At 42.5% G+C, this 55,436-nt stretch overlaps 3 protein-coding genes across 4 annotated transcripts in view; all 3 read left to right on the forward strand.

The window, feature by feature from the left end:
* The first annotated feature begins 7,276 nt into the window (after positions 1-7,276).
* On the forward strand, positions 7,277-20,112 carry nudt4b (nudix (nucleoside diphosphate linked moiety X)-type motif 4b). The gene is made up of 5 exons (XM_076722469.1): positions 7,277-7,768; positions 14,032-14,142; positions 15,507-15,551; positions 15,834-15,921; positions 16,727-20,112. The coding sequence occupies exons 1-5, from the start codon at positions 7,673-7,675 to the stop codon at positions 16,945-16,947; spliced, it is 561 nt and encodes a 186-aa protein (XP_076578584.1). The 5' UTR covers positions 7,277-7,672; the 3' UTR covers positions 16,948-20,112.
* A 1,201-nt stretch (positions 20,113-21,313) lies between these two features.
* On the forward strand, positions 21,314-31,543 carry pkp2 (plakophilin 2). Its single transcript, XM_076722500.1, has 13 exons — positions 21,314-21,566; positions 22,930-23,000; positions 23,706-24,316; positions 24,466-24,604; positions 24,705-24,912; positions 25,136-25,313; positions 27,522-27,639; positions 28,525-28,686; positions 29,388-29,564; positions 29,849-30,002; positions 30,114-30,306; positions 30,456-30,543; positions 31,107-31,543. Exons 1-13 carry the CDS (start codon positions 21,377-21,379, stop codon positions 31,173-31,175), a joined length of 2,358 nt encoding a protein of 785 aa, XP_076578615.1. The 5' UTR covers positions 21,314-21,376; the 3' UTR covers positions 31,176-31,543.
* An 8,092-nt stretch (positions 31,544-39,635) lies between these two features.
* Positions 39,636-55,436, forward strand: part of rassf8b (Ras association domain family member 8b) — a 17,689-nt gene continuing 1,888 nt past the window's right edge. Inside the window, exons 1-9 of one of the 2 annotated variants that reach the window (XM_076722590.1) lie at positions 39,636-39,977; positions 47,198-47,367; positions 49,447-49,797; positions 49,961-50,166; positions 50,339-50,542; positions 50,810-50,884; positions 51,530-51,652; positions 52,399-52,525; positions 53,135-55,436. The exon at positions 53,135-55,436 is cut by the window's right edge and continues 1,888 nt beyond it. In XM_076722590.1, the coding sequence (XP_076578705.1) occupies positions 47,256-47,367; positions 49,447-49,797; positions 49,961-50,166; positions 50,339-50,542; positions 50,810-50,884; positions 51,530-51,652; positions 52,399-52,525; positions 53,135-53,250 (1,314 nt within the window). In that variant the 5' untranslated portion in view covers positions 39,636-39,977; positions 47,198-47,255 and the 3' untranslated portion in view covers positions 53,251-55,436. The remainder of the gene's footprint in view (positions 39,978-47,197; positions 47,368-49,446; positions 49,798-49,960; positions 50,167-50,338; positions 50,543-50,809; positions 50,885-51,529; positions 51,653-52,398; positions 52,526-53,134) is intronic. The other variant, XM_076722589.1, reaches the window with a different exon arrangement.

Genomic DNA, 55,436 nt, shown 5'->3' on the forward strand with positions numbered 1-55,436 from the left:
AAAAACATCAAACCTCAGCACATTAGCATTGTTATTATGGACATGTTAGCATGCTAATGTTAGCATTCAGCTCAAAACAGCTCTGCACTGAAGTGTAGCCACACAGAGATCCGAGCATGGCTCATAAAAGATGCATTCTTTATTGCATATTAATTCTTTCAAAGAATACTTTTTTTGTTTAAACTGTAATCATTATACTTATTGACCAATAATACTGTTATAAAAACAGATCTGACTGATGAGCAGCACTGACTGTTTGAGGAAACCCAACCCTGATATCACATGAACATGAGGCAGTGATGTGGCAGATGGGATGGCTTGATGATCACATGACAGGCATTAAAAGCACTAAACCCAGTGTATGTTGTTTTTTCTGCATAAATATGTTTTTGCAAAACCAACACATTTTTGCTCTCTCCCAGTCTAATCAGTCTCAGACATGATGGAAGTTGGCCGAGGTGTGAGCTGAAGTGGATTTGCTTTGCAAAACTGCATGCAAAGTTCGAGCATTGCCCGCCGAATGATAGATTTTCACATGCATCTGAACCCTGTTTCCTCGGCACACCGTCACATCGTCTGCAGGTACACTGTGATAACCACAGAATCGGTGCTGGTTATTATCAGGTCATTATGGTGATTACACCTTGAACATCTTGATAAACACCAGTAAATCTCCAGCTTTAGGGTGATTACACTGGCAAATACAACCCGTATTTATAATAGCACCTGATGTGACCTAATCCACAGCAGATGTCATTTAGCAGCAAACAACCACAACAAAAATGAATCATATGATTTGGGACTTTTTTTTTTCTTTTTTTTTTTAAAACCCAGTGATGTCACTTGACTCGCAGCCATACAGTGCTTTCAATCCTCCCTCCCTCCCTTCCTCCGTCTCTGTCTGTATTCAGGTCACCATTTCTTGCATAACAGCTCATTCATAAAACAGCACCACACCTCAGGGGAGGGATGAGGGAAAGACTCTGCTGAGACATATAGAAAACGTCTACACAGGGAGGGTTTTGCTGCAGTGTTAAATAGCAGTGTGAGGTCATGGTCATGGTGCAATGTACTTACTGTAAGTGCCAGATGAAAAACCTTGTATCTCCATAGTCAAGTTAGCAGGGGTTTAGGAAGTTTTTGCAGAATCTGCATTTCCAGTAGAGGCTGGTCAGACGGGGGTGTGGACCTATGGTCCAGCTACTGTAAGAATACTCCTTAAAGTTCAGCTGTTCTGGGAAATAATCTTTCCAGTCTCTATAAAGGTCCCATTGGTTCTCATACCTCTATTCTAACATTACAGCTGTTAGAAATAAGAAAAGGTGATTAAACATGGATAATACTCATTAGGCTGATCACCAGACAAGATGCTTCAGGATCCGAGTGGCTTAACACCTCTGCGTAACAATTCTTTGGAGAAAACCCTGAAATTAATTTCACAAAATGGAAAAATTAATCTAACAACATACAAATAATATGATCCGAGGGAAGAGGTAGATGTGATGACAGCCAAATTTGTTGCATTTCAAGGGACGACCAGCCTCTTGAAGAGTGTAAATCTGAGACTTGCCTTCAGATGATAATAAGATGTTCAATAGCACCTGTTCTGACAGGTCTGGCCGTTCTGGCCACAAACTGTAAGGAAAGGAAATAAAATAGATGTTTGAATTACATGAATTCAATGAATATTTCCTTGTTGTTCATCCAGTGCCGCATACTTTATTTATTGGCCCTGCAAACTTCAGCATGAAGGCAAAACAGAACAAGACGTGTCAGAACACGCGTTATTGAACACCAGAAATCCTGATTGTTTGTTGGTTCCTGCATGGTGACTTGATAGGTTCTTCCTGCTTTTGCTTTTGTCTCTGCAGAACCGATGATAGTCTGTTGAGCAACACATTTTCTTTGTCTGATCTTTTTCCTTTTTGTCACCTCCAGTGTGTATGTGGTCTATACAGATATCCTTACATACACAGAAAGTCCAGTGTTGGATTTTGACATTATAGGTTGTATAACTGGATTTTCTTTCATGTAAAGCTTCAAAACTTCTCTGTTTATCTCAGTTTTAAATGCCTTTTGCATCCGATAGTAAACCTTTTTATTTTTGTTCCCCAGAGCGACACTTAAGTCAGTAAACTGTGATTTGCTCCCTCAAGGTTAACCTCCTCTCTCAAAGTGTCTTTCTGGAGCACTTCCTGTAAATGAGCGTGTGACGAGAAGGCCGACGGTTTGAATCTCGTGGATGTCCTGTTTTTCCAGTCAACGCGCTCACTCCTCTGATGTGTGAGTGGAGCTCAGACATGGCGGTGTTGAGTGTGGAAGTTTGATTTCCTCCTCCTCGCCTTCGGTCACTGCCCACAGGCCTCGCCGCAGTCACCTTTTGAGTCTTAACCCACCTGTTTTAGGCGAGTGACATCTTTTTCAGGCTGTGTGTGTCATCAGCACTGTGGGGTTTTTTGTCTCAGACAACTTTCCCACATTCTGGAAATCACACTGTCACTGTCTGGCTTTGTTTATGCCCCTTAAAGCCTAATCTTCACATGATTATAGAGTGTCTGTGTTTTTGTTCTGCTTCAAGGAGACAGAGGCATCATTGTGAGTGGAACATTTGCCCGCAGGTAGCCTCAACAGTCTGAGCAGCAGTTAACATTACAAGTCTTATTCTTTTCTTAAAGCATCGAAAGTCAAGTGGACATATATACATTTTTTATATCTTTTTACTTTTTTATATAAATTTCCCAGTGAAACATAAGCTATGACCCCGCCCTATTTGTCCCTGTCTTTCTGATTGCGCCGGGTAATTCATCCCTAAGTAATGTTTACCCATGTTGAGTCTATTTTATCCACAGCTATCATAATAACAGGCTTTAATATGCACCAACAAGCCTCCATTGTGTCCCTCAGCCCTCACAACCAACTTATTGTCATTCTTGCATCTGCAGTCTTGAGACCTGTATTTATTCTGTTGTTTAAACTGTTAAGAGAGATGTTGATGTGAGTCATCTCACTGGGCACAGACTGGAAAAAGGCTGTTGCCGGTCAGACCTTCTCCAAACAGTTGCAACTGTATTTAGCACTCATTTCATAGCTGTTAATGCTGTTATCATTAACAGCTATATAACTGTATATAACTGCCAGACAGCCTAATCCCAGCAGCAATACTGGATGTGTCGGCTGTCTGATGAACCCGCTGTACACAAACGTCAGCTAAAAAGACAGATATTTCACTTTGAGAGATGGTGGAGCCCAAAACAGAGCTAAAAGGAGAGTGAATATTGGGCTGTCGGAGATTTAAATTTCAACAGACCTCACTGTGGACAGTTTCATATGCACCATGAAAATTGTAGTCACTTAATTGAGTTGGATTATCTATTCATTGCAGCATTATATTGGACACTGATTCTGAAATTTTAATTGCTTTAAAAAAAAATGCTTTGAGCATCACAAATGAAATCCCATTGTGCTGACAATCATGGAGTAAACTATAGCAGTAGGAGACATCTCTTCAAATGTGAAGTTCTGATGAAGACGGCTCAGGACAAAGCAGAAAAGCTCGGGGTCTCTGAGCTCCCTGTTGGTGCTGGGATGGAGAAACACCTTCATGGAGGGCGTGGGTCAATTTGTGGAAGTGTCACAGGCTCTATATTCAACAGTGACAGAGACTCACATCCATCATATGAGCCTTGGCCGGCTGTCAGGAGCTCACTTCATCACTGGATGAGCTCCATCCCATGAAAACATTCGCCCTGCAAACAACTGTCCTATCTTTGGTTGTCATAGTAAAAATAAGGGTAGGATGAGATTGCTAAAGCTCAATTTTAAACTGGTGTCTAATAATGGAGACAGTTTGGGAAAACAGATGGCCCAGTCTAAAATTAGCCTGATAGCCACTGCATGATTATCCATTCACTACATTTGGGAGGGAATAAATGATGTGTCATTGTGCTCAGCTTGATCAGAGTTATGTTACAAGGCATTTCAGCTTTATGGCTCCATTTTCCCTTTCTGGCACAAAGCCATTCCCTCACATGCCTCATGTCTTAAGGCTCTGCGCTGAGGTCAAAGAAGAGACTTACGGGTGAGCTAATCAGCTCGGGATTTTGTACTCGTAATCACTTGGCTGCAAACACTGAGTGGATCACAAGCAAATGAAGAGGCAGATTAGACTGTGTGTGTGTGAGAGTGTGTCTGTCTGTGTGTGTGTTTATCTGCGTAGATGTAACTACATGTGTACACTGGATCTCAGTGCACATACTGTATTGAATATGTATGATGTAAGTATTTGTGAGTGTATATTAGATTGTGTCCTTGTGTGTAGTTTGAGCACGTTGTGTCGTCAGGAAGCAGATGTCCTCTGACTCTCCTGATAAAGTGAGGACGGCGATAAGCAGACGTTCAGTTCTGGCTCCTCCGTCCCTCCATCTGTCTCAATGCGAGCCAGGAGAAACTGGATCTTTCTATTCCCCTCACACCTCGGCTAAAAGAGGACCTCTTAATTGCCTTCCTTTGCTATGCATGAAGATGATGATAAACCACTTCAAGTAGCATGGTGACAGAAAGATTTATTTTCCTCTGAGGTGACTGATGCCATTAAGATGATAACATGACTGAGCATCTGTTTGGTGGCAAGAGTCTAATTTTAGTCCATTATAAATTACTTAACATCATGTATCAATGCAAATGTCACTACAATTCTAGAAACACATACATTTTCTAACATGCCTCCCGAACCCTGGTAGTTAAGTATTTTAACATGACTGAAATTATCATTCCATCATCGATCTTATCATTAAGTCATCACATCGTAATCACATCAGTGTAAGCCAGCTAAAAGAAGATGATGAGGGTGTTTGATTTACAGTAACACGATGACCTGCAGGCTTATTGTATTTCTGTCACAGGTAGTTGATAACTGCTGTCAAAATGATAACATGGCTGGTGCATATAGTGATTTTTTTTTTTTCATCTATGCAGAGGAATGTCTCTGTTATCTGTGCAGTAATTATCCCCACAGTTTACTCAAGATATGTGTGCAACCAGGGGGGAATATAAGCACAGTTTGGTTATATTAGTCCCATGATGCCACGAGTGATCTCATCAGTTAATTCTGCAATCTCAAAAGTATTCCCAGTTACTTTCAGTACACATAAAGAGAGACACCAGCAACAATGAAGCAACAGTGAGAGTCTGCAGCCATGCTAACAGCTCTGTGAGGCTGCACATAGGCACAGCAGTGCTTTGAGCTAAATGCTAATGCTGGCATGCTCACAATATCAATGCTAAGATGCTGATGAAGACAGTTGAGGCCATTGGGAATGTTGTTCATGTTGCAGGTAGTCATGGGTTAGAGGTAGTCAAAAGAATTAAAATCAATTAAATTATTTCTCATTCATTTTATTATGGAAGATGATATATTTTGTGTAGTATGTCCATCTCACACCTCCCAAATACACGCTGAGCCAGCTATCTGCACATATCTTCCAACAAAATAGAGTTGAAGGGAAATAAAATACTTCATGCATTGGGCGGTCACATTTTGCCGGCATATTGTCTACCATAGCCGGAAAGGAGGCTGTCAGCTAAGATAAAGAATCACTGGCAACACAACTTGATTATCTTCACAAACAGGTGGATTGTCTTACTCTTTGACCCACTTGATCAGTCTCAGTCTTTTATTGATCTTTGTCTCCTGGTAGTCAGAGGGCTGTTGATGTTATCTGAGGAGTTACAACATGTGGATCATCCTCAGCCTGCGGGTCAAAGGTGAGGGAAGATGTGAAAGCACCCGGAAAGACAAACTAGTATACGTGTCTGCTGAATCCCATGCTATTTATGGATTACATCATCGAAACAGAGAATGCCTCTAATCAGTTAATAAGCTACAGCTGCTAACAGTGCAGCTACAGTTTCTACAAACCTCGCCTGTGGAGTAGTTACCAAGGGAAGGGACTGTATTATTCATTCACCTCAAATTATATGAGTTTAACATGAAGCCAGCGACAACTTGGGAGTGCCATCAGATATGAATGCAGACAGATTTCACTCCTATGTGTTTAGTCAGGAGGAGCAGTGAGGAGTGGTTCTTACTCTCAGTGACAACCTCCCCTAAACATTATGTCTGTGTTGCAACACTGAGACATTTGAGCCTCTGTTAAAACATCTACATCCAGTATTTTTTAGCAGATCAATCTTTGAATGTATGCTTAAGTGATTGTCCAAAGACCTCCTCCCAATTTTTTTTCTTTTTCACACGAAATCTGACTGGAAATGATCTCAGTTATGATGTAAATTCAATGAAAGCTGGGAGTTGCTGACTGATTTCCCAACACACCAGATTAGATGTAAGTGCCCCATGACCTACTGAGCGTGTAATACAAGATATTGTGCACCGTCTTGCCAAAAAACAGCCCCAAAAGACCCAAGAAGAAGGAGAAAACTACAATCTAGGAGGTGCTAAAAGTAATATTGTTGTGCTCATTTTAAGCAACGCTTAACAACCATGTATATTATAGCTTTCCCTAAGCAAATGAAAGGACAGAATCACTCTTTGCACTGGAACGGGAACCTCAAACATGGAACTCCCAAAAGAAAACTCCCATGAAAGTGCAATAAAAATGCCACGGCTGGCCGCGTCATGACAAATACATGAGCTTCAAACAGGGCTGATTTTATTGGTTTTGCACTGTCTGGCATAAATACTGAGCCTGAGGTTTCATAATGTGAGGAGAGGTGAGGCTCCAAGTCTGGCGTGTTATGATTAATATGATGTTCTTAACTTATTTTTCAGAAGTTTGAGTACAGAATTGGTGTTTTACACCTCACTGAAAGCAAAGCCTGCCAGGGGAGACAGACAATTTTGTGTTTGTATAGGCTTGTTATGGTATTTTCAGACTAACTATATTTAGATTTGATCATTTTTTGGGGAAGGAAGAAAAAAATTCCCAGCTGAGACTTTATTCCTGAGCATTAAACAAATTCAATGAATTAAACCTGAAAAAGTTTAGTTATTTTAGATGCTATGTCACAACATGAACAGTTACACACATTAAAGATCATTGATCAGCCCTTTCATGTACATCCTCACTGTACAATCTCAAACAAGACAGCTGTGGTCAGACCAGTCTGGTAGAGGTCTGCACAAATTACGCATTTGTTTACCGGTATTATCACTGTTTTGACCAGAAATCTAGCCCCACCCACTGTGAGCAAGCCAACCAATGAGCTCACTCCTGGGCCAGAGGAGTGATCTATATCTAAAACTCCTGCCTGCCTGTTCATTGTACTGAGTCAGCGGCCATGCGCAAATGGATCCAGAGGAGGGCTGTGCTGTGTAGGCTGTAGTCTACATAAGATCTCTGCCTGCGGGGCTGCACACACACCGCCGACTGGAAATCACAGGCTGCAGCTGGACCTTGCATCTATCTCCCAGACGCCCTTGATTTATGAGGAAGACGTAAATCCAGGATAGTCTGACGGCTACCTTGGGATCTCTCCAGCGACCCCTCCTCCTCTCATTAGACCGTCTCGGACCACGGATGCGGAGAGCAGCAACGATGCGGCGGCTCCGCTGTTAACTCGTCGGACCCCCCACCCCCCTCCCCTCTCTCTCTATCCCCCTCTCTCTGTGTGTTTTTGCCGGTGTTATCTAAAAGGAAGGCAGGATACAACCACAATGAAGCTCAAGCCGAACCAGACCAGGACATACGACGGCGAGGGCTTCAAGAAACGAGCCGCGTGTCTGTGCTTCAAGAATGAACGTGAGGAGGAGGTAAGAGGCTTCACTCTGTGTGACTGGACCACATGAGCGATGTGCAGGGGTTGTGTTTGACGCTGTGGCCTAGTCATCCTCCATCTGCACCCGGTCATTCAAACAACACATGGATGAAGATGAATAAAATTGACACTGATCTTTAATAATACATATGGCTTTTGGTTTATGGCGCCTCATTCTACGTGTAGCTGTATTCACGCTGTTTTTCTGTTTCTGTCAATGCTACTGTTTTGGTTGGTGTTTCCGTGCTGCTGTTGCTGCTGCTGCTGCTGCTGTTGCTGCGCCTTGGGCCATCCAGTTCAGGCTAGTTTGAGGAGCACGTAGAGAAAGGGGAGAAAAAGCTGTCAAGCTCGCTTCGATTAACAACAACCTACTTACTGTTACAACTTTCACAATAAAACACCTGGCTAAGAACTCAAATTCAAACTGCTTTGACTTACAGCGAAGCTCTTATTTTGAAGGCACATTCGCTTTACTTCCTGCCAGCTTCTCGCTAGCTTGAGGCAAGAAGTGGGGGCGAGGAGCGCTGCCGCACGTTTCCTTTAATAGCGGTTTAACGTCTGCCTGTATTGAGTGAGGAGGTGAAAATGTAGGTCACGAGTCTATAATTAAATACATCTATCAAATGTCGTGACACGTCGCCACATTTAATACCATGACAGTGTCAGCATCCATGACCAGGCAGTGGCCATTCATGATTATGCTGCATCCCGCCGGCCTTGAGCGGCATCTGCGTAGCAATTATGTGGATGAGGATTTAAAGGGGCCTTTACCGTGTAAATAATGAATGTGGGGTGACAGACTTACATTGTTATTGTGTCTTAAAGATGTGCAGTACAGTGGATCCACTGTGAAGGGGATTACAGTAGCTTTCAGATGAGTTTTCCACCCTAAACTCAGAGATACATTGGCTGTTGTTTTCCAAAGATAGTACAAAAGATAACAAAGATACTGCTGGATTTTTTTTTTTTTTTTTTTTTTTTTTTTTTACAAACGTGCGTTTTGGGCAACTCTTTTTGAACTGAACAATCAAAATCAATAACAAAAACTGTAAAAATGTGAGGCTGAAAACAGCAAATGGAGACAAACACACACAAAAACAAATTAAATAAGACTCAGTAGACCTACAAAATCTCTGTATTCCGGACCTGGATGCTAAGAAAGGTGATCATGTAGGTCAACAGTGCATTGACGGATGGAGCAACACTTTTCCCATGAGCCAAAACAAACGTTTTTGTCAAGAGCTGTACCTGAATATACTGTTGATTAAGCAGTGTGCATGGAGCCCTGGTATAAGAAGCTCTGTAGGTTGTGTTTGGGGTTACTCACATGTTACTCTTACATATTTATATTCATGTCTGGTACGCTGCCGGTCCGTTTTGGGGGCAGATGGTATCCCTCTATGCATATTACTACGAAGTCATATTTATGTCGAAGCATCGGGACCATTTCTTTGTTGTTGTGGCTCATTCTTGCACGTCTAAATTTAGCCTCCTCTTTGAGCTTGGCATAAACAAACTGTTACACAATATACTGTAAAAGCAGCCCAGTCTGGTGTCACTAGACTGGCACTGAGAGGTCTGCCTGAGCCCTCCAGTGTTTGGCTGTGCAACACAGATATGAAGATTTACGCACACACACACACACACTAGGGCTGCACGATATTGCCAATGTATATTGATATGACATTTTGGGATTTTCCAAAAACTGTTCTATAAAGCTTGAGATTTGCATCTGAATTAATGTTTTCATTGTTCGTGCATGATTTGTCTGAGAACTTGTGTGTACGCTGTGATCTTCTCCTATAACTTGTAATCACAGCACAGGACAGTCAGAAGCTATTGTGACAACAGACGTGTGTAGGTGTGACCATCACCCTCAGGATTTTCAGGCTTTGACGGGCATGTCTGCTCATGCAGTCACAGAGATGACACTGCTCGAAGTAAGATAACCAATCTGGTGCTCTGATTGGGATTTTGGGTGCAAACAATGGCAAGTTTCGCCTAAAGAAACGTAAAATGTAAGGCTTTGTGTTATCAATACTTGCCTTAAACACATGCCAGTGCACACACAATCAGTTCCTAGACACAGGAGACCTAACTGTGGTGAAATAAGAGCCATACATGCTGCTGCTGGACTGTTTTGTTTTGGAGAGGAACGGAGAAAGCTGAGCCCTCCGGGCGAGGTAGTCTATGACAGCAATTAAACTCCCGACAGAGAACCCTGACAGAGCAGAGGCACAGCACCTATAGCTGAGAAGAGCACCTGAGTTAAACAGCATGTGAGTTTCCTGAGGCCAAGGGAGCCTTTTGTAATTACTTTGCACCATAATATTGTGGTGATAAGTAGCAGTTAAATAAGTAGTCCTGGGTTGTTGTTTTTTAATGAATCCCACTCATTCCTACATTAACTTGAATTTGGTGATTGGTTGGCTAATTGGTTATTGTGGAGTGCACAGTTTCTTTCTCACCTGGTTGCTGCACAGAAATCAGCAGAATACAGTCAAGAATATGGTTTTAAATCTGGTGCTATAATCCATATTTATTGACATTAACAATAGAATAAGAATGATTTTCAGCTCATTGTTTTGGTTTTCTGGCCTTTAACTTCACTGACTTGGTTCAATCTCACAGCTCTGTGTTTCCAGCAGTGCAGGGCAGCTATTTTTATACAAAAAGCTCTATAAACCAACTGGATGCTTCCTCACCGGCACCATACAGCAGGCATAGTGCTGCATTTAGCAGCGAATGAGCCGGATAATTCCCTCAGGAGTTGGTGAAGACCAAACCAGAGCTAAAAGGAGAATGAATATCGGCCTCCCATTCACCAGGACGCCGTAATGGCTGCTTTTCACAGCGTTAGGGCTTTATGAGAATAAACTTTTATATAATGCCTCGAGTTCATGCATTATTTATAATCTTCTAGCATCTTTATCAGATTATAACCCAGACGCTACATACTGAAGCTACTGCAGCAGATTGTAAACAACACCATACTGGATATGGGAGGGGGAGGTTATCAGTGAGAGTGGATGCTTCATCATAAAATCAGAAATGTAGGCGTTCAGCCTCTCTGTCCTTGCCTCTCCTGCTGTTTGCCTCTGGTATTCCCTGTTTATGGCTCCTCTCTTATTTGTTGATACCTGTGTAATGCAGCGACTATATTACTGTCTTAGCACTATTGATTCCAGCCCTGCACTCGTCTACCTGAGTGTCTGAGACTTTCCATCATTCTCTCTTCCCGGCACCCGGCCTGGCCTGGCATTTGAAGCCTTCTTTATTTGACAGCTACAGGCGTTCCTCCTCGGGGAGGAGGAGGCGGAGGCGGAGGTGTTTATGTCCTCCAGAATATCCCTGCCCACTGTCCCTGTTTGAGGCCATGCCAGAGGACTTGTGTTTTACTACCAATAGGTCTGATATCTCTGATTGAGTTAAGAATTATCTTCTTCTCTAAACCAGTTACATGGCAGGCTTTTGCACTTACGGCATTTCGTGGTTGTTATCAAGGATTTGATGCTTGTTCTTGCACAAGAGGCCAGATAATGCCACAGGAGTCTGACAGTTGTCCATGGTGTTTTTCATTACCCAGAGGAGATTTACTGTATGTGTCCGCAGAATGTGCCCACATCCTTTTTTACACTGTGGGCCTCTGCCTCGTGGTATAAGTTGCAAAGCAGTAGAATGTCAGTGGGAAACACTACAGTGCTCCTCTGGGGTTTCTCCTTCACCCTGCCCCACTTACCAAATATAAGTGGGCTTTCTGCGCTCAGAGTTCAGCTGTCAGGTGACCCATCTGTCACGACGGTGTGAGTTATTTTGTTTTGGTTTTTCATCTTGCTTCTAACCATAGTCTGTGGAGTTTAAGGCAATGCTGCATTTTTTCTGAGGAAAGTTAAAAAAATAGTAAAATTGTGGGTATAGATCATGTGTTGGCCTTCTAAAGATCAGTACATGCACCTCTGGTGACTTGGAAAAGATTTGTAGATTAACTTCACTCTTTTGAATGAATTAGATTAAAAAAACACATATTAACTCGGCTTTAACACCTGAACACTACATGTTGCACTTGAGAGGTCCTGAAATGAGGCTAGCAAGTGGGCAGATGAGTCTAAACAGTTAGCTAAAAGTATAAAAGATGATGCATGATGGTGGGTGTTGAAGGGCCGCTGTAGTTCATCTCTGACCGGGTGTGTTGTGCGTCAGTCTCTGGCCTCTTAATGAACTTCAAATACTTGCATATCAGTGAATTGACCGGGCTTCTGTTGAAGTGACTTGTGGTTAGACAGGTGAATGGACGCTCGCAGGCTTGATTTTGACGTTGCTTCTTGCTGAAGTGTCCTTTCCCAAAGCTTTAAAGGCAGCACCAAACCCTGCTGCTCCCTCTCATCGATGTGTAGCTGTATTCATCTCAGACGCACATGTGAAGAACTTCTTAATTACACACAGTCTGTAATATGTCGATTCAGTGCTCTACATTCCTAATTTCATTAAAACCAAACTAAAATAGGACAAATGAGAGTTTCATGAGACAACAACCGAAAAATAAAAATGTTGCAACCAAAGCAGAGATTGTCTTTGTGCTCGCTGCCCTGGAAGCTTTTGTTTAGTATACATCTCACACTGTCAGCTAAGGACACGTTGATACCACTGATCTCCCTTTGAGCCTCGCTGGCTGCAGCTCAACACACAACCAGACCGCGAGGACCGCGGGCTGGGACGCTGTGAAACCGCTAACACGTCCAAAACAGAAAGAATGAGGGAATCAGTCATGAAAAAGCTCAAGCTTTTGTTCTTAATTGTCTCAGATTGTGATTTAAAGGGCAAAAGTTCACAGCTTGGGTTTTTTTTTTTACAGTTTGCACACTTTGCGCACTCTTAATACTACTAATGCAAACACCCCTTCCCAGAACACACGTGTCTGCCTGTACACTGTATTAAACATACACCTGTTGCATGGGATAAACACCTGCTATGTGTTTTTCTTGCACCGTTCCAGAAAATGCTTACTGAGCGTGCTCACGCTTAATCCACGTCATGCTTGACATTTGAACTATATACGCACGCAGCCCCCCCCTCCACCTCCCGCCCTGCATCCTAACCTATATCGTCTGGGAATAAGCAGGTGGCCGAGTTGGGTGAGCGTAGCACGTGAGGAAGGCGGCAGCCGACGGCGCTCACTGTCAAGGCCCCAAGCATGTGCCGTCCAATCGGTTTGGACCCGGAGCCCGGTCTTTAGACGGTCCTCAGCAGACCTCTGGTCGCTGCAGCTACAATCCCATTAGAGAACGTAAGGGAAGATACACGAAAGCTGAGTTAGGATTAAGTGACAGACTGACTCCTCTGGCAGATTACTGGATGTGGTGATCAGATGGGAAGCAGAGGTGGATGTGACCATATGTTGCACAAGCTGCTTTACTCACGTTTCTGTCTTTAATGCATTATTACTCACATTCACTGCTGTGTGTTGAGGCTGCTGTCAGAAAATGCAGCTGGATCACAGCTAAATGAAGCACTGACAAGACTGCACTTGAATCCTATTTGCTGGCTTTACTTGTATTGGCTGTTGATGTTCGTACGACCTGTGTCCTGCCACAGACTGTCTTAACAGTGATTGAACTGCTCCGTGCAAATGTGATAATGTTTACAGCAGGTGCGCTTGTGTCTGTTGTGGTTGCTATATGGATCCTGCCAGAAACTGCAGACACAGGCACATCTGATCTGTGCATATCGGTATACACTGCAACTGTAGTGTAATTCAAGCCACGCAGGCCACTCAGGAGGAACAGTGACGAGAATCGAGTGGCTCATGCTTGGTTTACATGCATTGTTTGCTGAGGTCATGTCGAGTTGGAACCGCTTCAACGCTGGCTTTGATTGAGCTCCATTGCCAGACTGGAAAAGTCGCAGTAGAGAGATGCTTGAAGCCTTCGCCAAAAGAAGTAAAAAATATTAAAGCTACATGCGCCGTGGTAGATTTAGGATCCCGGAGGCAACAACGGAGAATAAATAGCAGAGGCAGCGCCAATCATCAGTCATGTCCTCGAGTCAAAAGGGTCAAAGGCCGTGTCTCATGTTAAGTCCTCAGTTTCAGTGTGGCTGAGTCATGGCGGCTGACTAGCAGAAAGAAGTCTCTAAGGAAAATACGACATTAAACGCACTTCTGAAACGTCTAAAGGGGCATGTGATGATGCACATTCCTCATTTCACCATAGAATAAAAGACACAAAGTGCCATTCTTAAACTTGGCCTTTTGTTTTACAGGTGCTGCTGGTCAGCAGCAGTCGGCACCCGGACCAGTGGATCGTCCCCGGAGGTGGGATGGAGCCCGAAGAGGAGCCGTGTGGTGCCGCGGTGCGAGAGGTGTTCGAGGAGGTGAATAAAGCTAAGAATTCATTTTGTTTTGATGCCTCATGAAACGGTCTCATTTTGCTGTTTTGGTTTCTGACTTTATCCAAAAAGCACCTGTCCGGTATGCAGCAGGTATTCTAAGCAGCATGCAAAAAACGCCTTGGTGTAGCTGCTGTTGTAAGAGTCCTCTGTGCCTGCAGTGATGTTCAAGCAAGATTTTCCAAATATTTCTCAACATTTTTCATTTTAGAGCACCGAACACAACAACAATCAATTCCTAAACCCTGTTTTGCTGTAGTTTCAACCAAGAAGCAAATTTTTTTAAGCATGGTGCCAAATAAGGGCAAGTCCAGTAATTTTCATGCTAAGTTGGAGTTTAATACTCCTCATTCAGTCTCCATTTCCATTAAAAAAAAGTGCTGAAATGACCAGAGCTGGAGTTGCGTGGCTCAAACAGTTGGCTGCAGCGTGCTTGCTCAGGGTGAGATTTTTGAAGGGCCGCGGTGTCGGTCGCTGGCCCACCGAGGTATCTGCTGGTATTCCAGAGGTCCCGCTGGTTGAGAACCTTGTGTTCTAAAACCACGTCAGCGATCTAAACTTGGCTCCTCGCTGGATTCCTGCGCATTCACAGACCCGCTGGACGCATCAGTGGGACAGAGTGACACTTGTGAAGTATGCTTAGCAGGGGACTGGAGAAGGGGACAGATGTCATGTGTCTTTACAGTAATCTGAGTCTTGTGAAGCACATCTGAATTAATAAAGCGACTGTTAAGTGCTGTGAGAGAGACATCATAACATTTCCGTAATAATACTCTTTCATGATTCGTGCCAGGTTTAATTTCACTGCAAATGATTGATGAAGCATGCAGCTGGTCTTGAACACAACACGACTCAATAAAAAAAAAATCATCACACCTTTTAAGAGAAACAATTGTAGCTTGGCTGGCAGTTTCTACAAAAATTGACGAAGCTGAGAGGCCACAGAGGACGAAAACGCCCAAAATATCTCTATATGGGCAAAGGCATTTAATCTGAAGTTTAGTTTTTGCGTTTGAGTAATTGTAAAGCCTTTCTACATCAACACAAAGCCTGGGAGGTTACGGTAGAGTTCAGGACACAGAGGCGGACCTGCAGTTCTTCAAAACATTGAAACGTAATACACAATGCCCATTGTTTGGACTCGTAATGTCTGTGGTTTAAACGCTGCTTTTCACCTTCTATTCGTCTCTGTGACCGATTGTGCTGTAAGGCCACCGCCGCTCATAACTTTAAAAAAAAGAAAAATCACACAATGAAGTGTAACCTTCTGTCTGTTTGTTCTGTATACTAGAGCCAGAAAGGACAATGAAGACTTTTTATTTAATATGTCTTCTTTGTTTATTCCTCAGGCTGGTGTGAAGGGCAAGCTAGGACGTCTGCTCGGTGTGTTTGAGGTAAGCCTTCACGGCTTCATCTTACCCAGTCGGTATACTGAACACATGCACGATGAAGTGCACTTTCAAGGACGTAAGATGCACAAACAACCATGTCATTTTTAACCTCTTGTAACCATTAGCACGCAGTATATTGTGTAATATGGATTTATGTTTAGAAAAATGTAGCCCAGTGATTTAAGCACAGTGTATGCACAGAACATGTCAGATGGACACATCGCATGTATTTCTGGTTTGGATTTTCCTTTAATATTCAGCTTCCTTTCTTTCTGATCCCTCAAGCAAAACCAGGATAGGAAGCACCGGACGTACGTGTACGTGCTGACCGTCACGGAAACGCTGGAGGCCTGGGAGGACTCGGTCAACATAGGTACAGCTTCCCTTCACCTGCCTGTGATGGGGATCTTTCTGCTGTCTCACGTTTTTTATATTATACTGTATGTTGTTATTTACGTGAAGGGCAGTATAGCGTGCTATATGGGGCATAGAGGTATGCAGTGACAGCAGAAGCCTATAAATCTAGGCCACTGATCTTGGCTGCAGTGGTTCTCGGCTGCAGTATGTTATAGCTGTCAGCAGCCTGGGCGCCAGTATTCAACCTCAGAGCATCCTCTACCTGTTACATGTTACCATGCCTGCTACATGCACTAGTTTTCTAGAAATCTGAAACAGGCTCTAGCACGTGTTGTCTATTTTTGTACACGCCTTCTTGTATGCAGTATTTCTGTATGTGTGTGTCACCCTCAAGACGCAGTATCTACTTTCGCCTTGCTCTGATTAATCTTGCTAACCAGACAAACCAATTAGCTGAGGATAAAATGTAAATACACGCCACCCTTTGTGGTAGCTTCTGCAGAATAATTAAGTACTGAGTCTTTATTATACTTCTCAATTCCCAGTTATTAAAGTGAACTGTCACTTCCTATTATAGTTAAGAGGGAGTCACATGCAACAGCTGTTAAAGCTCGTGACCTCCTTGATCTTTGTTGCATTTAGAAGAAATAGCTTTGATGCAGAGTAGTACCAACCTGTGGAAAAGGGCAATAGTGGTAAAGGCTGTATCTTCTGAATAATAACACAAAATAGATAGAATCTGTATGTTATGGCTCTCTGATTGTACTATCCAACACAAACTTCCTCTTCACTCATACGTTATGCTCTGTCTCCCTCTGCAGGCCGTAAGCGGGAGTGGTTCACCGTGGACGAGGCCATCAAAGTGCTGCAGAGCCACAAACCCGTCCACGCCGAGTACCTGCGGAGGCTCCAGCTCAGCTGCTCCCCAACCAATGGGAACTCCATCCTCCCGAGCCCACCACCGAACGACAACTACCCCCATTACAGCGCCACCGCCACCACTGCCTCGACGGGCAGCGTGCTGGGCACCTCCTGCAGATAGGACTGCACCAAAACCTCGTGTCCTGTCAGCTTGGACAGTTCACTGAAAGTCTGTACAGTCTTGCATGAATCTAATGACTTTTCAGAGCTGCGGCTCTCCTGTATGTATCATTTGTAGTCTTAGCTGCAGGACAGACCAAAGCCATCTCCAGAACTGTGTTAAAGACTCGTGTGACAGAGCGGGAGACGTCTCTGACAGACAAACTGTGGACACAGCTATCTCAAGAACACTTTTTCTTTTGCTGGCAAACACCAGACTGATGAGCTGAAGCTTGGAAGAGGAAGCTGCAGCAGAGTCTGCTGGCGTCGATGACCTGGTGAAGGAATGCCTTACAGAAACTTTGTATGAATGTTGTATTTGGGTCGTTTTATTTCACTATCGGTCATTTTTACTTTCCTTTTAAGTGCGTACGTAATTGACCCCAAAGTACTTCCGGGAATGTCATCAACCTGTGATGATAACAGCATATTACACTACATGGATCTCACTGTAAAAGCTGAAATGCTTCAAGGATCTCTTCGCTGCATTTTGTGCACTTGTCCAGTGCATAAAATCAATAAAAACGGTTGGTGGCGTTAAAGCAAAAGCAAGCTGAAAAATCTTTTAGCAAATTAATACACAAAAAAAAAAAACAAGAGAACAAAATTTAATGGGAAATGCCATGATGGAAGCAGCTTTTGGCCCTGAATGGCAGGGTCAAAGGTCAAGCGCTATCTCACAGGACTGCAGCAGCTATCAGGGAGTTGATACCTCAGTAAACTGCTGAAAGCCGGGTGAGTCACGATGCTGTGTAGTTAAACTTCAGCCAATGCCTCCGAAGTGATGCGCCTGTTAACCTCGACTGATCCAACAAACCGGCCTGTTGTCCATTAAAAGCCGCATACCTTCATCAGCGCTTACTGCTTCCCATGCTGTCACACTGAAAGTATTTAATGGTGTAACTTACATCTTTGCCTTAGGTATTACGTGCTGCTAGGGTCAATTTTAAAAAAAGGGGGATTTTCTTCAAATCATTTGCAAATTTGACTTTACATAAAAATGACTGCTCTTTAAATGAATGCCAAGCACTTTTTATCACATCTCACGGTGCTGCAAAGCAGTTTTTCACGTACGATATGATTGTTTTCTCCACCATCTGCAAGTAAATACGAATGCTTGCATCTAGGGCTGCAACTAACGACCATTTCCATAATGCATTCATCAGACCATTATTTTCTTGATTCATCTGTGTATGGTTTGGTCTATAAAATGATGAAAAAACAAGCATCACAGTTTCTGTCAATAGATGTGTAGTCTGAAGAGTCGCTGATTCATTCTCAGATCATAAACTCTATCAGGAAAAAAGCCTTTTTTGGTTACAATAGTGATAATAATAATAATGCAGTTTTAATAGAAATATTTTGATATTTCTTTCGTTTTGTTGGTTACTGTCTAAACCAGCTCAATTTTGGGGGCCTCTTCTTTCTCCCTCCATGTTTCCTGTCTGCCTCTCAACTATACATTGTCAATTAAAGACAACAGTTTCAAATATGAAGACTGAAGCCTAAAGAAAAAAAATCAAATCCGCAGTTAAAATGTCACATTTCAGATTATGTTTGCTTACGTAAGCGCTCTCGCTGAAAGGCGACACCCACTCACTCCTGTGTTGACAGCTGAATGACGACTCGTAACCATACAGAGATTTGTACATAGCTTTGAAGAGAAACATTGAACGTGTGTTTTTAACCTGAATGAACCTGTAAAATTTCTCTTAATATTTTATATATTTTTTAACAATGTATAAATGGCAGGAAAAAGAAAATGTGTAGAAAAACCCACTGAGAACAGTATGTACAGTCTATTTGTATTGATGACAATGTGCCACAGGTTGAGGTTGTGAAGGCTGGTTGGTTTGTTTCTCCAAATGAAATAGAGACGGTTGAATTAATGCTTTTTAAATCATGATTCGGTGAAGTCCGTGTGTTCGTCCATCATGAATGAGGAGTTAAATCCAGAGTGAGATGTTCAATGAGCAGCACAAAATGACAGGATAGAGACATTTAAAAGATGTTGTTTTTTCTCTTTCTACTATATATATCTATTTATAGATATAGATATATATGCAGCATCTTTCTAATCAGCTTGTGTGCATCAGATCCGCAAGACATAAATGATGAAATTGGGGTTTTACAACATTTTAGGGGGTAAAAATGTGTAGAAAATAATGGCGGGACAGTAATGATCAGAGGAATTTCACAGACAAATACTTGTTTACTCTGTTCTGTAGCAGTAAAAACACATCTCCGCTGTTAAATTTCACCATATGACCCAGACTCAACTGTTCTATCACGAAGTCTTATCTGCAAAACCATTAACACAGATACACCAATTCAGCCATCATAAACTTGCGACCTTGTCTGGTTTTAACGAGTCCAACCACCTCAAACCGGTGTGTGTCCGTGTGTGTAAGTGTGTATTGTTGGTTGATGAATGTCAAATATGATGTGCCAAATTGAAAAATGTGTTCAGACGGGGAAATGTTTGACGTCACGTTATAATATACAGATTTTTTTTAGGCCAAAAAAAAATACTGATCTCAAACATTGTTTTATGAACTCATGTAATTTCAGAGTATAATCATTTAGATACTGACTGGATCCTTCATTGGTGACATGACTAATGAATCACAGGCACTTATTCTTTTTACCCCACACTGTTTTTAAACTCCACTTGTCTTGTAACCGAGCATATAAGACAACAATCCAGGTAAATTTAACTTAAACCCATTAATCTGGACATCTTGAAACACCTTCTCGCTCCACTTGTTGGACCCTCTCTCTGATGCTTGGGTCTGTGTTGATCTGTGAGTGCTGCTTTTCTGGGCGAAGCATGACAGTCAGGATAAGAATCCCACAGATGAAATGTATGTGCTCAAGTCCAAAAATGTCAAGCAGCCTGGACGCAAGTGTCCACGAAATGACCGGACCTGGACAGCTTGATTGTGTTGAACTCACTGTAATGTCACATGGATGTATCAAGAGCATTTCAATCAAATGAAAGATGTGTCACTGTTTTATCGTGAAGATTATGCACAGTAAGGGTTAATGTGAATGTGATTTGAAGACCTGGACTGGACAGATTGTTTCTGAGAAAAGATTGCATTAAAGGGGGAAAACCTTATTACAACTGTTGTTGAATTATCATTTATTTGAATATGTACTGTGTTCACTGTCCATCAATCAAAATGTCTGTTTGGCAAATGATTTAGTGGCTGTGGGTGCAGCTAATAAGCCATAATGTCAAAACATTTCAAAACATAAACCATTTGAAGGTTTTAATAGCTCTGGAGTCGTGACTAGATTAACCTGCTATAGGCCCCCAGGGAAAAAATGTGGGCCACCTCCACCCCTCATTCCCAGCAGGGATTAGCATCTGTAATGTTACACGTTCAGTGGATGACATTTTTGGGTTAGACAGGTTGCACGGTATCAGATGAATGCTAAAACTGCATTTTGACCCCGGGACCAGATTTGCAGAGGCAGTTTCACTGATCACTCCTAAATGGTGGATGTTCCCAGAGTTCCTTTGCATTTTATCCACAAGTACCACAGGAGCCTTCAGGACAGCTTTACAGAGTCACCCAGCTTTGTTTGGAAAAGACATAATTGAGCATATTATAATATCTCAACAATGGAGAAGAATAGATTAGAAGCTGGTCTTTGTTCTCATGTGGGAAAAGAAAACAGGCCAAGCAGCCACCTGCAGCACAAAGAGTCAAACACTGACTCCGAAATGAAAGCAGACTCCTATCATAAATGTCTGGCAATGTTGGTAAATTGTGGCCATAAAAGTTGGTCAAGTTGCAATCAACAACTTATATAAAGACTGATAGTCTTTTCCCTGGAAAGACATGCCCTGTGGACCTCCCTCTTGTGCCTGGCAGTGCTTTCCCCTTACATCTCATGCCAGAGAGGGTAACCAGGGTATCTAACGTCAGTGCTTCACTTGGATCCAGTCTTTTCACTTAGCTAATTATTAGTTAGAGTAATAATCTTCTCATCAAAGCTAGCTAACCTAGCTAACTCTTGATCACATATTTGTGTATGTCTATGTCCCAAAATGTTGAAACTGTTTTGTGTGTGATATAATCTTAAATGAAACTAGCTCTTAAAGAAATAGAGAAATTTAAAATTAAAGTACAATATGTCAACTTGTGTCTACCTTAGCGGCACACATTGAGTGTAATAGAGAGAGTAACATTAACCGATACCACCAGGCAGCGACACCTGACACCTCAGGTGCGTCGCCTCTAGCCCCGCCCACCACAGCGTCAGGACTGCGGTGGATTCACCTGAATGGGACAAAAGCAGGACCGATCATCGATCCAGGAACAACACCTCTCTGGCTAAATGAAGCGAGCGACTTAGGGCTCTCCCCGGATTTGCTCACAATGGAAGAGGCGTTTTTTAAATCAACCTTACCTGCGCAGGACTTCGTGCTGGAGGACTCCAGTCTGGCGCTGCCGGCCGCACTGGATCCCAGATCGTCGTGGAAGGTGTATTCAAAGGACCGGAGTCAGCGCGTCCAGCAGCAGGTTCAGCTCACACTGGCACGGAGGGCGAGAAAGAACGTATCAAATGGTAAAGTTCATTTCTTCTTCATGTATGGATGAATGACAGAACACCCCTGAAGAAGCTCCCAGGTGTTCACACACAGGTTTGATGTCGCTCAGGCCACTCCTGTTCCACTCCTGTCCACCTCCAAGGATCATTTATCAGAACAGACCGGACAGCCATCACCTCTCCTCCTCTTAGACTGTCTCATTTGAACGGATCAGTCTTGAATAGTTGAATCTATCCAGTATTTTACAAGAGAAAAAGAAAAGCAAAGAATGAATATTTTTCTTATTTTCTTATCTTGTCCCTCTCATGGGGTCCTAATTAATACAGACCACCAAGTGGCCTCTATGTGTAGCCTTTTGGAGAGCTACTATCATTTCGACTAAATACAGGCATTTTTGGATGCATACCTCACAGTAGCTGCTTGTCCAACAGGTTTCTGCAGTTTCATTCATCAGCCTAAAGGGAGACAGCAATGACAGCTGACAGAGCTTAAATTTAATATCTCACCCACTGGCCTGTTTCCCTCAGCCTAAATAAAGATGTTGGTGTGTCAGCTGTGAACTTCAGTCAGTCATCAACCAAAAGTAATGATAATATTTTCAGGAGATATTACATCAAAACATCAGTATGCCACTGCTTCTTATTAGGCTTGTTATACAGCCCCCATTCCAAAGAAGTTGGGTTTCTCTGAGCTCATGTAGTAATATCCTTTATACAGTCATGTGTTCTCAAAGCGATGAACCTTGCTCTGTCCTCGCTTGTGAACGACTGAGCTTTTCCAGGATGCCCCTTTCATACCCAATCATGATACGATCACCTGTTACCTGTGGAATGTTCCAAAGAGGAGTTTTTGGAGCATTCCTCAACTTCCCCAGTCTTTTTCTGCTCCTGTCCCGACTTGTTTGAAACATGTTACTGCCATCAAATTCAGAATAAGCAGATATTTACAAAATTCATGAAGCCGATGTGGAAAAACATTAGTTATAATGTCCTTGTACAGTTTTCATTTGAGTATATATCAAGAAGGATTAGCAAATTGCAAAGCGTCCACAAACCCTTTGGATTCATGGTTGTATTTACGCAAGAGGGTTTACCATCTTGAATCTTGAATTATGTCAATTAATGCCGAACATAATGACATCCATAGATAGGATTTAAAGTATCTGTTTGATCTGTTTTATCTCTGCTTTCCTGCTTCTTCCATCCACTTCCCAGTCCCTCTCAATGCAAATGAACACATGACGTTTGGTGAGTGTCTGCTGCAGTTTTTTAGCTCAGGCAGTATCATGCTGCTGAACTGAGGAGGTGTTGGTGTTGCTGTGTGTTTAGGTAATTACAGTGTGTAACAGTACTCTAACAAAACCTCCTCCATTTGTTTCAGGAAGTGTCCATTTCCAGAAAAACCCAACAAGGAGCTTTGACGCTACAGATGGACTTTTGCCGAACATGAAGGTATGGCACTGTTTCAGCTCACTCTTGTCTTCATGCACACACACACACACACACACACACACACACACACACACACACACACACACACACACACACACACACTTTATATGATTTTCCCCCACTAATTATAATAATAATAATAATGATCATCATCATAAGAAGAAGAGTTTTATTTATGTCACACATTTCATTCATAAAACGCAGCTCAAAGTGCTTTACGGTGTGGCATTACAAATGGACTAAAGATCTAATAAAAAGGCAGACGTCTGATTGGCTCTTTAAGTCAATGACAGATCACCATCAAATGCAGTCAGTTCAACTACTTTGGTTGTTTTATTTGTTCTCTCTTTGAAATTTGCACCTGCCTATTATAAAAGAGCTGCATGGACATGTTGTAAGCCATAATTTGAATGTAGTCAAATGGACTGCTGCTGCTTTATGTTCAGAGCTTCCCGGCCTGTCAGATGAATCATGGTGTTCCTGTATTTAGCCAGACAGCAATTGTTATTTTCAGGTGATTCTCCACTAATGAAAACATACCTCTGAATATTATATTCCATTTCTGCCACATTATGCCAATAGATCCCCCTAAATCTTACACACTGGTCGTTAGAGCCCTCCCAGAGGAATTTAAGTGAGAGTATCAGCAGAATAAACAGGTCACAACATACTAAAGTGTTGATTGTGTGTTTTTTTTTGTCACAGGTAAATGGATTCAACTTCCCCGGCCGCTCTCTTTCAAGTAAACCTGTGCAGAGACCATCCAGGAGGGTGGAAGTGTCTCCACCACAGAGCCCAGAGTCTCCTCGCAGTCACCTCAATCATTGTTCCCTCCGTTATGGGACCTACACCCATCCAGGACCCAGGCTGTCACACAGGGGCACGCTGGACCACTCTGATTCATTTCGTCGCTATGCCTTCTCAGAGGGGCCCCGTGTCGCGCGGCCGCATGCCTCCACAGCTGCATTCAGGAGCTTCCGCCAGAGGTCACTCAGACACTCAGTATCAACAACGCCTGTGTTTGCAAACGCGCCTTTTCAGCAGAGTGGTCAATATGGCTCTTGCCAGAGTAACAACCAACCTGTTGTGAAACGGCAGAGTAACATTGTGCAGGCACCAAGCGGTGATATGATGCTCGGTGCTAGCAAGCCTGATGGAGGCTTGTCCTGGCTGGCGAAGGTCAGGAGGGAGGGTGAGGAGCAGCACAAACCAAAGTCATACCCGCCCTCGTTCACCAGCGATGTCGTGGACAAGGGGCGGCAGATGGAAGCAGAACTCCCCAGTCAGCAGATGGAGACACGTAATGTCACGACACTGTAAGATCATGTGTTTGTGTTAAATTCTCTTGTGTTCACATTTAATAATTCAGTATATTCTCACGTTGTCCTGACGTGCGATTCAGGCCATGACCAGTATTTTGAAAAGATGTGTATATTTTGTCATTTGTGGCTGTCTCCTCACACAGGAAGTCAGAGAACAAGCCCCCAGAGATGACGTTAGAGAGGGCCGTGAATCTGTTGACCCAGGATGATGAGGAAACGGTCGTCTGTGCTGCCAGTTACATCCAGAATCAGTGTTTCAGGAGTGCTGATGCTAAAAAGATTGTATGGGACCATTCTACAGTGATTCAAAATGCAATTTAGCCTCGGTGCGTCTGTTTGTACAGTTAAATATCTGTCAATAAATAATCCACTCTCATTCCAGGTGTTCTATCTCCGTGGTATTGAAAAGCTCCTACACCTCCTCCGCAGTGACGATGAGGAGGTGCAGCGCGTCGCCGCTGGGGCTCTACGTAATGTTGTTTACCAGAGCGACGAAAACAAGATGGAGGTGAAGGAACTCGACGGCCTGGCCACCATTTTACGGGCACTGAAGAGCAACCGTAATGTGGAGACCAGACGAGAACTCACTGGTCAGTTTTTTTACCCAGCTACATAATCAGGAACTCAGATGTTTAAATATATATAAAAATATATGATTGCTGCACAATTTGGAAACAGTGACACTCCAACTGGCTTAATTTGCTTTACAAAGACACATATTGGCTTTAAGACCTCTTAAGATCTTAAGGTCAATTTAGCTATAATTTTACACTAAATGTATAACTAATAAAGTATATCCTATCTCGCTTCTAGGCCTTCTGTGGAATCTCTCCTCTCACGACCTTTTGAAGGAGCGCCTCTCCAGAGAGGCATTATCTGTCCTCACACAGTCAGTCCTGGTGCCCAGTTCTGGCATTTCCGAAGGCGAGAACCCAAAAGACGAGCTCCTAGCCGATGCTGCCGTTTTTCACAATGCTACTGGCTGCCTGCGGTAGGCTTCTTTGTTGGCTTTGAAACTAGATAACCAGTGAGCTTTTCCCATGTAGATCATAGATTGGAGTAAACAGACACCACTGCCGGTGTCGGATAATTAGCTCATATCAGCCTAAGTACTGAATTTATGAATCCCTACAAAAGCAATCATGTACTTTGCTTGACGTCGAATAAATCACTTTGTATCCTGATGTAAAATGGATTATACTTCACTGATTTTATCAACCACAAAATGAATGCCTTTCATGGAGAAATTGATGGAGAAAGTGAAAAGTTTAGAATCTGTCAGCAGTGACAAAGAAGCACATTGTTTGGTCACTGTGCAGCATAAGACAACAAGTTTATGATATGACAAAGTGCAAGTGTTAGCAGATGGCAGAGCAACAGTAATATACAGTATCTGTCTCTGCCAAGCTGAGTTATGAGTAAACAGCCCCTGAACATGGTGTAAACTATTATCATCCTTCATCTGAATCCTGCTGTAATAACAAGCAGGAAATACTGACGGTATGTCTGTGGAAAGAACTATTACTCGATTCGTTTTCTGGAGGATTTTGTTGGCAAAAACCCAATGAAAGAAATTTTTGAAGAAATAAACAGCAGGACAGCTACAGAGACCAGAGGCAGAAGTAACAAGGGGCAATTGTATTTTAGCTCATATTGCACTAGTGAGAAAGGAGACAGAACCATGAAGCTCATTATGCACATAGATGATCCTTCTCTGCCTGCCAAAGGACAAACTGGTGTCTCGTACTTGTCCAAGTTTTTCTGCCAAGACTCATTTTTGAGGTATGAAAGTTTTGTTTTTTTCATCTACAGCATTTTCCTTATGCTGTCTTAACCCTGAACATCTATGAATTTTAATCTGTCTAGTTCTGATGGCCATTCTATCTAACATTTGACATCTTTGGTAGATGTAAGCTTCGTGGTTTCTAGCCAGCAGGGCAGCTTGTGTCAGGGATGGTACAACTGGGGGCAATTAGCACCATTAAAATGGTGACTGGCTCTTTTTTTCTAATAATTTAAGAAAAGTCTTTTGTTTTTGTTTAAATATCTGTCTATGTTCTCCTTGTATAATTTAAGGCAGTAGTCAAGTCCTTTGCTTCTCAATCAGGGTAGTTTATTGCAGTTCTTGCTATTTATATGAGGTTATTACATGTATGGTTACATTTGCCCTGGTCTCCCTGCTTGATGATGGGTTGAAGAAATATCCAGTTACTCCATTTTCAGTTCTTAAGCAGCTTCCTGAGGTTGTCTTTGAGCGAAATGCTAACATTAGCATGCTAACATGCTTCCAATGACCATGTCAACACGCTGAGGTTTAGTAGGTATAGTGTTTATGTTCACCATCTTAGGTTAGCGTGTTAGCATGCTAACATGTGCTAATTAGCACGGAGCATTCGGTCAAACCAACAAGTGTGAACCTGCTGGTGGCGCAAGAGGGAAAGTCAGAGACGATTAGCAAAGTCATTACGATGCATCTAGTTAGCATAGCTAAAAACAATAACAAGCTAGGTGTTCTGAGATATTAAAGGCAGTCAAAGATGGCTAAAATTTAATATGTCGGCATTTCACATACAGTAGAACCTTGACACTCAGCATATCTGTAATCAGTTTCCTAAATGGAGCCCGAATAAAAACAGAGTCGTAAAGACGTGCACCATCTCTCTGTTTACAATCCAGGAGATATCAGACACACCACTCGCTTGGCCGCTACAGCCAGATCAAATGAGTGAGAGACTGAATTATTCATCGAGCTCTCTCCTCTGTCCGCTCTGCTGAACTGAAATCACTCAGTCCTCACCATCCCAATGTTCTCAAGTTCTCTTAATCATCTTCTCAAACCCTTTGAGCTCCCCCTGGATGAGAAAAATGATGAGTTCCTCTCCCATTTATGTTTCATCACTGCACAAAGAGCCTGTTGTGCGGAGACAGAATGTTAATTGTCATATTTATTTTCCAGGGGAAGTTGGATGACATAAACAGGGTTTGTCAGTTCGTGAAATCTTTTGTAATGATTGCTGCTGGCTTTGGAAAGGCCTGAGATTCAAAATAGTGTATCCATTAACCTTTTATAGTTATGTGGTTGACAGAAGGGCCCTTTTTTTTTTTGGCTGACTATAATGGTGGAATTCTGCTTATCTCACTGAAACACACCCACAAATGTAACATTACCTTGATTGTTTTGACTTTTCTTTGTTTCCAGAAATCTGAGCTCTGCTGGTCCAGATGGCAGGAAAGCAATGAGGGAGTGTGAGAATCTTATCGACTCTCTGGTCTACTACGTCCGGGGAGCCATATCTGACTATAAAACAGATGACAAGGTGAAATGAAAATGATAAGCATTCCAGAGAAAACCTTTATCTTCTCAGGCCGTTTCACAACGAACTGTGCAGCGGTTTGATGTAAAGTCAGCTTGTTACAGGCCCACATGTGGGAGTTTCTACATCTGCACCAACATGCAACCCCGATTCCATACAGTTGGGGAGCTGTGTCAAACAGATAAAACAGAACTGATAAAGGCTCAGTCCTTCACAAGCGACCACTTTGTGAACACATGATTGTGCAAGGATATTACTACATGAGCTCAGGAACACCTCATAAAACAGTTGGTAAACACAGTTAGTTTGCTAATGATTGCGTTCTGTTTAATTAACATTTCACACAGCTCCTGGTGTTTTTGGAATAGGGGGTTGTATAACAAGCCTATTAAGAAGCAGTGGCATACTGATCTTGTGCAGAACAAAATCAATGCTGTCCTGGAAATATTGTTATTATTTTTGGGTGATGACTGATTGAAGTTCATAGCTGATACACCAACATCTTTATTTAGGCTGAGGGAAACAGGCCAGTGGGTGAGATATTAAATTTAAGCTCTGTCAGCTGTCCTAGCTGTCTCCTTTTAGACTGATGAATGAAACTGCAGAAACCTGTTGGACAAGCAGCTACTGTGAGGCAAAAATGGCTGTATTTAGTCGAAATGATCATAGACCTCCAGCAGACTACACACAGAAGCCACTTATAGTGTTATAACAGTGGAATTAAGACCCATTGAGAGGCACAAGATAATTAAGGGGACAGTAAATAAGAAAAATATTGCTCTGCTACTCAAATTCTGAGAGTTAGCTTCAGTAACTTGTGTCTATGTATGTAATTAAACAGTTTGCCACTGTATGTACTTGGTATTAATGCCTGTTTCTGCTCTGAAGTCCACAGAGAACTGCGTCTGCATCTTGCACAACCTGTCTTATCAGATCGAGGCAGAGCTTCCTAAGACGTACACCAGAGACCTCAGAGAATCTCGACAAATCTTGGCTTCTAAACCAAAGGCTGTCGGCTGCTTTGCTTATCGCAGTGCCAAGATCACAGAGGTAATCCCTGCGGACAGTAATCCACATTGACAATACAAAAGATGTCCTTGCAGAGTAATATTTGAGAGCGATATTCTGTGAAAACTGCTGGATTTCTGCAGGTTTAATCAACCAAAAAACAGCTTCCCAGAAGGAGATCTTATTTCTCTTATATTATGTGCAGGGAGAGAAACATCGTGAGACATTTAACATTCCTGCGCTGCCAGCAGTGTATAAACCTGCTGTTATGTACCTAGAGTTGCAATGCTCCATTCAAGTTGATCTAATCAGTATTTTTTACATTAATAAAGTGTCAGATGGGGTCGTCATAGTCAGTTCCCCTCACCTCTGCAAAGCTTCCTTTAAGTACCTGCCTAGCACCAAACAGCAGACAGAAAAAATTAGCAACTAGCTAGCATAGTAGCATGTTTCTGCTGCCCCCAAGTGACCAAAAACAGTTTATTGCAGGTTTAAAGACATTTTTGAAACAAGGAAACTGTACCTTGAAACTGAAATCTATATTGAGCACACTGAGCACCTGGTTAAATAAACTTTAAATGCCTACACAGGTACACACAGTAAGAACAAGAAAAACAGACCAAGGCAAAAATATAAACACTTGTCATTCATTACTAATCTGCTGCTTAAAAGCTGCCTCAGGTTGAACTTAGTGAACCTGCTGATCTAAAATCAGCTGCAGCTCACAAACTGCTCCTCCCCAGAATCTGGAGCGACAGTGCCCCCTGCTGGAGGAGAAGGCTAACCCCTGTGGCATAGAGTGGCTGTGGAGCGCCATCACGATCCGAATGTACCTGTCACTGATGGCTCGCAGTGTGCGTCACCACACCCAGGAGGCTGCTATCGGAGCCCTGCAGAACATCACAGCTGGGACCGGAGCGGTAAGTCAGAAACTTTAATCCAGCTCTGATTCTTATAAGAGTTAGAGGAAAAGAGCAACATACAAGGTCTATATCAGTCAGATTAGGTTTATAATTTGGGTTGTTTTTTGTTTTTAATACTATTTGATACTGTAGATGTAAGTATTGTTCAGTTATTTAATAGAAAAGTAACACACACCATCTAAAACATAGCTGTTATTAATGTATTTCGGCCTTTAAATCAGATTCAAAGTAATAGCATGTATATGTTGCACCTATTTGACATACTTTCTGTGGCCTGGCAGATGAATGAAGCCATCGCCTTCACTATTGTTCAGCGGGAAAATGGCCTCCAGCATGTCAAGAAGATGTTAGAGGAGGGGGAGAGTGATGTGAAGAGGATGGCCATATCTTTAATAAGAAACCTGTCGCGCTACCAGGAACTGCACCCTGCAATCGGTAACTGTTCCCATTCAAACCTGAGATACTTTGAGGTTTTTGCTGTTATTTTTCTCACAAAGCAATTATTCTTGCACATTTCCAATATATCTTTCATTCGTTGTCCTGAAGTGAAACAGGTGTTGCCAGAGGTGGTGGGGATGCTACCCAACAACGACACCAGCACCGACCTTCCCACCGAGGTGACGGTCTCTCTGTGTCATATCCTGAATAATCTGAGTCAGAGTGACAGGCAGCACGTCAGAGCCATCTTCAACGAGGGAGCCCTCCCAAAGATCATCAACATCAGCAGCAAGGACAACGGGTTAGTCAACCTTAAACACACCTGCCACTGCAGAGCGGGTGCACCCCGACGCGAAGGACTTCCATTCTCTGATGTGTAGTGTTTTTTTTTGTAGCTATATTATACCAAATATAGATGAGAGAGAATAATGTGCACTTTCAATTTCCTAGTTATGGGCCAACCAGAGCAGGTCAGGCAGCCTCCATCCTCCTGCACACCATGTGGAAATACAGCGATCTGCATGGGGCCTACAAGAAGGTGGGTCCCTATCCATGCACCAGAATAACACATAACACCGTGTGAAACATGTTGCCCTCCTGTCTGCATGTGTTCCTGCAGCTGCTCTGGTGTTCATCTCTGTGCTCTGCATGAGAAGCTCGTAGTTTTTGCATGTGTCACGGCACAGACAGTACTGATAAAATGATATGCTTCAGGTCGAGGGAGTTTAATTAGCTTCTTCTTGGCTTTTGAGTTGCTCCATTAAGACGAGGCAGTTAGCCATCAGTCATTTTTGTACAGCACAATATACATAACACAGACACTGATAGACTGAACGTGGAGACGTGATACAGGTTACATTGTGAGGGCGGTTCTTACAAGTACTGTCTGATAATGTCTCTTGTTGTATTTGGCAGGACTGCCACGTGGCATTATTGAACTTATAGGACTGGTTTGTCGGGTGTTTAATTCACTAGTTTAGCCACCTCATAGCTGTGAGCCTTGCTGTCTGCTGCAATGTTTTGACACTGCCACTGGGGGGCAGCAAATTGAAAAGAAAATCAAAATGAAGTGTTCATCATCTACACTTTCTTTCTCAACAGTGTGGGTACAGGAAAACTGATTTCATCAATACAAGGACAACAAGGGCTGTGAACTCTGGACGAGACTGAGCCAAAGATCTGTGAGAACCGAACTCAAGCTGCACTTGTTGGCAATAATAGCACCTGCAGTCCCAAATCGCCCAATGCACTGTTGCTCCTGTAATGTGTTGTTTCACAAAGGTAAAATACTTGGATTTTATTTCCTCAGTGCTGCAGGTAAAACACTATGAACTATGTCAACAGTTCCAAAAAATGGCTTCAAAAAAGTGAATTTAATTGTTTAGCTTTAGTTAGCTTAAGGACAAACATGCCATTTTCATATATGACATAGGAGAATTGAGGATAAAGGATAACACAGCTATGAACCCATTGAACTTTACATGCTTCATTTCATGGGACCTTTAAAGCACTTTTCAGTTTTGTCGACATTCCTCATTAAACACATGGATACTTCTGGCCTCTGTCCTGGTGCCTCATGGTCAGAGAAACTGACAGATGAATGTAGAAGCTTACCTGAAAAGCAAAGATAATGAGTCAGCTTTAAAGTATTCATTTATACTTGCTTAGTTGTTTTTTTTTTTTTTTTACTGTAGCAGCAGCTAAACAGCTGAGAATACTTTGTGTGTTGTTGTTGTTGTTGTTGTTGTTGTTGTTGTTTTTGCATGTCAGGTGACACAGTAACTAAACAAAGAACCACAATGAAAATATTCAAACGCACCAAAGAAATAGTGAAGGATGAAAATAAAATCAACGGCATGATGATCTCTTATGTATTTTTAAATAGGATGATTTCCTGCTGTAACACAAAACAAGCTGATCTGTTCTCTGACTTGAGTTGTTTTCTCAAATGAATAAATAGTTTTGAATGAAACAGATTGTTTATTGTGTTCTGGGAAACTTTGATAATAAGTTACTAAAGAAAATGCCAGAATACATCAGCTGTACCCAAAAAAAAAAAAAAGAAGATTATGTGCTGTAAATTTCTTCCTCCTCATAAATCTCTCTTACCTTTAGAATGAGTACCGTGAAAAAGGTCAGTCAATGTCAAGGTGTTATATAATGACAAATACACTGAAAATAGCGCCTTACACTTCAGGTACAGAGATTTCTGTGAATTAATCTTTCTATTGCCTGAGAAAAGGTTGACTCATTCATCAAAAAGCAGCTCAGAATTGCCGAAGATCAATTAGATATAAGTTCAAAATCATATCTGACCTTTTACTTTGGAAAGTCTGACTCAACAGAATAGTGAATGGCCAAGATTAAAACCAAATGAAACAAGATGGGATCTGTGCCAGTGGACAGATGTTTGGCTTCATCCGTCGGGCCTCTCAGTGACTTTGAGGCCCTGAAGCAGTGTTAACCTTGCTGGGGGCTGGCAGGGCGAGGTGCACTGCGGTGCAGCTGAAGGGGGGAGTCGGGAGGCTGGGTGGAGATCAATGGCACCCCTCCCAGACAGGGCTTTAATGGCCAGGGCGAGGGGGGGGCGACTGGCTTTGGGAACAATTTCTTTATTAAAGCTGAGGATAGGAACAGTGACACAGTGGGCAGATCAGCAGGTGTAGCACATAGGATCTGTCTCACCCTTGGTTGGATTTGCTCACACAGTTTTTATTTAAAAAGCCAAATTGCCCCAGAGACCCACTTTCTCTAATAAAGCTGATCCCAACTGGGAAATCTACACGGGACTTGATTTCAGGCGGTGGTTGAATTTTCTAAATCAAATTAACAGTACCCCGCAAAGCAATTACAGCTTTGTATCAGCGCTTCTCCTTGTACCTCCCTGTATTCCAGGCTGCACTGAGCGAGGCCAGGAAAGCACTGAGCCTCCATCTGCAAGGACGTAGGATGTAATGTAGTATGGCATGACAGGAAATTGCTTCTGAGCATTGGTCTGATTTTATTTTTCCTGTTTTCTGGCCTTGGGTTGAGTTTTTGTGTATGTGTAAAAGCAGACAAGACCACATTTGAAGTGCATTTCAGATGCGGGTTCATGCAAAGTAATTCACACAAGACGTGGAATAAATCCAGATGAAATTATGTGTCATTCAATGATGTAAAACCTTTTTTCAGGTCAATAAAATAAGGAAAATGCAGGTTTGTTGTTAATATATCCTGCAGAGGGCAGTGGTGTAGCATGAACTGCTCCTCATGCCTCAATGAAGATTCTGTTTTGATCTCTTAAAAATTGTCTCGAAGTGGTGCTTTGTCCCTAGATAACATTTATTTTTCATATCCATAAACTCTCGGCTGCACATGTTTTAAAGTAGTTCGGCCCTCAGATTAAACCCTAAGCTTTTCTATTTGAGGAACTAAAACTGTGCACTTTCTTCTTACTCGCTACTAATCTCTAATTCACCCACTTTGTGAACTATTTTGGTGACAAAGTCCATGATTTTCAAAGCTTGCTTTTGGTGCAAGGAGAGAGAGAGAAAAAGAAAAAGCTCTGAAGAAGCCAAATCCTTTTAACAATAGCCCACTTGTCTCTCCACAGCTTATGTTGCTCTGAGAATCAGTCAGATTTCTTATTTCACAAAGGAAGCCTCACTCTCTTGTAATGAAATTAATTAGGTGGCCAGACTTAAAGACAAAGCATCATGGGATTAATCAATTGAATAATTCAGTACATACATGATGATTTTCCCTCAGTATGTCAGTGTTTGAGGGATTAACTACTCTGAAGCCTGAAGAATATTTAGAGACCCAACACAGAAATATATACATGTACGTCCAAAATACCAAAATAGCCAGTGGTAACAGGTGTCAAGACACATGAGGATGGGTTTGTTTGCTACTGGAATAACCTTAAGTGTCACATAGCGACTGAACATGTTTAATACACAGAGTTCTCCAGGAGGAAGAAAGGATTCTTTCACAGGACCAGCAGCAGTGGAAAACAGGCTAAAGCGAAGCCACTTTAACTTTTCTCCTTCACACTGACGCCATTGTCAGGGGTGCCGGCACTCAAGGGCAAATTGCTTTCCACTGACATAATCACTCAAGAACATTTGGGATCTGAAATGAAATTTGCAGAACTCATAGCAGCGTTTTCATGGTCCCCTTGGACTACATGTCTTTTTAACCCTCTGATCTTTTGAGAATGTCTGGAATGAAGTACCACCCTGTAATGTCACAGACACACTAAGTGTTTAAAGTCAGGGCCAGACGGGTTTAAGTACAGAGCTCACTGCGCTTCACAAGTGCCCGACCTGGCAACAAAAAGACACAAAAGACAGGAAGAAATTGCAGGTAAAGGTATATTATGTAACATTACTGCATTAAAGTGTCTAATGTCAAATATTTTGCTGAATTATGTATTTACATTATTCCCAATGTTTCCAACAATGCTCCAACCCAAAGAAATCTGTAATTTCAGTGTATTCACCTGCTCCTAAGGTGGTCCGAAGTCATTCTTCCCACCTCAGTGTGCTCAAGCTTAATGTGTAAACAACATGGAAGCTACAAAAAAGATGTGTTTTAGATTTTTCTAACTAATCTGAAACACTCTGCATGGACAGCAGCTGCTATGTTAGAAAGTAAATGTGAAAAAGAAACTGATACGCAATCAACCATCAACCAAACATTCACTAATCTGCCATGTTTCTGCATATATGATCCAAAATCTGTGAGTCATCTACCTAACTTTTCGTCGACTTTCCAAGTTGTTCCAGTTTGAGGGACTGTTCACATGATTTTTCCCAGTCTGGGTCTAATTTTTCAGATTATTCACACTGGTTTAAAACTGATGTTCAGAAGATTAAAAACTTGGTTAATTTCAGCTCTTAGAACTGGTCGTCGTTAAGGAGCTCAGCTGTAGGCGTTGTCTGCTCGTTAGGAGGCATTTCCTTCAGCTGAGCTAAGTCTTAAAAAAGCCCCAGTCTGCTGGAGCACATGGTCACTGTGCTGTGGCTGAGAGGCTGTGCTGGATCTTTTTGTTTGTTTGGTTTCTTGCTTTAAAATTTGTTTTGCATGAGTTTTTAGCAGCTTTGGAGTCAACCCAAAGCAAATGCCCCTTTCCTTTTTGGCACAACACCTTGTCTTTCTTTACAGAGACCCATGCCCCCCCTGAGTCCGGTTTGCCTTTGTTTTTGTCCATGTTTGAGTTAATCCATGTCTTGGGGAGCAGTAAAGGATTTGGCCAAAGCACAGCTAATTAAAAGCACCTACATTTGCCAGATAACACTCATTCTGATATCCAGTCAGCAACTGGCAGAAACTAAGCAATCATTGATTTAAGGGAGGCAGTCTCTGTAGGAAAGGTTTCTCCTTGACAGCGGAGGCAGAGCGGCGAGATCTTGTGAAAGTAGGACAAAGGTTTTATCAGTTTCAGAGACCCTCCCCAGGCAAAGCAGAATTTCCCATGGCTGTGCAGTCACAAGCATGCAAATACAATCGCCTCAAGTGAAGCTGGAAATGAGAAGATGTCATCTGAGAACAGAGCACCAAAACTAAAAAGCCAAGCACTCAAAATGGAAGAGCTGGGAATGGAAATCTCTGCCAACAGTTGAATTTATGTTTTGTCGCCCGCTTCGTCCGATACCCTTTTATTAGATTTAAAATGGGTTGCAGAATTAATGAACTATAATACTAATCTTAATTTAGTCCTGTTTTTGAATGACTGGATAATTTTACCATGTGAGTTCGAGCAAACTGAACTGGTCACAAGCAGCAGACACATGCAACCAGTGATGAGGATTTAACAATCAGTGTTACTTAATTTAAAGGAGCCATAAACTCCATTTTGGGTTTATGGCTGAGATCTGAGGGAAAAGGGCTGGAATATACTCTGTGTTAGTCTGCAGCCCCAACATCCATTTTTCAAGTGGAAAGTCCACTACGAAGACAAATGAGGACCAAACAGTGGCATTATCCAGGTTCCTTTCCCCCTTTGTGTCAGATGTGTTGTCAGGGTGATGCAGACATCAAGTGCTCTGGAAGTCAAATCTATCAGCCTGAAAGTTTTCAGCCCGAGACATAAAATAAAAAGTGAATCTCAAAAACCTGAGGAGAGACGATGAAGGCCAGGAGGGAGCCAAGGACTGAGCACTCGAGAGATTCGGCCAATGAAACCTGATAGATGCAGTCAGGTAGAGAGGCAGCATATACAGTGCTGAGGAGTAACTGGTACCAAGCACCGCAGACAGGTCAAGAAGGATAAGGACTGTGAAAATGGAGGCAGTGTGAGAGGTGTGGAGTCAAGAGTGCTCATTTGACTTGTGACTGATTGGGGTCAACAAGGTTGTGTTGTGACCGGTACAGAGAAAGCTGGTTAGAGAAGGCATGTTGAGGAGTTTGAGAAAAGGATTAAGTGATTCTAGCCTCAGATGGGTTAAGAACAGGCTTCTCGACTTGATGGCAAACGGCAAGCAGCCGCACGGACATAAGAACAGGCAGAAGGTCAACAGCAGAGGTCTGAAAGGGACAATGATGAGGCTGTGCAATTTATCATTGTGGGGAAGAGAGACAAGGAACATAGAGTCTAAGTGACCCTTAACCTTACGGATTTAAGCTAAACTGAGAGGTCAGACAGGCTGTATAACCTCCTTTCAGCTGCTCGCTTTTCACTTCAAAGACAAGGATTTCCACTTTGGGTGTATTACAAGCATGCAGTTGGACATGTTATCTTTTAATCTGATGATATGACATTTTTTAACAGTCCAAATGAACTATAACCCCATGTTTGAGAAGGTCCAGGATTATGTTAAGATTTTAGTAAATATAGCAGCCGTTTCCAGGGCTGAAAACTGAAGCAAACGCACAAAAACCAAAAACTGCAGTTCCTTGAATGGCCACTTGAGGCAGGCTCCAAAAGTGAGTCAATCTCCGCAAACCCAGATGTGAAATTTGCAAGTTTGCAGCAGAAATAAAAATGCTTACAACCTGGTACAAAAAACACAGCTTTGGTCTTTACAGCTAATTCCCCGCTCACTCGCTTGAATTATAATCAGGCGTAAAATTTTGCAGCTCCACCTCTTTGACCATTTTTGAATAAGCACCGTTTGCGGAGTCAGGCGCAGCCAAGACGGTTGCGGCTGAAGTCACTAAGCTTCATTCACAATGGCTTTTCAGAAACCTGTGGGTGATGTCCCAGAGGCGACATCCATGTTTTTTACAGTCAAGATGTTTTTTCAGTTTAGTAAGGCCTAAATGATTGGACCTCTGCTCAGGTTGATGGTTTGGTGGAGTTCTGCAAGGAAGTGCACCAAATTTTATGATCCAACAGAACAACAAAGGTGAAAGTTGTCCTGTCCCGACAGGTGCGACAAAGCTAACAAGAAAGTGAGAAAGGTGTTGTCAATCATAGCCTGTATCCTCCCACAATCCTGAGAAAAGGTGCAATGAGGCAAACACCTGTTGAGGCACTTCAATGATTTGGCTTCAACACTGGTGTTTTTGGCTTGAGCTGATCTAACTCACCTCACGCTGCATCTACATGACAAAAGTACAAGCTTTAACTTTCTCTGATGAATAACTCATTAGCAGAAGCCTGACTATAGCATGTATCATGTTTGAAGATGGGCTTTAAATCCTGAAAGCATCTGCCTGCAGGAAAACATCAATCACACATGGCTTGATTGTCACAACAGCTGAACCATATGTTGAGGATTAATTGCAGAGTTTAGAACCATATCGTGGGTTTTATTGAATTTATGACTCATGTAAAGACATTTGCTTACAAAATGAGTTTTTGAGGGACAGCTTAATTGTGCAGCAAAGAACAGACTGAACACTAGATGCGGCAACTGTATGCAAATGCTGTCAATGACGAGCACAACAAAACTGACGCTTTTTCAGTTTGAGCAGTTCTGCATCAAAGTATCTGGAATTACAGTAAACTGAAGCGCTGAAGGTCATCTGTGATCCTGCATGATCTGCACAACAGAAAGCTGTCATCATTAATGCTGTGAGACGTGAAGACATGAGTGTTGACAAGAACTGGAATAAGGCACAAACACACACACAGCGTTTTTGTAGAATCTTGAAGTTAAACAGATGAGTCAAGGCAACACACAGCTGCTTCACACTTGAGTTACACATTTCAACGCCAAAGGAAATAAATCAGTCTCTATTCAGCGTGTCCACCTTAACGCATGTTGTGCAGCTAAGCATTGCTGAAACCCTCAGAAGTGTATATTTTTAGGATCATGTGGATGAAGTGATGCACAAAACATCCAGAATAGTGCTCTTTGGCGGAAATGGTGCAGTCGTAAAAACATGCAGTCTTGCGTTGAGTAGTTCAATCAGAAGAAATGTGAGGAGGTAATTAAGATGAATGAAGTTAAATCTTTGCAGAACCTACAGAGTAAAACACTCTAGTGTGGGAATACTTGTTTGCTATGATGTTTTTGACTTGGAGATGTGAAACATTTGCATTTATTTATTAATTTTCTGGCTTTCAGATAAACACGACCATATGGAGAGAAGGCTAATTTAAAGTCCCCTTTCATTCAACAATGTGTGTTTTACTGGTTCCTACTTTGATGGATGTTTGAGCAACGTTGTGCAGAATGATGTATGTGCACAGTTTGACATTGGAAGGCTGTTTTCACATCAATCTGCTGAAGATGGAAAGTTTTTCTGTGTATACCTTAAATCTAAGTTTAAGGCGTGCATGTACTGTACGAGCAGGATTTGTGACATCAGCACCAGTTTGGCTCTAATCATGGTCCAATATACAACTTTTAAATAATCCACTGATGTGCTTAGACAGGGAATGGACTTTTCAGTGAAGCAGTAGATAAAATTAAAAAAAAATATGCCACAAAAATAAGAAGTGCACAAAGCCTGAAGAAATAAAAATACCAACTACCTGTAACCTAACACCAGTGGTGGAAGTACTGACACCTTTTACTCAAGTAAAAGTAACAATACCACTGTAGGAGCACTCTGACAAATAAAAGCGATGCTTTTAAAATTGAAGTATAAAAAGTATTGACATGAAAATATACATGAAGTACAATCGTTATAATTACGAATGTATTAATTTCACTTCAAGGCTTCAATGCAGCTGGTAAAAGTGGGGCTCAGTTTAAGTCATTTCTATACTGTGGCTCGTGAGTTTAAGTCTCATTTTAACTTAGAATAATACATCATCATTTATTTGCTGAATATATTTATTATGATTAAATCTACAATTTATTAAGTAAATGGAAGTAAAAGTATTTCCCTCTGAATTGGGAAGTGTGAAGTGGCAGAAAATGGAAGTACTACAGTGTAGTACAAGTACCTCAAAACTGTCCCAGCCTACCAAATACAGTCATACGGGATTTTGCTATAGACAATACAACAGTGTAAACTCCTGCACTGACACACACTTGTAGGAATATGACCGGTCTACCTTAATGTGGCCCTGAAAACACAGTGTTTGCCTCAACCCTCTGATACATGGATGCGTTTCAGCCACTCGGATCAAAACCCCGCGGTCCGCATCACAGCTGAGCGGATCTCGGGGTCCATTTGCGTCGCCAAGTGCATTGCAGCTTTAACCGGTCCATCATGCCTTGCGGTGTCCCAGTTCAGCTCCCGTGTAATTCACAACAAGCTCTGTGGTCCCCCTCAGTGACGGGCAGAGCGGCGGGCTAACAGACAGGGCTGCGGATGCTGAAAAGCATCGCGTCGGATGTCCAGTGGTCGGACGGACGCGTGTTTACACCCACACGGGCTGATCGCGGCGCGGATGTGCGCACAGCGTTAACTCTGCTGCGGGCGCGGCAGGAGCAGCGCGGAACAAACAGGATCTCTCGCAAGTGGCCCGCATAACATGCAGCGGAAAGTACCGGATTTTATTCCAGAGAGAAACACTGAGGTTACAGCACAGCAGAGGAGTTTTAAATGCTCTGACACACACAGTGATCTGCGGCTGGGATAGAGGTATGTGGTTTATTGTATACACAGCGCTGAATGCGGCCAAGCGGCTCCACTGTGGCGTGAATGCGTCAGTCTAAAAGCTGATGCCATTAAAACAAGGTTGTGGGGTATTATAATGACCAGTTACACCAATTCATAGTGAATTGTCTTTTGTTATATATGTGAAGGGCAGGGAAACAGACAGGACAGCTGAGACAGGCTGGTCAGCTGTGAGTTGCATAACTTTATTTTGCAGATGAATTCATGTTTTTCTTCATCTTAAAACACTTAAATGTGGCACTGCACAACCTACTCTATAGTTTATATTCCGCACAAGAACATGAGTGATACTGGTGTCCCTGAGCAGATTTTCCACATGGTGACATACCTGATCCATGAGCCAGCAGGAAGTGAGTGAGTGAGTGTGTGTGTGAGTGAGTGAGTGAGTGGTCAGTGTGTGAGTGGATCTGCTGAGCCCTGCAATGATGAATCTCCTAATAGAGTTTGGCTATAAGCGCTCACTCAGCACTGGGTTTAATCAGACTTCCTTCAAGCGACTCATACAGTAGAGAAAAGTCCTTGAAGCACACGTGTGATGGAAGCAAGGGCAAAACTCATTCACGGGCATGTTGTGTTTGTAGAAGGAATATGAAATAATGAGAAAATTTCCTCTCTTAAAAGGTATTTTGTTATAGTTTATTTCCAATGATATCATCTGCTAATGAGTTGTGATGTTACCTGATCTTCATTTGCAAAACAATATTTGGCTTCTGCAGACTGTTTTTACTGTTTGCTTTTTTAAAGAAATGCCATCCTTTTTCCTTTGTAGATGAGGAATCGTTATCTCAAAAAAGCATTCAATCCTAACAAATGAGAAGCTTTAACTTTAGGGTCCCAAAGCCAAAAACTGAACATCCAGACTCCATCCATCCAGTAAACATGTCATTCCATGTAGTCAATATTTACCTTATCATCAGACCTGTGCTCTCAAAGCAGAAAACTCTAATTCATCAGGCCAGTTTATCTTTTAGCAGACCCCTCCCACCGCCTCAAGGTCCGCTAAGCTCAGAGTCTTACAGGGTTAAAGGCTTATTGTCTCCACCAAGCTGATTAGTTAACTTTTGAGAGTGCAAGGTGGCAGTTTGGTCAGCCAATATGGTGATCGTTGCCCTCACAAATATTATGAATATAAAGTTAAGTTAGACTTCACCACTTTAGGAAATTGTATTTCCACCTTTGCATGTGGAAACTGTGGCACATACCTGCCCACTCGATAAAAATGCCCACCAAGCAGTATATCCATCCATGTAAAACACCACTGCTTGTTTGTTCATGGGAATTTGTTTTTGTTTTGTTTATTTACAGAATAGATGGTTGACAGTGGCTGAATGGAAAGCTGTTGTGTCTTATTACTCCCTGATCACTCATCTTATTCGGGCTTTTGTTAACCCTGGAGCCGCCTCTCTCTCCTCAGCTGACAAAGTTGATGTGGAAGTAATCTCTAAAGGACGGCTGCATTGAGCAGCACACAACTGCATCCAGCACAGCACTCAGTTTAACACAAAGAGATGGAGACAGGTTGGAAATTAAAAAGAAAAAGTGGAGGTTGTATTATTGATTCAATATCGTTAGCAGATTTCAGGCTGGACTAACAATAGTACAAAGTACAAAGAGCAGCGTTTTCTCACGTAATCATGTATTGATATACAGTATTAATAGCAGTGAGGAGAAACAGGATTACTCGAATGGCTACTGAGCTCTCAAGATAGAAAAGTTGTGTTTTATGCGGAAATACCTGTTGATGTTAGTATTTTTATGGATGGATTAACACAAAATTTTGCATGGACATTCATGGTCCAGGATGAATTGTAATGTTACATTTTGCACATTAGGTCAAAATTGTACTTGGCTACTAAAATGAACGAAATTCCCATCAATCACGGACACACATTGTGAAAATTAGCAGATGTTAGCATGCTAATAAACTAAACTATGATGGTGAACATAGTAAGCATTACACGTTAGCATGTTTACTTTGTCATAATGAGCATGTTAGCATGTTGATGTTAGCATTTAGCTGAAAGCACCACTGGGCCTGAGTGCAGAGCTAGCATAGCAGTAGGCTGTGGACAGATAATGAATTAGCTGTTTTTTATGTACTGAAAGTTCTTGTAAAGCCTATAAATAATTAACATTGGCTAGCAATAGTAACTACCATATAAAGGTGACTTTAAGCTGTACAGAGTTGTGTTTTTATATGGACTGTATGTAGTTGGTCTGACTCATAGATGAATTTCCCCTTTGGGAGCTCAACTCAACCATATGACGGTTAATCTCCACCAGCCATCCAGCTCTGAGATGTTCCAGCAACGCCTCACTTAATCCCGGGTTTGAGACACCCTGCTGCACTGCACACCTCCATGTTTTCTCGCAGCCCACACTGGGAGGAAACAAAGAGGAAGTGACAGGAAAGCACGGGTTGTTTCTTAATTGTTAGCGATTGTTTGGTTGCCTTTCCCAGACCGTGCCCTCCAATCAATCCAGTCATCTGTGTAAGGCTCGGACAAAGCCAGAGCTGTGTCGCCATGGTGAAGGATTGTTTGCATCCAGTCATGCCGCTAGCCATGTGGGCTCGCGCACACACACACACACACACACACACACACACACACACACACACACACACACACACTGCAGCATGCCCTTTTGTCTGTGCACCACTTGTTTCAGGGGACCCCCTCCTGCTGCCTCAACCTCCTTGTTGCTTTAAAAACTGGCCTCTGATTGCATCATCATCTGTTGTTGAACTGCTCGCCACAGCTGCTGCTTTTAAAATGTCACGTCTTCCCAATAACTTACTCAAATCACATTTTCAGGTGCTATTTTTGACATACCGACATTGTTGTCAATGAATTAGTGTAATTTGAAACATGCTGAACTAGATTTAATCAGTGCACTTGAGTGTACTATTTTGAGGCGCATTGAAGTTGGAATTAAATGTGTTTTAAATGTAGACGCTTGAAATCTGAGTGTTATTAGGGTGGGATTCATTCATTTTGTTACATTGTTATTTTATACATTACACAGATTTCTTTATATTAAATGTAAAATAGCTTAAATAAGTGAAATTAAGTATGTTTCAAATATCAATAATTACATATCATTAATACATGAAGTGCAGTGACAAAAATAGCCTATTTCAAATACATTCTTCACGTTGAAGTATATACTATTATTGTTAAATGAAGCGCAATTAATGCTCATACAGTTCTGTTGCAATTAATGAAACAACATAATTCTGTTGTGTTTGTTACTGGCAGGCTGCTGGAGAAATCAGCCGGGGTCAGGGGTTCAAACCTAATCAATGAGTTTGTTGAAGTTTAATGAAGTGATGGACTGAGAGAGCGCTGAGCTTAAACAAGGCAGGAAATGAACTCTGGTGGGTGTTTTGCATTTGAACCCAGACTTGTAGTTTGTCTTTGTACCTTGAAAGCTCATCTCAGGGTTATTATAGGGGCTTTCTGTGGCATTTCTGTGCTCATCTGTCTTATATGTATTTCCTCAAACATGGACGGTAATTTATATGAAACACTGACTTGCCACGCCGTGACCCCTCCCTGACTCTGCCTTCTTGTGGCATCCTGAGAATGGAACTTCAGGAGATGCAGACTGAAGTCACAACTAAGTTTAGCTCAGTGGTTCACAGCCCAGACGACTCAGTGTTCCTCAGGTCTGAAGCTAAATGGCTGCAGTAAAAGTTCCACAGCAAGGATTTGTACTGATAGCAGCAAGCTTTCACACTCCCATCATCTTTTTCCTCACGTCACCACAAACAGAATGAAAACTGCTTGACTCTATCTCCTCTACTGACTCTTATATCCTTCAAAAAAATCCAGTTTGTGTCTCTGCAGCTCTTTCCTTTTCTCATTGCTGCCAGTTGCCCTATTTTGATATTTAGCCATTTGTGCTTCCTCTCCTTGAGGGCACACTGCATGAAAGTGGAAGCTAATGCAAATCCTGGAAGCTCCAGTAAAATGCTAATACACAAACTCTGCCATTGTAAATGGGACAGCATTTTCAGTTTTACAATGGCACGTAATGTAATTTCACATTTAATTTCCAGTTTGTTTTTTCAGTTTTGTCATATCATATCACTTCGGTCGTACGTTTTGGATAACCTCAAATATACATACACTCACAGAGATTAAATTCTATTTTAAAGGCTAAACAGAAGCTAAATGTGTCTGCAGTGGCTTTGTTTGTTGGTTGGTGCTGCAGTTAACGGGTGAACTTGTCCTGGATTCTCTGTGGATGGATTACTACGTGAAGGATTCAGTATGCGGTTGGAATGTGGAGCATTGAGTTTGTCTGTTTATTAAACTGTGACTAATGGGCAGGGAATTTCCTACGGCCACAGCACCTTTCCCACAGGTTCTGAGCTTACACACAGTGGAGATGTATAGCTTAGCCTGACACTTAATATGGAAGTATAGATTTACAGTAAACCAAAATAGAAACACGCATGTTGTAGCATGCTAATTTGTGTACGCTCGTATGATTTATTCATTCATGCTCCGGCAGTGGGGGCTTCAAAGCGACTGTAATTTCTATCAAAGACAGAACCGGAGAGGAAGTAGAAGTAGTATGATGAAAATCCAGAACAGTAACGGCAACAGCTGTCGCCACAGAGGTGGCTGAGGTGTGGCAAACCTCGTAGTGATTCAAGTGTTGGTAATTGTTATCAGGGTGATCGAAGCTCATTTCCTCAAGGAAGAGGACTGCAGCGGTGATGCTGTTAGAGCTGGTGTACAAAGAATTCGATTAGTTAGACATTGATGAGCTTGAAGCCGGTGTGGTGTCATCTTCCCAGGTTGCAGCTTCTACATCCTACCCAGCAAAGTCACCTATTGAGCTCATCCGAGTGGCTGTTTCACCATCAAGGATCAAAGTAGAAAAACTTCAACCTGCCGCTCAGTTCGTCTAAAGGCTGTTTGAACATCTGCTTCTTCGCAGCTGCCTGCCAGACCCCTACTTGCATATGTTGTGATATTTGTGTCAGAGAGCCAGTGGGAGCATGTGAGTCATTGACATTCATGACATTCATTGTATGTACACAAAAGAACAACACAAGAAAACAAGTTAGTGAGATCAGTTTTGACCTCATGTTTTCTAGTTTCAATAGTAATGTTTGATATTGTTGTGGGCCACAGCTTGTGTGCACTTGCCAAAGAAGTGTCTCCAAGGATCTGAATCATCTTTTAATTAAATATAACTGCTGGTGGATGAGGACACTCTAAGCAGTACTCATGTGACATCCTTCCCTGCCAGAGTCTGTTGTAAATGTTAGTCATTTTAACCATTTTTATTAAAGCAAATGTACATGATTCCCAATGTTGCTTCAGTTCTAAAATCACTGCACAGCCTCTTGTACCTTATTGCACCACTATTGCAACTTTAATTCATGAGCATTTGCATATCAAAGTCTCTCATTGTTGGTTATTTTTTTGGACTTGAATGAAGTGAAAATAAATTTACTGCAGCTTATATTACTCTCTGTTTGGGTGATGGCTTCAGTACGACTTCCCACGTAGTTGTGTCCATAGCAAGTGTGTTTATACATATCAACTGCGGGTATCCATGTGTGAGAGAGCCAGAGGGAAAGTTTAGCTTTACAAGTTTGTGTGAACTGGCTCGTCCTCCTGGATAAAACCTCAGTATGATTTCAGTGTCACTTGACATTGAACAAACATCGTATTACTACATTTCAACCCCAGCTGTGAAAACTTGGATGCGTCATCACATCATCTGTTAGGAAACTGTTTGTTATGAAACCAAGTCAGAGACCTTTTGTTTAGCTGACAGCAGATGTAACTTAACAAGTTTGCTGAGAAACACTCTTCAAGTTCAGATTAGACATGTTTGTGCTCTGGCTTTCTGCCTTAACCACCACCAAAATGAATAAACGAGTTGCCTTGTTTTTCATCCCTTATATGCCTGTCGCAAGTCTTCTACTCTTGTTTTCACTCACCTTCTTAGCTTTGTTTATCCATCTGTCCCTCGACTGTTTCACCTCCATTCTCCCTTTTTTCTTTAATTTCACTGTCTGCCCTTTCTTCCCTGTTCCTTAGTTATTCATGGGTATAGTCTCATTGACTGGGCTGTACCAGACATCTGGGTTCAGATGCATCCTGCAGTATCTGTCTACAGTAACAAATCATCCTGCTTTCCACCAAAGGCAGGCCTTGCCCTCACCAGATGCCTTCAGTGCAGAGGAGTGTGCAATGTAATGCAGTCTCAGTGGGAAAGGCCCGAGGGGGGGGGCAGTAGTTAAATCGCAGGAGGATTGGGAGTCCCATTCCAGCTGTGATGAAGATGGAAGGCGCCTAAATTGTTAAGGGAGGCCTCAAGCGATATGGAAGTCAAGGATCAGAGCTGAGCTGATGGCCCGGTCAGGAAGGGCTGCTGCCCAGTGGGGTTGCAAAAGTCTGAGCATTAGGCACCAGCTCCTTCACTGCTCTGTTGCGCTGGCCCGCCGTCGTGGCCTTGCCAGGTTCGTAATGACTGCCTCGCTGCTGAGGTGCTTGTGTCAGCAGTTTGAAATGGCTCTCGTTCTGTGTGCATGCCACCGCTTTCCTGCACTGACACCAGCAAATGAAAAATGTATTGGATGAGGCCTGTTAGACGGCCACAATCACTGCACCACAAGTGTGTTCTTGCACCAATTTATCAGCAACGTTACAGGAAACTACTTCAAATGAACAAGTGTTGCAAGTTGCTTACAGGCGGTTGGCGTCACTCTGCACACCCGTGTGGTGCCTGGTTGATGTTGGTACAAAGATTTTAGCTGTTTCCATTCATCTGTAATAAGTGTGTTGTCTAGTGGTTGTAAAGTGATTCTGTGAAGTGTAGCAAACAGCTAATTGAAACAGGAGGTCAGGGCTGTGAATCTTAGAGGAAATGTGATGATATGATCATATTGTGTTATTAATTAACACAATTATATTGGCTTAATTGATTTGAACTGTCAACTGTAATTAAAACAAGAGAAAATCAGTAATTAAACCTGTATTGATTTCATTTTTTGGCCTCTTGGGGGCAGCGCAGCAAGCTGTAAACACACCATTGACATATTATCACTTTAATAGATGAACGGTTATCTATTTCTAAATCCAGCAGTCAATGTTGCCATGTTGGCATCGTTTATAACACAGTTCACTTCACTAACTGTTCTTGTTTTCTTTAAGGATGGACAGAGAACATTATTAGCACCCTCTTGTGGTGTGGAGGAATGAAGGCCTCTGGATGAAGGCCATGGAGCTGAAAGTGTGGGTGGACGGTGTGCAGCGCATCGTGTGCGGGGTCACAGAGTTCACCACATGCCAGGAAGTGGTCATCGCTTTGGCACAAGCCATTGGTAAGTAAGTCAGTAAAGTGTTATTTATATAGCACTCTCTGAGATCCTTAGCGGTAGATTTGACATTGAACTAATCAACAACGGAAGAAAAGTGATCAGGACCAATTAAATGGTGATGGTGTCAAAGGCAGCAGTCAAAACAAGTAGGATGATAATGGATTCAACTTTGTCTGCATGCATAAGAATATCATTAGTTACCCGCAGTAAAGCAGTCTCAGTCCTGTGCTTGGTATACTGGAAAAATATCTAATATTAAAGGAATATCATTCTTGGTTATATGATGGGGACTTCACAGCCCAATATAAGTATATAATAAAGTCTAGGGAAATGCAAATGGCCACCCAATAACATGCAAAGTCAGCGACCAAGAAGAGTAGATTGAACACTGTGAGATGAAATCCTCTCTGTCTGGCTCCTGTGCTGAGAAACTTAAACTAAAGTGGTGTAAGTGATATTTTGTCCAACATAAATCCCTGTGGGGATTTTCTGTGATGTGGGCTGGGTCCAATATTGGCCAGGCAGGTTGTCAGACATATTGGAGATGATAAATTGCAGTAAAATGAAAAGTGACTAGAGGGCACAAAGAGATTTTCACCATAAATGGACTGCACAGAACGAGATGAGTCATGCTGCAGACTTTGGTTTATTGACGTGCTGTACAGTTGCAGAGAAATAAGTTGACACTCTGGCTCTGCTAGTCATTGCATGGATTGTGTTGGACTCATAGCGTTTTGCATCCAAAATGAGAGATGAGCACAGATTTTTCAGTAACCGCCTCAGATAGATTTGTCTCAGAGTTAAAACACGTGCCTTCCCCAGTGACAGTGTAGTGGGAGTTATGGCGTTCACTCTTTGTGTTGCTTGTGCCTTTTGTCCAGGCCAGAGCACTTTGATGTGAATGGCTGAAGTGATGAATGCACCTCTTTTATAAGGACCCTTATTGTGAAGGGGGTGAGGGTAGGATGGGCACTGTTTTACTGTTATCTATATGTGTACAGACAAGAATGCAGGCGTGCACACACACACAGAGCTGTGAACCATTAGCATAGTCCTTTTCCCAGCACAATCACTGTTTGTTGAGTTTTCCCACTGTAAAGTTCTTTCACCAAACATGCTGGTAAAGTTCTTTGAAGCTACCAGTGCTGCACAAGCGTGGGAAGAACTCAGTTCTTCCTTTTAATTGCAACACACATTGAACTTAATTTTTAACGTTTTTGAAAGCATGCTTACACTAACTTCAGACCACAGGGAGTGGTTAGTCGTCAGCATGACGAAGAATTGGAATTGTTGTGTGTGATTCATATACAAGGGGGCCAATAATAGATCCTTGGGGAATGCCACGGGTCAGACAGACCTCCCAAGGAGAGAGCAATGCCAGAGAAGGTTTTACGAATCAAACATTAGCTGAAGTAGTCTAAGGCATCATCCCTTTGAGGGACTGAGTCAAAAGAAAAGCTGATATCAATATGCTCCAGTACGAGCGATCCAAAGTCCAGCACGTCAATCCAAAATGTAACACGTCAAAGCTATGACACTTAATCGCCAGCATGGTCCTAAAATGTTAAGAAAACATGTAAACATAAATTGATGATAAAAAAATGATTGTACAGAGCAGGAGATTTAGATGGTTAACAGTGCCCTCTGACATGCACTTACAAGAAGCCTCAAAATAAGTTGGCAAGGCAAGATAGTGTATGGGAAGGAAACTGGACTCATAGATCTTTGTATGATCTTGTTCTGTAGCTGTAAAGTGTGAAAGCCCCCCTAAATGTGGTTTAAAATCTCAAGTTTGTCTCTTAATCGTTCATTTATAAATCAGCAAAAACAGTTCTGCTTCATAAGGACTCTGTAGGTGTGGTTTGATTAGATTGATGGCCAGTTACCAGGAAAAATAACAAAACAACTCTACAGCTGACATCATATTCAGATGTGGCCAAATCCTGATTGGTGCATGGGAGTACATGACATCACCTGCTTCAAAAAAATGGAGCAGGACCTTCAGGACCTTTTAGTGTTAAGAAATATCTGTAATGAAGTACCACATCTATCAAATCTATCAAATTCTTTCTTTTGTCCCAGGACGCACCGGCAGGTACACTTTGATTGAGAAATGGCGTGAGACAGAACGTCACCTGGCTCCGCATGAGAACCCTGTGGTGTCCCTCAACAAGTGGGGTCAGTATGCCAGCGACGTCCAACTCATCCTCCAACGAACCGGCCCGTCCGTTAGCGAGCGGCCCACCTCTGACGGGCAGGCTCGCGTCCCAGAGCGCGGCTTCTACAGGCAGAGCCTGCCACCTCTGGCCAAGCTCCGTCCTTCGGGGGCAGACCGCTCGCTCAAAAGAAGGGAACCCAAACGCAAGTCTCTGACCTTCACTGGGGGGACCAAAAGTCTGCGGGACATATTTGGGAAAAGCAGAGATGCTGAAGGTAATGTGTTTTTTAAAGTATCGTCAAGTTTACTGTTGTGAGTGATAGCTATTAGTTGTGTGCTGTCTCCTGGTTCCTCCTTCTCTTCCCCTCCCTCCCTCTATGCATTTACTTGTCAACAATCCAATGACCGTCCTTTCATCTCCGACCCACATCCATCCAGCCAAACAGCCCCAGCAGCGTGGCGTGAGCCTGAACCTACGCAGGGTTGGAGGTGATGGAGTAGCATCTGTACCTGGGAGTCCAGCCAGAGAGCTGAGCCGGCTGGTGCATCTGCAGAGAGACAAACTCCAGGCCCTGGAGAGCCGTCTGCTGGGCTGCGAGGCCGAGCTGCGAGACTGGGAGGAGTCCGGTGGCGAGGCTAATGAAGTGAGTACGACCACAGCTGCCAGCACTGTTACTTACAGGAAAAGATGATGTGTATACATCTGCACATTAAACCCTCATGTCTTCAGATCTGTCAAGGTTACACTGAGTTCACACATACAAAGCAGGCTGTTATAACCGTGTATCATCTTTTATTTCTTTACTATGTTTCCAGGGAGGAAACCTGGAGGAGGAGCTGCTGCTTTTAGAGCAACAGGTGAGGAGGAACGATTCAGAGATGGAGGAGGAGGAGTTCTGGCAGAATGAGCTGCAGATTGAGCAGGAGAGCGAGCGGCAACTCCGGCAACAGCTAGCTGAGCTGCAGGGTGGTGTACGCGACTGCGAGGCCAAGCTCTCAGAGTACTTAGCTCGCATACAGGTGAGCTTGGCATCATAAACTCCACCGCATGCTGATTTACTGGGTTTAGCACTGAAACTTTTACTGTTTCTCTTGTGAAATCTCACTGTGGATCTTCACCCACAACTGCTAGTAAAGGAAAGCAAGCTGTGGTAATTGGAGTAGTAAATTGTGAAACTGAAAACAGATTTCCTGCTGCATAAGAAAATACAATTATTATTGATTTTCTGAGAAGATTGTGTTTGTGCCAGTTCTTCCATAACATTTATTATCTATCATGTGGAATAGAACATGGAGGCAGGCCTGGAGCAGGAGCGGCTGCAGCAGGAGGCCGAGCTCAACCAGAGGGTCAATGAGGAGGAGGTACAGCAGCATGGGGACCCTCATACAAAAATTTGTAAAATTAACCAGAGGGAACTTTCTTTCAAGCACATTTTGCTTCACATTATACACAAGTCCTGGTCAGAAAGTCCGACACCCAAGCAGAACATGCAGCAAGATGTTGCATGTAAAATCTTTTCAATTTACTTTTTGATCATAAACGAATCAATGTCATCATCACCGTGTTTGTATTGTCACTGTAACCATTTTAGCATGCTAACGTTAGCATTTAGGTCGAAGGACCAGCTTTAGCAAGCTTAAGTACAGCCTCCCAGAGCTGCTAGCATAGCTGTAGGCTCTTAGTCTGTTCATAGACTTAGTCTGGTTTCCATCTCTGCAGGTGCACCATGAACAGCAATTACAGCAACCTGAATATTATCTAATATCATCGTTAGTGAAGAAATACATTATATATTAAATTATAAAGTGGTCTTAAACGTGACTAAATGTTGAAATCTTACTACTAATCACAACAGCAAAGGATCTGAAACTCTGAAGTTCTAAGCACATTAAAGCATGAGAGTCCTCCTCCATCTTTACTATGAGGATTATTTACTTTTGCCCATCTCTCCTGACAAGCTGTGATGAGTGCTGGCTTTCTCTCTTCGCTTCCCTTCTGAATTTCAGGTGCAGGCACAGCTGGAGAAAGTGAGGGCTGAGCTGGAAACGCAGAGCCAACACACAGCGCGGCTGGAGAGCAGCTGCAGGGCGTTGGAACGCTCACTTGGCCAATCCAGCAAGAGATTACAGGTCAGCTCATATCCTACTGTTTAGTATCTTTGTTTTGTTCTATAGCCTCAAAATTGTCAGGAATTTTAAAGCACCCTTGGCAGTTACGTGTGGAGGACGCTATTTTGGGAAATGTTTTAAAAATGCTCATTATAAAAGCTGAATAACTTTGGAGCTGCGGCGCGTTTGAAAATCCAGTCTTCAACGCACAGGTGGAACCATAGAAGTCTAAGCTCATTAAGTTGTGGGCAGTGAAGCAAAGTTTAATCTCTGGCTTGCAGGGATGTGCAGCGGCTCCTTGGCCGCGTGCATCCTCGTATGAAGTGTTCTATGCACAGGCGAGGTCCAGTAGGGTGTGGGAAGCATGAGGTAATGAGAAGGGGATGGGAGGGAGGGTATTACAGCATTCTTCGACTGATTAGAGAGGGGCCGGAATAAGTACACAATCCCTCGCCTGCAGTTGCGTAACCATCTGGGAGCTAACTCTTCTCTTTAGCTGTCTCATCTGGGTTATGACTTCTGGAGAGATCGTGAGCAGTGAATGATCCATTATCGTTTCTCACGTCTCCCTCAGTTACAATATGTAAATGTAGATTCAGACTAGGTTCAGCAGCTGAATTCATGTACGCTATCAGTGTATTCATGTATCAGAGAGTACAAGATCCATTTCTGTAGTAATTTCTAAGCATTTGAAAGGTAGCCCTCATTTTTCATATTGGTCTCACACAGGCCTCATTTAGTTGACGTGATGTTTCTTTCCGTCACAGGAGAAAGAGCAGGAGCTGGAGCAGCTGACAAAAGAGCTACGACAGGTCAACCTCCAGCAGTTCATTCAGCAGACTGGTACCAAGGTCACCGTGCTGCCTGCTCAGCCTACAGGAGAGCATGACAACGGCACGTACACACACACACACACACACACACACACACACACACACGTACACAGACCAACACCAGCAAAGGCTCCATGAGCTGCCACATTACCATCACCATGTTACAAACTTCAGATCATCGCTAACCACATTTTGACTGAGGTGCTTTGCATCCTGTATTGTCTTCACATGTGAATGTACACAGTGCCACCCTGTGGTCATCCTGAGAGCGACAGGTTAGACTGTAGACTTGAGCTACTGAGGCAAGACTGTTGTGCCATAACAGCTTAAGTCTGTAACCCCATTACATGGACCAAATCACTAGCAGCACTGAAAATGCTGCAAGACCTTCACAGTAAGTCAAAAGGAAAATCCCCATTTTCATTCTCAAAAGAAAAAATCCCCCAGAAGGTTTTGGTCACATACTCTTTCTCAGTTTGCTCCTCGTTCAGTTTGCTTGTGCTTCAGTGGCAACTCTTTTGTTTTACCAAATGATTTTATTGCAAATGTGTCAGCATCTGGTAGATCCTAGAGCATCATTGTCCTACATGGAGTAGAATATCCTGTTAGATCATTTAATTAAGTTGTGTCCCCTGATGGCTGACTTGTTTTGTCTTGTTTCTTGCTACAGAAGTGGAGTCTGGCTCTCTGAAACGACTTGGCTCTTCTCGTCTCTTGCCGAGCGACCTTCGCACTCTTCAAAGCACCGGATCTTCCACCCTCAACCCCGAGGGCATCTACGTTTGACCCCAAACTGTGTCTAGCAGAAATTACTTTCAACAGCAGGGAGGCCTGATGCAACAAGGACTGTTCCTATGGCTGGAAGACCCACAAATTGACTCCCCAAACTGCTTAAACGCTCTTGAGCAAGGCACTGAAAGCTCTAGGAACACAATAAGTGTGGAGAATGTTGGCTGAAACATTACATGGAGGATGAATCGGGCATCATAAAAATGTCACAAGAAGACTTCCATCTGTTTTGCGTCTTTCCTGCGCTCCTTCCTCTTCCATCTTACTGGGACTGAGAGTCTAACTGATGTCAAAATCCATTTGCAAATATTTAATCTGCCGTCTGGGTGAGTGAAGATTCCTCTTCAGTCACTCTCAGTCAGTACAAGCCAGCAGATGATTTTTTTGTTGACTGAGGAGGTTTCAGCCAAACGGTGCAGATAAACTCAGTTTTTATGTTGTAAATCATGAACTGGAGAGAATTTCAGGCTGCAAAGTTTTGGACACGTAAACATAATCCATGCACGAGCATGCGCCAACACCGACACCACACCTGTGCTATAACCATAGCCATATCTGATTGCCTTACTCTGGTGTGGTAAAACCAGGCGTCAATAAGTCTAATGTTAAAACAGAACTCAAGGTAGCTACTGAACTATGCGCCATATGAATAAAAACACCTAGCACCAATTCAGGTGATGCCTAGTTAAGGTAACTGATGTCAGTATAACTCAACATTGGCTCCTTTTCTTTCAAGTTTGAATTTCCGTTTTAACAGGAAGTAAATTTGCATCATATTTCCCGTGTTTGATAAAAATGGAAAAATCTCTCTCCAGAGGGAAATAGATGGAGCGACCGACCTCATCACCAGACATGTTTGGTGAAATAGTTTGGCTCTAGGTTCAGAGACATTAATCTCCTCTATGTTTCAGCTGAACCCTTCAGTTTCAGTTGAATGGAGCGATGAGCGATGACAGAGGCCTTCGAGCCTGGAAACATTTGCCAATAATGATTTCATATCCAGTCTGGCCACCAGGTGGCGACAGAACATATATTATCCCGACGGGGGAAAGCGAACTGTGTGAAAGTTACCCCTGGTTTGATGTTATCTATCTTTATTCATTTCCATGGATCATATATGACTGTGCATATCGTTTTTTGTATGAAAGCCTCACTTGAGCTTTCAGTGTATAATCTGAGGAACCACTTAGATCATAGGGCAAGTATTTGACGTGTTCATCAAGCAGGGACAAACACACTATTCTCAGAACAGCATCACGCCAACATACTGTTTTCTTTCAGTTCAACCTGATTTTTAACATTTTAATGAACTAAAGATGTCTCATATGAACCAAAGCTAGTGTGGAAAAACATTAATAGTTAGATGAATGTACTTTTTTATATGTATGCAACTTATGCCCGTGAAGTGTACCGACTTGAGTCTCAACAGTAGTCGCATATATTTTCCATGGTTTTGCTGTCGTTATGTGCCGGATGGTTGAGCTCTGTCACACAAGGTAAGACAGACGGCACGACGTTTCACAGGAAAGGATGGGATGTGAAACCTGACCCAGACAAAGTTGACAGTAAATCTCAGACGCCTTCTTTTCTCTACAGGCTTAAAAAAACACTTAAAACAATGCAGCTGCAATTCCACAAATGTCTGGTTTTTGCTGATTTGACCCATTTCTGGTTGGTAACTTCACAGTCCACACAGGATAAAGGACATGTCTTTGGGTTTTTGGGATGAAGCTATGGGCTCAAACGAGGGTCAATAAGCTGTTGATCTTGAAATAAGTATGTGGTTGTACATCAGACGTGTGAATAAAACTGTGTAATAATAATATTTTTTGGACAGATTATATTAACAATACATGCACACGAATGTATGCACACAATTAAGTTGTAAGCGCACATTTTGATCCTGCTTTGGGCTGTTAAAACACTGTTCCCAAGTTCACATGTATAAATAACTAAAGTCTCAAGTTTCACTCAGTTTTCTGTACTGCTCTCAACTACAAATTTGATTGAGGAATTCCATGGAGTGCTTCTAATTCATTACATTTCTGTGGGAAATATTGTACTTTTAACCCCAATTCAGACTCAGATTCTGAGTGCAAACTATAATCAACAGATAAATTATGATGTATTATTATAGATTAAACACTTTGGTAGCTAAAATGAGCCTTTGGTTGCAACATCAA

The sequence above is a fragment of the Chaetodon auriga genome, chromosome 22 (assembly GCF_051107435.1).
Source record: "Chaetodon auriga isolate fChaAug3 chromosome 22, fChaAug3.hap1, whole genome shotgun sequence".
Taxonomy (NCBI): domain Eukaryota; kingdom Metazoa; phylum Chordata; class Actinopteri; order Chaetodontiformes; family Chaetodontidae; genus Chaetodon; species Chaetodon auriga.

What these genes read in the sequence shown, in the direction of transcription:
- pkp2 (XM_076722500.1), top strand. Translation starts at nt 21,377, where the DNA reads ATGGAAGAGGCGTTTTTTAAATCAACCTTACCTGCGCAGGACTTCGTG. An exon ending in AATGCTACTGGCTGCCTGCG is followed by an intron (nt 25,314 to 27,521) that starts GTAGGCTTCTTT and finishes CTTTGTTTCCAG; the next exon opens with AAATCTGAGCTCTGCTGGTC. An exon ending in ACTATAAAACAGATGACAAG is followed by an intron (nt 27,640 to 28,524) that starts GTGAAATGAAAA and finishes TCTGCTCTGAAG; the next exon opens with TCCACAGAGAACTGCGTCTG.
- nudt4b (XM_076722469.1), top strand. Translation starts at nt 7,673, where the DNA reads ATGAAGCTCAAGCCGAACCAGACCAGGACATACGACGGCGAGGGCTTC. An exon ending in AGAATGAACGTGAGGAGGAG is followed by an intron (nt 7,769 to 14,031) that starts GTAAGAGGCTTC and finishes TTTGTTTTACAG; the next exon opens with GTGCTGCTGGTCAGCAGCAG. An exon ending in TGCGAGAGGTGTTCGAGGAG is followed by an intron (nt 14,143 to 15,506) that starts GTGAATAAAGCT and finishes TTTATTCCTCAG; the next exon opens with GCTGGTGTGAAGGGCAAGCT.